Here is a 72,089-nt window from a genome sequence, read left to right as displayed (position 1 = left end):
CTCCTGCGCCCGCAGATCGTGACGTCAGTCGAGCGTGTAGGACTGGATATTCAGTCGTGCCCCCTGCCTTTCCGCCTGCCGCTAGCAACGACAGGTAGAGGGGAACGTTTTGCAGTCGGGAAGGGGCTGGGGGAGCGCTATTTAAAGACAGCCGCTTCCTGCCTTTTTTTGTCGGCAAAATTTTTGGTTTTGACGCTGTCCTAAGGAGTTTTGGCCTTCGGCACCACTTTTGAGGTTCTTAAGTGCCAAGCTCTTTCCCTGGGCCTATCCATTAGTGCTTCCAACACAATTGCTTTTGAGGTCTCCTCAGGCCGAGATTCAAGGCTGCAATGAGCAGGGTGGACGGCGCCAGTGTGCCTGTGTTCCATTGCTAACTGACATCACCTGAGCTTCGCCAGCGCTCTGAGGTAGCGCCTTGCTCCTCGACGTTAGCGCCTTAAGACAGTTGTGTAGCGCCTGATTTAACGTTCAAATCACCTCCAGGGGCGATAGAGGCCAAGTTTGCAGTTGGAGGCGATAATTAGCGCCAGGCGCTAAACTTTGCACCCGGCCGATAATAGCGCCCCAAATGGGGCGATACCGAATTTCTCCCCCAAAGTATTTGTTTAATGTCTCTGCCATTTCCTTATTGCTCATTATAATTTCGCCTGTCTCTACCTCTAATGGGCCCACGTTTACTTTCACTAATCTCTTTATTTACATACCTATAGAAATGTTTACAACCTGTTTTTATGTCTCTTGCTAATTTATTCTCATTCTTTATTCTCTTTCCTTATCAATTTTTTGGTCCTCCTTTGCTGAATTCTAAAATCCTCTCAATCCTCAGGCTTACTACTCTTTTTGGTAACATTATAAGCCTCTTCCTTTGATCTAATACTATCTTTAACTTCTCTTGTTAGCCACGGTTGGACCACTTTTCCTGTGGGGTTTTTGCACCTTAAAGGAATATATATTTGTTGTAAATGATGTATTAATTCTTTAAATGCTAGCCATTGCTTCTCTACCGTCATACCTTTTAATGTAGTTTCCCAATCTACCTTAGCCAACTCGTCCCTCATACCTACATAGTTTGCTTTGTTTAGATTTAAGATCCTAGTTTTGGATTTAACTAAATAACTTTCAAACGCAATATAAAATTCTATCATATTATGGTCACTCTTCCCTAAAGGCCCCTTTACTACAAGGCTATTAATTAACCCTTTCTTGTTGCACAATACTAGATCTAAAATAGCCTGTTCCCTAGTTGGTTCCTCAACATACTGATCTAGAAAACTATCTTGCATACATTCCATGAATTCGTCCTCCATACTGCAAATTTGGTTTGCCCAGTCTATATGTAAATTAAGTCCCCAAGATTACTGTTTTACCCTTGTTACATGTGCCTCTAATTTCCTGATTTATACTCTGCCCTACATTACAACTACTGTTTGGGGGCCTATAAACAAGTCCCGCCATGATCTCGCCGCTGATCCCGCTGCTCTCACGCTCTTTATAGCGCCGCTGATCCCATTCCTCTCGCTGCTCTCGCGCTCTTTATAGCGCCGCTAATCCCGCTCCTCTCATTGTTCCTCTCACCGCTGCTCTCACACTCTTTATAGCGCCGTTGATCCTGCTCCTCTTGCTGCTTAATTTTAATTAGTTAAAGTCTTTATTCAAAGACTATTTGTAGTTATATTAATTCGTTTAACTCGTTAAGTTACAAATTTAATAAAGTGCGTTATAGTTTCCGCTCCTAGTTTTAAACCACTGTCCTAGGTTTGAGAGAAAATACCTTAATACTCACCCACCAATCATCTACTCGCTGTCCTGTGATGTCGCTCCTTCGTTTTTGTTGTTGAAATCGCCAGAGCTTCAGATCTGCATTGGTCTCTGCCTCCCGCTCAGTTTAAGTGCTGCCGCCTCCTCCGGTGCTGCTGCGGGTTAGATACAGAGTAAAGCTCCCTCTACACTGTCCCCATCAAACACTCCCAGGGCAGGTACAGCACGGGTTAGATACAGAGTAAAGCTCCCTCTACACTGTCCCATCAAACCCTCCCAGGGCAGGTACAGCACAGGTTAGATAGAGAGTAAAGCTCTCTCTACACTGTCTCATCAAACACTCCCAGGGCAGGTACAGCACGGGGTTAGATACAGAGTAAAGTGTAGTGTATGTGCCTTTAAGAGCCCCATGTGTACTGTAATGCCGGTAATGGCCACTCGGGCTATATAAGCCTGTATATTGTGTTGTATCAGTTAGTTCCCCTCCAGACTTTGTTTAGTAAACACCTATGAAACCAACTCCTGTCTTCAGTGTCTCTATCAACACACAGACACAACAGTGGCGACGAATTGGAAACGGACTTACCCGTAATTCGGCAGCACCTCTGGCGTCCAAAGTTGAAGAAAAATCAAGAAAAAGAAAAAGCTGTGGTTTCACCAGCTAGCCAAGCTGGTGGCAGGTACTACAATAATCCTTCCTGGGCGTCGGGCTGGGGCTCCAGCGGCTGGCTCTACAGCTGGGCCAAGCAGCGAAAGCGGAGGCAAGCAGTAACAGACGGGGAGGGAGCACTCTGGAGATGGCCGGCGCTGCAAGCAGGTCGGCGTTCAGACCTAGCGAGAGAGTCCGGCGGGAACGAGTCTCCAACTGTAAATAAATAAATAAAAAGAACGGAAACCGCGGGAAACAGCGTTGTCATCGGCAGCAGCGGCGGGGAAGCGCGGGAAGCGCCATATCTTTTCTGCAGAAAAGAAAGAAAAGCACGGGAAGCGCCATTTTATTTCTAGGATGCCTAAGTCTGGCAATATTGATGCTTTTGATAACGAGATAGAAGATTGGACACATATGTGGAAAGAGTGGAGGTATATTGCACCGCAAATGGAATAGAAGATGAAAAAAAAACTTCAGTACTGCTAAATCTAATGGGCGCAAAGACATACGGGCTGTTACGAAATTTAATCACTCCAGCCAAACCAAAGGACAAGAATTTTAAAGAAATTGTTGATACCCTACAGGAGCACTTAAACCCAACACCGCTGCTGATAGCGGAACGATTCAAATTCTTCAAGAGAAATCAACACAAGAATGAAAGTAACGCTGATTACCTCACCGAATTAAGAAAGCTATCAAAACACTGCCAATTCGGGGCAGGACTAGCAGATTATCTTCGAGACAAATTCGTCTGCGGTCTCTTAAGTGAAGGAACACAGAAAAGGGTGCTTTCTGAAAAAGATTTAACACTGGACAAGGCTTTCAGTATGGCTGTATCATACGAAGCAGCCGCAAGAGGAGCTGCAGAGATACAACAAAAGACACAGGACTTCGGCACCCATGAAATGAGACACGGTTTCGAGAGATGTTATCGCTGCGGCAGATCCACCCATGACCAGAGGGACTGCTGGTTCAAGGACAAAGCATGCAGGCAATGCGGAAAGATTGGACACATTGCACGGGTATGCCGATCTGGACAAAAAAAATCCACAGACAGGAAAAAAAAAAATCAATAAAGAAAAGTACAGAAAGGTACAAATGATGACGGACAGTAGCTCCGAAGACCAGAAGAGCGATAACGACGCCGAAAACAAGAGACTAAGCTGTCTCAAATTACATAATGTAATTGCCAAAGATGATTACCAGACCATTTGGGTTACCCTCACGATAGCAGGATCCCCAGTTAAAATGGAGCTAGATACAGGATCAGCTCTGACCGTCATAAATCGACGGGATTACGAGCGGCTATTTCCGCATATACCTTTTAAAAGACACATCCATTATCTTGAAAACATATACGGGGCAGAAAGTATACCCCAAAGGAAAAATAAGGGTGCCTGTTGTATACAACGGCAAGGAAATACAAAAGTTGTATTTATACATTCTACAAGATTGTGGTCCACCGCTGTTGGGACGTGAATGGATCAGGAAAATACGTTTAGACTGGCACTCCATTCAGGCACTGACGGTGACCAGTAAGAAAAAAAACGATGATGACGTCATACCTGAACGATTAAAAGACATCTTGGCCAACGCCAAAGAAGTGTTTCAAGAGAAACTAGGAACCTTGAAAGGCATCACCGCCTCAATAATAAACGTGGAAGATGCAGCAATTCCCAAGTTTTTTAAGGCAAGACCGGTGCCATACGCAATTCGTCCAGCCAGTCGAGGCAGAGCTGGAGAATTTGGAAAAGGCAGGCGTATTATCCAAAATAGATTGGAGCGAGTGGGCAACACCCATCGTTCCAGTCATGAAGAAAGCATTGAATAATGATAAATCTGAAGAACAGAGAAAAATTCGCATCTGTGGAGACTTCAAGGTGACTGTAAACCCGGTCCTTCACACGGTACAGTATCCTCTTCCGAGGATAGAAGATATTTTCGCCTCACTATCCGGAGGGAAACGTTTCACCAAAATTGACTTGGCACAGGCACATCTACAGATGGAGGTTGAAGAGGCCTCTTAAAAAAAAAAAAAAAATATCTCACGATAAATACACACAAAGGTCTGTACCAGTACAATCGACTGGTTTTCGGAGTAGCATCCGCTCCAGCTATCTGGCAAAGAGCTATGGAGCAAGTCCTCCAAGGGATTCCGGGGACTCAATGCTACCTAGACGACATCCTTGTAACAGGAGAAAACGACAACGAGCACCTTGCAATTTGGAGCAGGTGCTCACTAGGCTGAGAGAACGGGGCCTACGAGCAAATCGCCCCAAGTGTGAATTTTTCCAAAATCAAATATCATATTGTGGCCACATAATTAATAAGGAAGGGTTGCATAAGTCACCTGGAAAAAATTGAAGCGGTCATAAAAGCCCCACCACCTGAAAATGTTTCACAATTAAGGTCGTTCCTGGGATTAATAAATTACTATCATAAATTTTTACCGAACTTATCAACTCTTCTACACCCTCTTAATGAACTGCTACAAACAGGAGTAATTTGGAAATGGAGCTAAGACTATAAACGTGCCTTCCATAAATGCAAAGACTTAATCACGTCCAAAGAAGTTTTGGCTCATTACAACCCATCACTGCCAATCAGACTGGCGTGCGATGCATCCCCTTACGGCGTAGGAGCAGTATTATCACAAATTCCCTGATGGCTCAGAACGGCCGATAGCTTTTGCGTCACGCTCATTGAACTCAGCTGAGCGTAACTATGCCCAAATCGACAGGGAAGCACTCAGCCTGGTATGGGGAGTGAAGAAATTCAACCATTACCTACACGGACAAAAATTTACCTTGTTGACTGACCATCAACCCCTCATCTCCATATTCAACCCTAAAAAGGGTGTTCCCATTATGACAGCGCAAAGGCTACAGAGGTGGTCCCTTTTTCTAGGGGCACACCAATACAACATAGAATACAAAGGATCAAAACAGCATGGGAATGCTGATGGGTTATCCCGCCTACCGTTGCCAACGGTAGAAGAAGCACCTACCGTAGACCCAGTGGAGATTTTCCACTCTACCATAGTCGAATGTCTACCAGTAACAAATTCTGCCATTGAAAGGGAAACTAGAAATGACCCGACTCTCTCACGAGTCTACGATTTAACAGTGAAGGGATGGCCAGCACATGGCGAACCACTGTTGCCAGCATTCTCGCAAAGAAGAGAACAGCTGTCAGTGTGCCGAGGAACCTTGATGTGTGGATCCAGAGTGGTGATTCCACCCAAACTCCAGGATAAAGTTCTAAAGGAGCTTCACGAGGGGCATCTGGGTGGAGTGAAAATGAAGAACCTAGCCAGGGCGTTTGTATGGTGGCCAGGTATCGATGGAGACATCGAAGAAATGACCAAGAGCTGCCTAGGATGCCAGAAGGTCCAAAACGCTCCACCCCAAGCCCCTCTACATCCATGGGAGTGGCCCTCATCTCCCTGGCAAAGGGTACACATCGACTTTGCTGGTCCATTTATGGACTCAATGTTCTTAATCGCGGTTGATGCACACTCCAAGTGGCCGGAGGTAATAAAGATGTCCTCCACCACCACGGAAAAAACCATCACAGTATTAAGGACCATATTTGCCAGGAATGGGCTGCCGGAACAGATCTGTTCTGATAATGGACCGCAATTTGTGTCCGAAGAATTCAGGAAGTTCTTAAAAAACAATGGGGTTAAGCACTACACATCCGCCCCATACCATCCCGCCACCAATGGATTGGCTGAAAGGTTTGTCCAGACCTTCAAGAAGGCCATAAAGGCCATGGGTAATGAAGACATAAAACTTCAGCACAAGGTGGATAACTTCTTGTTCGCATACAGGAATGCAACACATATGGTTACAAACCAAACTCCCGCCATGATGTTCTTCAATAGAAGCCTAAGATGCCAGCTGGATTTGATCAAGCCCAACATCAGAAGGGACGTGGAGAACCGGCAATTTCAAGGCATGAATGAAAGGCCAACTAGAACCTTCCAGATAGGTCAACAAGTTTTGGCCCGGGACTACCGTACCGAGAAATGGCAGCCTGGAACTATCTGCACACGACTAGGACCGCTGATGTATACCGTGGACATCGGAGAAAGCATAATAAGGCGCCATGCTGACCAAATCATAGAGTCATCCGAAAAGGGACAACCTACACCACAACTCTATACGCCTAACGATGAAGTAGAGATACCCATATCTACCTCCGATCCGGTGATACTGGAACCCGATGAACCCGACACTGGCATTCAAGCTGAATCAGCCTTGCCAAAAGAACCTACTACACCACCAGAAACTACTACACCACCGAGGCGTTATCCGGACCGAGTCAGGAAGCCTCCAGAGAGACTGACTTATAATTAATTAGCTGCAGCAATGTGTAGATTATTTTTCTTGTAACATGTAATTAATAATTACTTAAAATATTATGTACTGGTTGGCTAAAAGGGGAGGAATTGTAGTGTATGTGCCTTTAAGAGCCCCATGTGTACTGTAATGCCGGTAATGGCCACTCGGGCTATATAAGCCTGTATATTGTGTTGTATCAGTTAGTTCCCCTCCAGACTTTGTTAGTAAACACCTATGAAACCAACTCCTGTCTTCAGTGTCTCTATCAACACACAGACACAACATAAAGCTCCCTCTACACTGTCCCATCAAACACTCCCAGGGCAGGTACAGCACGGGGTTAGATACAGAGTAAAGCTCCCTCTACACCGTCCCATCAAACACTCCCAGGGCAGGTACAGCACGGGTTAGATACAGAGTAAAGCTCCCTCTACACTGTCCCCATCAAACACTCCCAGGGCAGGTACAGGGGGTTAGATACAGAGTAAAGCTCTCTCTACACTGTCCCAGGTCAGGTCCAAAGATTTTTCAAAGGTTCTTTGGCAAAGGCTTCCTGCCCTCTTGACATTGGGAATGATGGCAAAGTAGAGTGTCGGAATAAAATGGGAGCAATGGCACGAAAATAGGTGGAAGCAAGCTGTGCTTGTGGTGATACATTTTAAAAATCAAGTACTTTTATTGTATCAATTGATGCACTACTGCAAATTCTCCCTTTCAGCTGAAATTTGTATGTGCAAATGACTTGATATAAAAGTGTGCTTTACACGTAAACTGGCTTCTCTTAGGGGCTTGCAGTGTTTCACTGTTACCACACTGAAAGGATCATGACAAGCAAAATACACAGCCTCCACATCTCTACCTGGGGTTAAAGGTCAGGCACATTGCAGACAGCTGTCTTGGATCTGACATTTAATGGTTGTTGGTCTCTCTATCCCCTGTGACAGCAGTGCTGATGTCTGCAGCCTGTGACTCATCTCTGAAATGTGAGTCATAGCTTGGCGTATTAAAAGCTGATTTGAAGTGAGAACTTCTCTTTCCAACAGCTGCAACGGACTCTGTTTTCATCCATATCACATTATGTATGGTTTCAAATCCCTTTTCTCGTCTTTTATTTTTTTCCTGCCCTTTACAGGTGTTTCCAAGCTGCCTGTCTCCCACTGACTGCTGCCCCCCCTCTGTTGTTGCTCTGGAGCTGCGTGCAACAGTGAGCCTGCAATGGCTGCCCCTTTCAATCCTGCCAAGTGGGGAGTGTGATGAAATATTCCATTCATCACTGCCTGTGACTGTGGTTGGTTTCAGGTTTCCCCTCACCATTGTATTGTATATTGGAATGTATGGAATGTGTTGTGTGTAGGGCTCCGCCCATACCTGGCCTCTATGTAAGCCAGCTCAGTCTGGCCTCATATCCAGTACTGCAGAGCTCCAGATGGAAGATACCTCTCTCCACTGCATGTTATCTTCTAAGTTAATAAAAGCCTTGTTTTGTTCCGCTAACATCGAGTCTCGGGATTATTGAGGCACATCAATTTTATTAACTTATTTTTCAACACAATGGATCAACTCCTGAAACCCGAACGTTTGGATTTGGATCAGCATGCCCCGGACGCATCAGCACGCTTCGGACACTGGTTTATGTGTATGGAATTCTTCCTGGACAATTCCGCAGCCGTCAAAGACGCTACGGATGCTGCGAGTATGAAACTCGGAATTCTGCGGAGTTGGGTAAGCCACCGGGTTTACCCCCTCATCCAAGACGCCGACACGTACCTGGCCGCCTGCGACATCTTAAAGGCGCATTACCAGCAGCCTACGAATGAGGTGTATGCTAGGCATCTGCTCGCCACTCGCGCACAGCGACCTGGGGAATCGGTGGAGGAGTTCCTAGGCACCCTGAAAATGCTTGGCAAAGACTGCAAGTGCCGAGATGTAAAAGCCGCAGTGTACACCGACGAGCTTGTTCGCGATGCCTTTATCACAGGCCTCAGCTCCACTTACATCCGGCAAAGACTGCTGGAAAAAACGGGATTGGACCTGAAACAGGCTGCGGACACCGCGCGATCCCTGGATGTGGCCCAGAGGAACTCGGACGCCTACTCTTCAGTCCACGCCGCCACGTGTGCACCAAGGGCGCCGCCATCTTGGAAGGCATCTTCCCCGCCCGGCAGCCCGACACCGTCGGGGCCCCGCTCTCCCCCCAGAAGCCCTACGACAGCCGCGACGCATCGGGGACCCAACTGCTACTTCTGCGGGCAGCCAAAGCACACCAGAAACCTGTGCCCGGCGAAAGGCACCACCTGCTTTAAGTGCGGTAAGAAGGGGCACTTCGGGAAGGTGTGCAGAGGGAACCCCGCCGGAAAACCAAAACCTGCCACCGCCGCGTGTGCGCCGTGGGAGCGGCCATCTTGGACGCCATCTTGCCCGACCTCGTGGGGTCCGCCATCTTGTGAGCAGACAGCGTGGACGCCATCTTGTCTCGATCAGGGCCCTACAGTGGCATCGGTCACAGTGGACCAGACCAGGCCCCACCCGCTATCCAAATCAATGGTGGACATCGAGGTAAACGGGTGCCGGGTTAAATGTTTCATTGACAGCGGAAGCACGGAGAGTTTTATCCACCCTGAACTGGCACAACAACTCTCCCTAAAGGTGGTCCCTACTCGGGGTACCATCTCTATGGCTGATAAAACCCAGACATCGACCATTCTGGGTTACTGCACGGTACAATTGTCCGTTAACGGGACTGTATACGATAATTTTAAAGTATTAATCATGAAGAATCTATGCGCGAGCGTGATCTTGGGCCTGGATTTCCAGTGCAACCACCAAAGCATCACGCTCAAGTATGGTGGGTCCCAGCTGCCCCTCACAGTGTGCGGCCTGGCTACCCTGAAGGTAAAGCCGCCTTCGCTATTCGCGAACCTTACCCCTAACTGCCGGCCAATAGCGACCAAAAGCAGGAGGTACAGCTGGGAGGACAGGCGGTTTATCGCGACCGAGGTAGACAGGCTCCTGAAAGAGCGCATTATTGAATGCAGCAATAGCCCGTGGCGTGCCCAAGTGATGGTGGTAAGGGGTAGCGAAGAAACGGATGGTGATCGACTATAGCCAAACGATCAACAGGTACACCCAACTAGATGCCTACCCGCTACCCCGCATATCAGAAATGGTGAACCAAATCGCCCAATACCGGGTGTTCTCCACCATCGACCTCAAGTCAGCGTACCACCAGCTCCCTATCAGACCAGAGGACCGCCCGTACACTGCCTTCGAGGCGAACGGACGCCTCTACCAATTCCTCAGAGTCCCCTTTGGGGTGACGAATGGGGTCTCGGTCTTCCAGAGGGAGATGGATCGCATGGTCGATGACCACCACTTGCAGGCAACCTTCCCCTACCTCGACAACGTCACCATCTGCGGTCACAACCAGCAGGATCACGACTCGAACCTCGAGAGGTTCCTGAAAACCGCACAAAAACTCAACCTCGCCTACAACGAGGACAAGTGCGTTTTCAACACCACGCGCCTCTGCATACTAGGCAGCGTGGTGGAGAATGGGGAAATCGGACCAGACCCCGACCGATTGCGCCCCCTACGGGAGCTGCCCCTGCCCAACACTCCCAAAGCCCTGAAAAGGTGCCTGGGGTTATTTTCTTATTATTCCCAATGGGTCCCCAACTACTCCGACAAAGCCCGCCCCCGCTTGAAAGCATCCTCTTTTCCGCTCTCTGCTGAGGCCCACGCCGCCTTCAAAAGCATTAAGCAGGATATTGAGCGGGCCACGCTACAGGCAGTGGACGAGAACACTCCATTTCAAGTGGAAAGTGATGCGTCTGACTTTGCCTTGGCGGCCACCCTCAACCAGGCGGGGCGGCCCGTAGCTTTCTTCTCGAGGACCCTCCAAGGGCCCGAGATCAGACACTCCTCCGTGGAAAAGGAGGCCCAAGCCATCGTGGAGGCAGTGCGCCACTGGCGCCACTACCTAGCCGGCAAACGCTTCACCTTACTTACCGACCAGCGGTCGGTAGCGTTTATGTTCAATAATAAACAGAGGGGGAAGATCAAAAATGATAAGATTCTTAGGTGGCGGATCGAGCTCTCCACCTTCGAGTATGACATCATTTACCGGCCAGGGGCCCTTAACGAATCCCCAGATGCCCCCTCACGAGGGATGTGTGCCAGCGCCACCGGGGATCGGCTACAGACCCTCCACAACGACCTCTGCCACCCAGGGGTCACGCGGCTGTTCTACTTCATAAAGTCCCGCAACTTACCCTACTCGATTGAGGAAGTTCGGTCTCTGACCAGGAACTGCCGCACTTGCGCTGAGTGCAAGCCTCGGTTCTACCACCCTGATAGAGCCCACTTAATCAAAGCCACACGGCCCTTTGAGCGGCTCAGCTTAGATTTCAAGGGCCCCCTCCCGTCCGTCGACCGCAATGTTTACTTCCTGAACATTGTGGACGAATACTCCCTGATGTAAGAAAAAGGAGACTTACCATCAAGTAACTTTAAAGTAAGCTTTAAGTAACTTATAAACACACTATATACACAAGAGAGGTCTTTACCATGCCTCTGGTAGAAGCCTCTTACAATACTGAACAGACCAGTATTTATACCAGTCCAACAGGAAGTGACATTTACAGGAAGTGAGGTATGTACACAGTTCATAGTTCACAGGAAGTGATGACATAACTTCCCGGAAGTTAGCATTTTTATCACATTCTTCCCTCCTGCAGGATTAGGAGGCTGTGGTCTACCTTTTGGTCCGTAGCCGCCGAACAAGGAAGAGTCGCACCCGTTTGGATTCCCGTCGTAGAGGGTCGCTGGTCCGCTTACATGCGGTTGGCCATTGGTCAGAGTCTGTGTGGCCTGGATTGCCCTGTGAAGGGTCGGGGAGATCATGGCTTCGAGTACGAGCCCCAATAGGTTCAAAGTCGGACTGCCTCTGTTCAGAGGGAGGTGCAGAGCTGGTCTGTGGCGGATCAGTACTTTCATGCGCGGTACTGGGAGGGTCGTAACCTTGAGCACGGGGTTCTACCGGCACCAAGCTAGTTGGTGTCCGATCAGGATCCTGGAGAGGGGTAGCCGATAGGTCCCAAGAGTTTCCTGGTGAAATGCCATCACCCGATGTCCCACTAGGTCCTGGTGGGCAGGGAGCCAGATCCCGTAATGATACGGTAGATTCTCGGCCGTCGGAATATCGTATGTTTGCATAGGTGGGGTTGGCATCGGTTAGTTCGACCTCGTCTACAAGAGGGTCATTTTTAGACGTCCGAACGTATCTTCGGAGTAATACAGGTCCAGGAGTAGTTAGCCATGACGGGAGTGATGTTCCATGAGATGAGCGACGCTGGAATCCAAAGAACCGCTCATGAGGTGTAGTATTTGTGGCTGTAGAAAGCAGGGACCGTATAGAGTGCAATGCATCCGGAAGCACTGTTTCCCATTGCTGGTCTGGTAGGCCCCGAGATCTTAAAGCGAGACGTACGGAATTCCAGATGATACCGTTATACCTCTCTACCTGCCCATTTCCGATGGGATGGTATGGTGTTGTTTTGCTTGTAGCAATTCCCCGTTCTGAGAGGTAGTCCTTGAGTTCCCTTGACATAAAGGATGGACCCCGATCTGAGTGAATATAAGCCGGCATGCCACAGAGAGAAAATACCTGCTCAAGGCAGCAGATTACTGTGGACGCCAGCATATTGGAGCAGGGGAAGGCAAACGGAAAACGTGAATATTCGTCGATCATGGTGAGCAAATATGTGTTCCGAGTTGAAGAGGGCACTGGGCCCTTAAAATCGATGCTAAGTCGTTGCATCGGTTGGGTTGCATGTATGAGTATACCATCTGAGGGGCGGAAGAACTGAGGTTTTAATTCCGCACAAAGCCGGCATTCTGAGCATATTTTTTTTACATCTCCAGTGGAAAAAGGGAGATTCCGTGATCGTACGAAATGTAGCATGCGCGTAACGCCAGGATGACACAAACCATTGTGGACATCCATGAGAGTGGAGGATGACATAGTGGAGCAGAATGCCCGTGTGAGGGTGTCCGGGGCCACATTCTCCTTGCCAGGCCGATAGAGAATGGTATAACCAAAAGAGGCCAGTTCCATCCTCCAAAGTTGTATTTTATTATTCTTAATTTTGGTTCGTTTTCGATTATCGAGCATGAAGGCGACTGATCGTTGGTCCGTGATCAATGTAAAGTGCTGGCGAGCTAGAAAATGGTTCCACTTCCGTACTGCCTCTATGATGGCTGTGGCTTCTTTCTCAACCGGAGGATAATGTAGCTCGGCACCTTGTAAGGTCCTGGACATAAATGCTACAGGACGACCTTCCTGATTCAGAGTAGCCGAGATCGCCACCTCCGAGGCATCACATTCAACCACGAAAGGGAGATTCTCATCGATGGAGTGAAGAGCCGCTTTCTCCAACTGTTTTTTGAGAAGGTTAAAGGCTGCAACAGCCGCTGTTCCCAGTGGAAATGATCTAGCATGCAGCAAGGGTTGGATTTTGTCTGAAAAATGAGGAATCCATTTAGCATAGTATGCAAACAGACCGAGAGCCCGACGTAAAGAAGCCGGATTCTTAGGTGACGGGAGCTCTTGGAGCGGGCGAAGTCTTTCTGGGTCTGGCTTAATGATACCATTGCCTACGCAGTAGCCAAGGATGTTGATGGTCGGTTGCGACTCAACAGATTTGGATTCATTCAGGGTCAAATTACGGCGATGGAGGGCATCCCGAAATTTTTGGAGGTTGGAGTCGTGTTCCTGTTGATCGTGACCTGCAATGGTAATGTTATCAAGATAGGGAAAAGTGTCCCTTAGGTTTTCCTGCTTAACCAGGCCATCCATTGCCCGTTGAAAGACAGCCACTCCATTAGTAACCCCGAATGGGAGGCGACGAAATTGGTACAGCCGTCCATTAGCCTCAAAGGCTGTGTACTGCTTATCTGAGACCTTCAAGGGTAACTGATGATAGGCACTTTTTAAATCGTAAGTTGAGAACACTTTGTATTCGGCCAGTTTATTAACCATATCATCAATGCGTGGCAATGGGTAGGCGTCCAAGTCGGTATATTGATTGATGGTTTGCGAATAATCGATGCATAGTCGCTGTTTGTGAGGTTTTAGAGGGTTCTTGACAATGACGACTTGAGCCCGCCAGGGCGACGAACATGGTTCAATGATATCCTCTGCTAGAAGTCGAGAGATTTCAGCCGCAATAAAAGATTGGTCTCCCTGATTAAAGCGCCGCGATTTCGTTATTATCGGTTGGCATTGAGGCGGAATACTGGCAAATAATGAGGGTTCATCAAGTGAAGCTGCTGATAATGCACAAAATGGTAATTTAGATGGTATATTAGAAATAGTAAGTCCGGGTTTGGATCCACCAAACTCAATGGTGAGTTTCTTATGCTGTTTTTGGAAGTCCAGCCCTAAGAGGAGATCACTACATAAGTCTTTGAGCACTGAAAGTCGGGTGGAGGGATACATACGACCATGAAGTGTCATATCAACAACACAAAAGCCGGAGATTCTGGTATTAAGTGATGACTGGGCCATCGCAATTGCCTGGTCCGATGGGAAGACATGTAGTTTCAATTTCGCAACAATCTGTTCCTTAATGAAACTATCAGTACTTCCTGAGTCAATTAAGGCATCCAAGGTATGCCCTTTAATTGAAATTTTTGTGGCTGCCTGAGACAGGTTCTGTGGGCAAGCAGCTGTAATTGGTGTCGTTGCACAGAGAGTGGCTAAAACTCTCGGTGTGCTTCTTCGGGAGAGAGCTCGAGAGGAAGCTTGATAGGTCCTAGCTGGAGCATCTTGATAGGCCCTAATTGGGGCAGTTCGGTAGGCCTTAGCTGGATTGGCCCTCGTAGAGGCCCTTGATAGGCAAACTTTAGCAAAGTGTCCTTTTTTCCCGCAATAACTGCAGATTGCATTGCGAGCAGGGCAGGTTTTCCTAGGGTGAAAAGCATCTCCACAAAAGAAGCATTCCTTCCTAGATTGCCAAGAGGCTGCTAAAGTGGGGTCGTCCTCCTCTTCTTCATCAGAATTATCAGAATTAGATTCCCCCATGATAGGGTTCACCTGAGACCGCTTGAATTGTCTGGTTGCAGCTACAGCAGCAGATCGAGATCTGGGCAGCTGATAGAGGTCTGCATTTCTCTTTGCCAAATCCAGTGAACAAGCTAGGTCAAAAGCTTTTTGTAGCTCAAGTGTTTTACTTTCTAGTAGACGCTGGCGTATAAATGGAGAGGCAATCCCGCAGATGAAAGCATCACGAATCATTTCTTGGCGGTACAGCTCAGCTGAGGCTGCCTGAAAGTTACAATCTACGCTGAGCCTGCGAAGTTCTTGCAGGAATTCGTCAATTGATTCCCCTGGCCCTTGTCGGGCTGTGGCCAGTAGATGTCTAGCATAGACCTCATTTGGGGTCTTCGCATACAGTTTCTTAAGTGCCCGAATCACCTCTTCGTAATTATCCCAGTCATCAACATATTCGAACACTTTTGGGGTCACATAATTGACAAGTATCTTCAATTTAGCAGGAGCATCCACTTTACATTCATCCAGAAAATTCTCAAAAGTACGATACCAATGCTTCCATACCCTGCCAGCTGCTGGTGTATTCGGGTCCAAGTCCAGACGAATAGGTCTAAGGATTTTCTCCATGATGGGTGGTTCCCTGGATCCTTAACTTCCGAGTTTGTCTGAAGGTCGAGTATTTGTCAGTGTAAATACTAAGTTACTTAAATTGATGTAAGAAAAAGGAGACTTACCATCAAGTAACTTTAAAGTAAGCTTTAAGTAACTTATAAACACACTATATACACAAGAGAGGTCTTTACCATGCCTCTGGTAGAAGCCTCTTACAATACTGAACAGACCAGTATTTATACCAGTCCAACAGGAAGTGACATTTACAGGAAGTGAGGTATGTACACAGTTCATAGTTCATAGTTCATAGTTCACAGGAAGTGATGACATAACTTCCTGGAAGTTAGCATTTTTATCACACTCCCGGTTCCCATTCGCCTTCCCCTGCCCAGACATGACCAGCGCCACGGTCATTAAATGCCTCAACAGCCTGTTCGGTATGCCGAGCTACATCCACACGGATAGGGGGGCGTCCTTCATGAGTGAAGAGCTACGCCAGTACATGCTGTCCAGGGGTATCGCCACGAGCCGTACCACCAGCTACAACCCCCGGGGTAACGGTCAAGTGGAGCGAGAGAACGGGACAGCATGGAAAGCAGTCACTCTAGCTCTAAGGACCAAGGGCCTCCCTATCTCCCGCTGGCAGGAAGTCCTCTCAGATGTGCTCCATTCGATACGGTCGCTATTGTGTACTGCCACTAATGCCACGCCTCATGAACGAATGTTTAGCTTTCCCCGGAAATCCACCTCAGGCGTATCCATGCCGTCATGGCTCTCCACCCCAGGTCCGGTATTCGTGCGAAGGCATGTGAGGGGCCATAAGACGGACCCTCTCGTGGAGCCAGTGCACCTACTCCACGCCAACCCCCAATACGCGTATGTCCGGCACGCCGACGGAAGGGAGGACACCGTGTTAATAAAAGACGTCGCCCCAGCCGGTAACGACAACAACCACGGCAATAGCAGCAACAACGACCACAGCAACTCTTACCCACCCACTACTCTTTCATCACCCCCGGAAGAACATCGACCAACGGCACCCCCACCAACTACCCCTTCAACAACCCTGGCGGCACCCCCGGCAGAGACCCAGGAGGCCACCGGGGACACCCAGCCGACACCCGCGACACCACAACAGCCACGTCGGTCGCAGAGGACTACCAAACCCCCGAACAGACTAAATCTATAGAAGGGGTGAATGTGATGAAATATTCCATTCATCACTGCCTGTGACTGTGGTTGGTTTCAGGTTTCCCCTCACCATTGTATTGTATATTGGAATGTATGGAATGTGTTGTGTGTAGGGCTCCGCCCATACCTGGCCTCTATGTAAGCCAGCTCAGTCTGGCCTCATATCCAGTACTGCAGAGCTCCAGATGGAAGATACCTCTCTCCACTGCATGTTATCTTCTAAGTTAATAAAAGCCTTGTTTTGTTCCGCTAACATCGAGTCTCGGGATTATTGAGGCACATCAGGGAGGGAGGCAGCCTGGCTATGACCCCTGTCCAGTGGCCAAGATCATGATTACTGTAGAGCAACGATCAAACCCTGTGTCCCACCTCAAATAAATCACGTTGATTCAATTTACCAGTACACACAAAATCTGACCAGATGTTGTTCATGGTCAGTGAATGGAAAAACCCAAATCGTGTTTTAGTCATTAGTATTCACTGAAGCATTTTACCCATAAATACATAGGCCTTGTTGGTGCAGCGCCCTTATTACAGGTGTAAAACAGGCGCCAAGCGTCTAATATGGCAGGCAGCACACTCACGCCGTGCCTTGTTTGCTAAAAGTATTTTACTCTCTAGTTCCCACCCCACTCCAATTTTTCTCCCCTCCAGTCTCCCTTGGTCATAGCTTCTCCTGAGATGGAGGATAGAGGAGCTGCTCTAAGACTTCTCCTTGGAACTCTCTCCTTCCCGTGGAAAGGGGCCTTGTGTTTCTCTCTGCTTTGGTTCCTGTGCATTTGAAGGCAGCACGAGTGCTAATTATTTTGTCGGTGTGTGGGAGGTTTGGACTGTCTGCTTTAAATTGACCCTTATGCCCTCTTTACATTATTGTGCTACTGCCAATGGGGCAGATTTCCCAGCACAGATCAGCATTCCTTCGAATAGAAGCATTTCTGTAATATAAAGGGCCATTAGTCTTAATAAATTGACAGCACCAGGTGCAATCGTGACAGCAGGCCCTTCTCTGTGTTAATGCAGATCAAGTGCCCTGTTACCATGACAACAGCGCTCCATTAACAGTGACTTGGGACTGATTGGGAGGAGCAAGATTTGGTTTTAGATTATTAACATGGCGGAGGTTGGCTGGAGTGTATCACGACATCCCAACAAAGGAAATGTTATATTTCAGTGCCCGCACTGGGACCTTGTACATGGGATATCTCAGAGTGTGTTACAAGATGACAGGAGAGCCACGCTCAAAGGGTTTATCAACGTCAACTGAGCTGAGTTACTGCCTGGAAACACCTACACACGCGTGTGTGTCTGTATAATGTACAGACCCTCCTCCACCCTGTTCACCATTTTCTCTCATATGTTAACAGTGGTCAAGCCACTGCTTCATCCGTCACCTGATGATTGGATCAATGAAGCTCACGCCAGCCACCGAAGTATGCTGTACTTCAGTCCTGCTCCCCCAGTAGTTCAGAGACGTTGGGCAACAAGAGGGCAAGCCATATTAGATTTAGTAATGAGTAATGAGCCAGATTTAGTTAACAGCCTAACTGTGCGTGAACATTTATCCAATAGCGATCATAACATGATTGAGTTCAAAGTAGCGTTTGAAACGCAAAACAGCGACTAAGATTCTAGATTTAGGTAAGGCCAACTTCAACGGGATGAGGCAGAGACTGTCCACAGTAAATTGGGCAAATCTGTTAATGGGTAAAACAACAGAAGATCAGTGGGAGATGTTTAAAAAAGAATTTACTCTGATACAGAACCAGTTTATACCCCTGAGGGGCAAGAGTTCTACTTGCCCAAAAAAACCCAGCCATGGACAACTATAGAGGTGAGGGACAGCATCAAACTAAAAGAAAAAGCATACAAAAACGCAAAAAATAGCACAGATCCTGGCGAATGAGAAAGATACAAACAACAGCAAAGGGTCACAAAACAGATAGTAAGAGCTACAAAAAGGGAATTTGAAAAGAAACTTGCAAGGGATATCAAATCAATATGAAGAATTTTTACAGTTACATTAGGAAAAAGAGGGTAGTCAGGAGCAATGTTGGCCCCTTAAAAACTGAAGGCGGTGATATTGTCAATGATAATGGGGAAATGGCGGACATGTTGAATAATTACTTTGCGTCAGTATTTACAGTAGAGGAAGAGGATAACATGCCAGAAATCCCAAAGAAACTAATATTGAATCGGGGACAGGGACTCAATAAAATTAGTGTAAGTAAATTAACAGTAATAAAGAAAATAATGGCACTAAAGAGTGACAAATCCCCAGGGCCAGATGGTTAAAGGAAGTAGGTGAGCACATTGCCGATGCCCAAACTATACTCTTCCAAATTTCTCGAGTCAGGAACCGTCCCTTTAGATTGGAAAATTGCGCATGTCACTCCACTTTTTAAGAATGGCGAGAGGAAAGCCAGGAAATTGTAGGCCTAGCATCTGTTGTCGGGAAATTGCTGGAGTCTATAATTAAGGATAGGGTGACTGAACACCTCAAACATTTTCAGTTGATCAGAGAGAGCCAGCATAGATTTGTGAAAGGTAGGTCATGCCTGACAAACCTGATTGAATTATTTGGAGAGGTGACTAAAGTAGTGGACAGGGGAATGTCCATGGATGTTATTTATATGGTCTTCCAGAAGACATTTGATAAAGTCCCACATAAGAGACTGTTATCTAAGGTAGAAGCCCATGGAATTGAGGGCAAATTATTGACCTGGTTAGGAAATTGGCTGAGCGGCAGGAGACGGGCAGTAGGGATAATGGGTAGGTACTCAAATTGGCAGGAGGTGACTAGTGGTGTCCCGCAGGGATCTGTGTTGGGGCCTCAACTATTCACTATTTATTAATGACTTGAATGATGGCATAGAAAGTCATATATCCAAATTTGCCAGTGACAGAAAGATAGGCGGCAGTGTAGATGAAAACATAAAATTACAAGGGGATATTGATAGATTAAGTGAATGGGCAAAACTGTGGCAAATGGATTTCAATGTAAGCAAATGTGAGGTCATCCACTTTGGACCTAAAAAGGATCGAACGGGGGACTTTCTAAATGGTGAAAAGCTAAAAACAGTGGAGGTCCAAAGAGACTTGGGGGGTCCAGGTATATAGATCATTAAAATGTCATGTACAGGTACAGAAAATAATCAAAAAGGCTAATGGAATGTTGGCCTTTATATGTAGAGGACTAGAGTGCAAGGGGGCAGAAGTTATGCTGCAGCTACATAAAACCCTGGTCAGACCACACCTGGAGCACTGTGAGCAGTTCTGGGCACCACACCTTAGGAAGGAGGCGGTGGCGTAGTGATTATGTCACTAGACTAGTAAGCCAGAAGCTCAGTCAAATGCTCTGAGGATATGGGCTCAAATCCCACCACGGCAGCTGGAATTAAATGTTAGTCTTAGTAATGGCAACCATGATACCATTGTCGATTGTTGCAAAAACCCATCTGGTTCACTAATGTCCTTTAAGGAAGGAAATCTGCCGTCCTTACCTGGTCTGGCCTACATGTGACTCCAGACCCACAGCAATGTGGTTGACTCTTAATGCCCTCTGAAATGGCCTAGCAAGCCACTCAGTTGTAAACAACCGCTACAAAAAACAAGAAGAATAAAACCGGACGGACCACCCGGCATCGACCTCGGCACCGGAAATGACAACGACAACGGCAAACCCAGCCCTGTCGACCCTGCAAAGTCCTCCTTACCAACATCTGGGGGCTTGTGACAAAAGTGGGAGAGCTGTCCCACAGACTAGTCAAGCAACAGCCTGACATAGTCATAATTACCGAATCATACCTTACAACCAATGTCCCAGACACCACCATCACCATCCCTGGGTATGTCCTGTCCCACGGGCAGGACAGACCCACCAGAGGTGGTGGCACCGTGGTATACAGTCGGGAGGGAGTAGCCCTGGGAGTCCTCGACATTGACTTAGGACCCCATGAGGTCTCATGGCATCAAGTCAAACATGGGCAAGGAAACCTCCTGCTAATTACCACCTACCGCCCTCCCTCAGCTGATGAATCAGTACTCCTTCATGTTGAACACCAATTGGAAGAAGCACTGAGAGTAGCAAGGACACAAAATGTCCTCTGGGTGGGGGACTTCAATGTCCATCACCAAGAGTGGCTCGGTAGCACCACAACTGACCGAGCTGGCCGAGTCCTAAAGGACATAGCTGCCAGTCTGGGTCTGCGACAGGTGGCGAGGGAACCAACAAGAGGGAAAAACCTACTTGATCTCATCCTCACCAATCTACCTGTTGCAGATGCATCTGTCCATGACAACATTGGTGGAAGTGACCACCGCACAGTCCTTGTGGAGACGAAGTCCCGTCTTCATGTTGAGGATACCCTCCACCGTGCTAAATGGGACAGATTTCGAACAGATCTGGCAACTCAAAACTGGGCATCCATGAGGCGCTGTGGGCCATCAGCAGCAGCAGAATTGTATTCAACCACAATCTGTAACCTCATGGCCTGGCATATCCCTCACTCTACCATTACCATCAAGCCGGGAGATCAACCCTGGTTTAACGAAGAGCGCAGGAGAGCATGCCGGGAACAGCACCAGGCATACCGAAAAATGAGGTGTCAACCTGGTGAGGCTACAGCACAGGACTACTTGCATGCCAAACAACGGAAGCAACATGCGATAGACAGAGCTAAGCGATCTCACAACCATCGGATCAAATCAAAGCTCTGCAGTCCTGCCACATCCAGTCGTGAGTGGTGGTGGACAATTAAACAGTTAACAGGAGGAGGAGGCTCCAAAAATATCCCCATCCTCAATGATGGTGGAGCCCAGCACGTGAGTGCAAAAGACAAGGCTGAAGCATTTGCAACTATCTTCAGCCAGAAGTGCCGAGTGGGTGATCCATCTCGGCCTCCTCCTGAGGTCCCCAGCATCACAGATGCCAGTCTTCAGCCCATTCAATTCACTCCACGTGATGTCAAGAAACGGCTGAAAACACTGGATACTGCAAAGGCTATGGGCCCTGACAACATTCCGGCAATAGTACTGAAGACTTGTGCTCCAGAACTAGCTGCGCCCCTAGCCAAGCTGTTCCAGTACAGCTATAACACTGGCATCTACCCGGCAATGTGGAAAATTACCCAAGTATGTCCTGTCCACAAAAAGCAGGACAAATCCGACTCGGCCAATTACCGTCCCATCAGTCTACTCTCAATCACCAGCAAAGTGATGGAAGGTGTCGTCGACAGTGCTATCAAGCGGCACTTACTCAGCAATAACCTGCTAACTGACGCCCAGTTTGGGTTCCGCCAGGGCCACTCAGCTCCTGACCTCATTACAGCCTTGGTCCAAACATGGACAAAAGAGCTGAACTCAAGAGGTGAGGTGAGAGTGACTGCCCTTGACATCAAGGCAGCATTTGATCGAGTGTGGCATCAAGGAGCCCTAGCAAAACTGAAGTCAATGGGAATCAAGGGGAAAACTCCATTGGTTGGAATCATACCTAGCACAAAGGAAGTTGGCTGTGGTTGTTGGAGGTCATTCATCTCAATCACATGACATCACTGCAGGAGTTCCTCAGGGCAGTGTCCTAGGCCCAACCATCTTCAGCTGTTCCATCAATGACCTTCCCTCCATCATAAGGTCAGAAGTGGGGATGTTCGCTGATGATTGCACACTGTTCAGCACCATTCGAGACTCGTCAGATACTGACGCAGTCCGTGTCCATATGCAGCAAGACCTGGACAACATTCAGACTTGGGCTGACAAGTGGCAAGTAACATTCGCACCACACAAGTGCCAGGCAATGACCATCTCCAACAAGCGAGACTCTAACCATCTCCCCTTGACATTCAATGGCATTACCATCGCTGAATCCCCCACTATCAACATCCTGGGGGTTACCATTGATCAGAAACTGAACTGGACCAGCCATATAAATACTGTGGCTACAAGAGCAGGCCAGAGGCTGGGAATTCTGCGGCGAGTGTCTCACCTCCTGACTTCCCAAAGCCTTTCCACCATCTACAAGGCACAAGTCAGGAGTGTGATGGAATACTCTCCACTTGCCTGGATGAGTGCAGCTCCAACAACACTCAAGAAGCTCGACACCATTCAGGATAAAGCAGCCCGCTTGATTGGCACTCCATCCACCACCTTCAACATTCACTCCCTCCACCACCGGCGCACTGTGGCTGCAGTGTGTACCATCTACAAGATGCACTGCAGCAACTCGCCAAAGCTCCTTCCAAACCCGCGACCTCTACCACTTAGAAGGACAAGGGCAGCAGACGCATGGGAACATCACCACCTACAAGTTCCCCTCCAAGCCACACACCATCCTGACTTGGAACTGTATCGCCGTTCCTTCACTGTCGCTGGGCCAAAATCCTGGAACTCCCTTCCTAACAGCATTGTGGGTATACCTACACCATATGGACTGCAGCGGTTCAAGAAGGCGGCTCACCACCATCTTCTCAAGGGCAATTAGGGATGGGCACTAAATGCAGGCCTAGCCAGCGACGCCCACATCCCATCAATGAATAAATTTTTTTTTTAAATATTGGCCTTGGAGGGAGTGCAGCCTAGGTTTACTAGAATGATACCCGGACTCCAGGGGTTAAGTTACGCGAAGAGATTACACAAACTAGGGTTGTATTCCCTGGAATTTAGAAGGTTAAGGGGTGATCTGATCGAAGTTTTCAGGATATTAAGGGGAACCGATAGGGTAGAGAGAAACAATTTCCGCTGGTTGGGGAGTCTAGGACTAGGGGACACAGTCTAAAAATTAGAGCCACAAAGGATGGTAGAAGTTTGGAACTCTCTTCCGTAAACGGCAATTGATGCTGGGTCAATTGTTAATTTTAAATCAGAGACTGATAGCTTTTTCTTAACTAAAGGTATTAAGGGATATGGGACAAAGGCGGGTATATGGAGTTAGGTCACAGATTAGCCACGATCTCATTGAATGGCGGAACAGGCTCGAGGGGTGTAAGACATTTAAATTCACCCGGTCCTTTAACCCGTCCAACAGTTTCCAAAGTTCAGACCCGTGGAACAGACAACATAAAACACAAGGATTTGGGAATAACTTTCTTTTACTTAAAAATCAACAAGAGGTTACAAGCAATTTTGTTCATTCGCCTATTACAGGTAAGCATGCATGATTCTTATTTACTTGAAGCTCAAGTGATTATAAGTAAAACACATATGTACTAACACCCACGAGTGGTTGGTTCAGTGGTGACTAGTACCTTTGTAACTGGCAACTGACCACACTGTGTGAATAATGGTCAGCAGCTGTTTTTTTCTCCTCCTCTTATCAACTAGTCAGTTAGTCAGTGGGCCTCAAGACCGGTTACACTATTTGTCTGAAGATGTTCCTGTTTTCTTTGCAATAGCTCAGTAGTTTAATAGTTTGTTCTCACAGAACTGTCAAGGTCTGTTTTCCTTATCTGTGATTAACAGCTTGCAGCCTTCACAGTCGCAGCAGCTTATTTTACATTTGTTTAGCTGAAAGTCTCTTGGCCTCTCGAGGAATGCTGGTACATTAAATTTAGTCAACTTTTAAGTTTGGTCAAGTTACAGCAAATGACGTATTCTTACAGGGGCTGAATGGCCTCCTCCTGTTCCTATGTTGGCACCCAGGGCTGTGATATAGAGGTGGTGGCAGTCCTCCAGTACCTCAACCACATAGTCATTTTTAGCATGTGAGTGAGTGACGTCAAGCTATCCGTCTGCGGTGACAACTGAAGCTGATCATATCTTCAACCAACTCACTCACTCACCTTTCCAGCAGGGGTTCCTGACTAGCAGTTAGGAGCAGTGCTAGACTCCCAGTGCTGTCTAATCTGCCCCATCGGTGGCAGCATAGTAATTGTTTCCCCCTTCCCAGCCTAAACATGCAGAGGAGAATTGGAACACCCCAAATGCCACGCTGCCTGAGTTCAGCTAACCTGGACCTGGGAGCTTCCTGCTGTGTGTGGCTTAGTACCACACATGGGGGTACATTTACCCACTGAGCCTTCAGGGGAGCTCTAGTCTCTGTATGTTTTTATATTTTATATTTGAAAATGAATTGATTCAAACTTGTGACCTCAGATAATGAGAATTTTTTTTTAATGGAATTGTCTTTGGATACCACCAGGAGACCACCAGAAATAAATTCTAAAATATACTTTATTTGCACATAACAAAATAAATACTATACATTAGTGTGCACACTATAAAAACAGAACGGTCCCTAATCTTCAAGAAACATACCAAGACGATGACCTCACACAGCCTAAGACACAGAGAAAAGAGATCTTTTAGTGCATGAGTTGCAGGTGTGACAGTCCAGGTTATAAGGTCATTGCTTATTACCCTTTATATCCCAAAACCAATTCTACATTTAGACATTAAGCTCAATTCTATCAAATACATCGTCTTTTTCTTTAGCTACAGCTATATCCGTGACTCGGGCTAATGCTCCTTTGAATAATTCTTGATGTCTAGTTTGCTCGGATGCCCTTTTAATCTAGGCTGACACTTCCACTGCAGTACTGAGGGAGCGCCGCACTGTCGGAGGGGCAGTACTGAGGGAGCGCCGCACTGTCGGAGGGGCAGTACTGAGGGAGCGCCGCACTGTCGGAGGGGCAGTACTGAGGGAGCGCCGCACTATCGGAGGGGCAGTACTGAGGGAGCGCCGCACTGTCGGAGGGGCAGTACTGAGGGAGCGCCGCACTGTCGGAGGGGCAGTACTGAGGGAGCGCCGCACTGTCGGAGGGGCAGTACTGAGGGAGTGCCGCACTGTCGGAGGGGCAGTACTGAGGGAGCGCCGCACTGTCGGAGGGGCAGTACTGTGGTGCCGTCTTTCGGATGAGACATTAAACCAAGGCCCCGTCTGCTCTCAGGTGGACGTAAAAGATCCCACAGCACTATTTCGAAGAAGAGTAGGAAAGTTGTCCCCGGTGTCCTGGGGCCAATATTTATCCCTCAACCAACGTCACTAAAACAGATTATCTGGTCATTATCTCATTGCTGTTTGTGGGAGCTTGCTGTGCGCAAATTGGCTACCACATTTCCTACATTACAACAGTGACTACACTTCAAAAAGTACTTCATTGGCAGTGGTCACAGTCTTATGATAAGGGGTAAGCCATTTAGGACAGAGATGAGGAATTTCTTCACCCAGAGAGTGGTGAACCTGTGGAATTCTCTACCACAGAGGGCGGTGGAGGCCAGTTCATTAAATATATTCAAGAAAGAGTTGGATATATTTCTTAAGGCTAAAGGGATCAAGGGATATGGGGAGAAAGCAGGGACCGGGTACTGAATTTGGATGATCAGCCATGATCTCATTGAATGGCGGAGCAGGCTCGAGGGGCCGAATGGCCTACTCCTGCTCCTATCTTCTATGTTTCTATGGGACATCCGGAGGTTCTGAAAGGTGCTGTAGAAATGCAAGTCTTTTTCTTTTCTTTTTCAATGCTGCAGTGCTGATATTGAATGAGAGGGGTGATTAGCTCATCTTTTATTCCTCGTTATAATGCCCCGCTTTTTGAGTTTACCCCATCCATCGCTCTACTCTCCAGTCAGGAGGGTCGACTACCTGCTGTTGGGTCTGCCACACTTGAGTGCTCCCTGCTGACGCACTCTCCAGCCCAGCCTCGATGGAAATCTTACTGAGTAGGGAATGGCAAGCGTGAATCTTCATCTTTCCCCCACTCTACTGTTCAACACGACGGTGCGAATACAAGCTGTGCTACTAAGGGCAAACGTCTTTAGTTGTCTCCATGATTTTCATGCCTGCTTTGGCGACACCCGGCTGATCTGTGCTGGCCAGCCTTAGTCACAACTCACTATCACCTAAACCTTTAACTACAAGCACAGTAAGCAAATTACATTGAGAAGGAAAATGAGACGAGATTTTGAACAAATCACTCATGGAAAGTTGTTGATGCCACTGAAATAACCCTTCTCTTTTCCGGGGGACTTTGGTGCAGCTGCAATCCACTTTTGGAGCTTAAAATGAATGTTTACCCGTTAAAAACAAGTTAACTTTAGCATTGTGTTACAAAAAAATCAATGAAGATCTACAACGATACAATGCTTTTTAAGAGGCAATAAGGAGGTACGTAATTAACCACGGCTTAAACCAGCACTGCAGACTGCAGTAGATCTTTCTCTGTATCTGGCCAGTCCTCTCTTCCCCCTCCTACCATACGTGACTGCAGCAGTGACTCAGTGTGAGGGGGATGCAGAGTTTCACTCCACCCTGGAGTTTTCTGTGCTCAGTGTTGTTAGTTGCAGTCATCAACTGGTGATTACAGTTTGTTTTTATATTGTGGCCCACAATCTGCCAACAGGAAGGAGATGGGATTTCAGTCGCCTCCATTTTGCCCATGTGAAACCAGACACTGAATTAAATCCAACGATTCCTGTGCAGACTCCTTTACTTGTTCCAAACCAGAAGCAATAATAATTTTTTTTTAAACTGCAGTAGCTCAGTGTAAAATCTGGCTTGGATCTTTGCAGGTGAGGATTAGGATTTCACCGGATGTGGGCGTGGCTGGCATTTATTGCCCATCCCTAACTGCCCTCGAGAAGGTGGTGGTGGGCCGCCGCCTTGAACCGCTGCCGTCCGTGTGGTCTCTCAGATTGTCTCTCACTTTAAAGGTGCATGGTCTTCCTGAAAATACCTTTACAAAAATCCCACCTGTTGACATAAATCATGTGCTGGATGCCCTGTGCCTCTTCATACAAGAAAAGTACTTTTGCAAAACACTTTTTCATCAAGACAGCTTAAGATATAACTGGTAGAGGGGGTTGAACTGTGGGAGCTTGGAGGGTGGGACCAACATCACATTTATATTACAAGTTGCCTCTGGAGGTAGCACTACACTGGTGATCCCAGTGCTGGCAGCATAGACCCCCCTCCCCCCACCTCAAGAGATGGTGTAATCCTGTGGTAGAAAACATACACCACCTGCCACCATCTTGGCCTGGATGTGGACAAGCTGATCTCTCAACTCACCCATACATTGGGTACAGACCAAGCCCTGAGCCCATCCGATATAGGCCGACTCCTCAGCTGATCCTGCACAATCCAGCAATGCAGTTTTCATTCTGCTGGTCTATTCAGACCTCTCTCCCCCCGCTAACATTAGGGAAGGTCTGCAGCCAGGAATAGAAAGTTGCAACTTCCGAATAATTGCGCATGCTCAGTTATATCTCAGTTGTCACTGGCACTCGGAATCCATCCTGCAGTGGAAACACATTAACACACTAAGGAATCACTTCCAGTGAAATATAAGTATGACGCCGATCTCTCAGTGAACATGTGGTTGCAGGTTTTAAAAAAATACAGCTTCCCCCACAACAATTTAAAAAAAAATAGAAACACAAGCATCCAAACTCCTGTACTAAGATAAAGCAGAGGCTGAAACTGAATGAAACAGATGGTGAAATTGACAGCATTTGTTTCTTTGGTTTAATACTCATTGAGTCACAGACCTTTCCTTTCACAGTGCCTCCACTGTTAGCTTGGCATCATATCAGTAAACAAAAAAATCTCAATTTGTTTCCTTAAATAAATTAATGAATTGAAATGGGATCTGGAATACTTGCATATGTAAATTAAACTGAAATAGATGTTCAAGAGGCATTGAATATTCGCATTGAAGTAAACAAGAGACTCAAGATAAATAGACGATTATTATTTTCTTTCACTTCATCGTCTGGTCCAACTCCCACCTTAAGAGTTGTCTTTGCACAACTCAATGCACCAGTATATCATCATACTCCACTGTATGCCAAAGCTCTGCATCACTAACCCTGCTCTCTAAAATATTAGTTAATGTTTCTGCAACAAATGGGTTTAAAGCCCCCTCTGGCTCAATCAGTAAGCACACTGCCAAGTGTGAACTGAACCATACAGACCAGGAGGCTCTGAGTATCCACTCCCAGGCCAGAGGTCTCGCTGGAAAGGTGCAGGTGCGGGAAGTGAGGACAGGATCGGAATTGGCTCCAGTACCTACTGACACACCTTGTCCAGGCTCGCACATAAAGATTGGGTCACTCAGGTAACGTACTGGAGGTTGGAGAGCACCTGGGCAAAATCATCAGGAGAAGGGGGAAAGAATTGCATGGAGGGGGGAAGGAGGTAGGTCTGCACGTTATACAGACACACTTGTGTGTGTTTCCAGGCAGTAACTCATCTCAATTGATGTTGATAAACCCTTCGAGCGTGGGTCTCCTGTCTAAAAGGTAACATCTTGTAACACACTGCAGCGCCTTGGGACGTTTTACTACGTTAAAGACGCTATATAAATACAAGTTGATGTTGTTGTTGAGATATCCCAGGTGCAAGGTCCCAGTGCAGGCGCTGCAATATAACACTGTCTCTGTTCGGATGTTACAACACCCTACAGCCAACCTCTGCATTTTATAATCTAAAACCAACTCTCCTTCCTTCCAATCACTTCCAGCTCACTGTTAATGGAGGGAAACTTTGCACAGGTCAACAACGTGAAGACCTGGCCTGCCTCCTGGCCGGCACTGCTTCAATGTGGAATGTGCAGTTACATCTCAAACCTGTCTACACTGGTGATCTGTAGTGCAGATGGAATCCGAGTCTATACCCTCTTTGAATTAAAGAGCAGCAGTGGATAAATCTGAATTCTGAATGGAGCAGGATTCTCGTGGATTCAGATCTCGTTTGTGTAAGTGTCTGATCTGAATTATCTCCAGGATGACCATCCCACAGTGCAGTGCCAACACAGGCCCCTCAAAAATTATTTTCTGAGATTATAATTAGACAAATCACTGCCTAATCTAAGTGGGGGTGGGGAGTGGGGTTAACTTCAAACTTGGCAGTGTAGATCCCACGCATCCCCTGAGAGAATTAAGAAAATGGTCAGCATTAAATCCTGATATCATCATATGCAGTCCCATTAGTTTCAGCCTCTGGTTTTTTTTGGTTTCATTGCGTCCTTTGGTTTAATTATTTCACCCATCGTCCTCCTGCTCCCTTTTCACTGCTTTCAGTCCGTTCTCGATGTTGTTGGAGGCTGATTGACAGCTGCCTTTCAGACACTCCCAGCTTTCTGCTTTTCAAACAAAAAGGGAAGCAAGACGATTAGGATAAAAACATTAGGAACAAGTTAACCCTTTATTACTAATAGTGCTCTCCATACGATAGGTTAGGAAGGAGTCATAGCATCATACAGCACAGAAGGAGGCCATTCGGCCCATCGTGCTTGTGCCGGCTCTTTGGTAGAGCTGTCCAATTAATCCCACTCCTGCCTGCTCTTTCCCCACAGCCCTGCGAATTTTTATGCCACCTGCATCGCTGAGTGGCTCCATTTATGTTGCCGAGACCTGATGCGAAGCCATCTCATCCTGGCAAAGCACGCTCTGGACTGGGTACTGTGGCATACTGTGCCAGTAATGCGTTTCCCTAGGTTTGGGCTGCTCTGGACTGGTGAAAAGACTGGTTTCATTCCGTTACTCCTATTCAGATGAATGGAGCTGCACCGCGACACAGGCAGCACCTCTCTGTCAGTGACCAGAAGAGCAACCAACATCACTAAAACAGATTATCCGGTCATAATCACATTGCTGTTTGTGGGAGCTTGCTGTGCGCAAATTTGTAATGTCGGAAACGCAGCAGCCACAGTGACTACACTGCAAAAAAAAGTACTTCTTTGGCTGTAAAGCGCTTTGGGACGTCCTGAGAGCATGAAAGGCGCTGTAGAAATGCAAGTCTTTATTTTATTTGCCAGTCAAAGTAACATCAGTTTTGTAAGTCTGAGATTTTTATAAAAGTGGTTGAAGAGCAGAGCTGGTGAGGGGGGCTTCTTACTTAAACCACTCTGGGGATTCCCTTTAGGTTTTTATTTGGCCAGTTCAAGTGACACGTTCAGACAAAAGGTCAGCCCCGCCCCCTGCCGCCTACTCCTGTTTTTGGAATGATTTGGAGGGCGTTTGGTTTGAGGTCTGATCTCACCCCCGCAGCCCTCCCACACAAAACCCCGTTCAGTTCTCAGTTTATTGTCGACTAGCATCTCACCTCCGCTCTGGGGAGTCCCCTGCTTGCGGGGGCGCCGGCTACCTCGCCGGTCATGTGATACCAGCTTAGCCAATCGAAGCCCCTCGTCCAGCAGCGCGTGCTGCAGGAGGCGCCGGTTCCAGGCGGCCCGGGCGCTGGTGACCTTCGCCATGTCTGTCGAGGTGCACGGTGACGAGCTGAGCCTCCAATGACATTCTGGACATGAAGAGGAGAAAAAGCAAACACAAATCATTCATTGAGGAATGCGGTTCACACATAATAAACTGCAGCTTAAAGAAGAAACGACACGTCAAATGGAGTGAATCCGGGCCTTGCCTTTGTGTTTCGGAACATAGAGACAGGAAGAGGCCATTCAGCCCCTTGAGCCTATTCCACCATTCAATGAGATTATGGCTGACCTGTATCGTGACTCCATCCACCCACCTTGGCTCCATGGCCTAGAAATGGGGCGCCAGTCTCGACAGGGCGCCGGAAGTACCGCCCCGGAAGGAGTCGCGGCCGCCCGCCGCAAATTCAGTTTCAGCGCCCCAGACGGAAGCGTGGCGCTACTCGAGGCGCCCCGCATCCCTCTTGCGGCGCTGCAACTGAAAATCGCAGTGCAACGTGCCGCATCGCCACACGCTGCGGCACGGCGCGCTGCGGTACTGCAGGCCTCCCTCCCCTTCTTAAAAGGGAGGGGCCTGTTGCAGCGCGATCAACGATCGCGAGTGCCGGCAAAAGAGCCCGGCACCGAGGAGAAGTGCCGGGCTCTTGGGACACAGCCGGCACAACGCGGGGGGGGGGGGGGGGGTAGGCCCCCCTGAACCGGTCGCAAATTGTGACCGACGTTAAAGCAGGGGGTGCTACCAAATTTCGCGATCGGGGCGGTAGTGGGGCGCTGCGCACACCGATGACGTCATCAGTAGCGGCGCAGCGCTAATGGCTAGCGCCACCATTAGCGTCCCACTAAATTTAGCGGGAGGCGTGGCCAGTGGCGTAAAACCCACTAAGTGCCCTCTTTGGGCGCTAACGGGTGGCACAGCCCACTGAATTTCTAGGCCCATATCCCTTAATACTCTTGGCTAGCAAAAGTCTTATCAATCTCCGATTTAAAATGATTAATTGAGCTAGCATTTATTGCTTTTTGTGGGTTCAAGCCCCACTCCAGAGACTTGAGCAAATACGCTAAGCTGACACTCCCAGTGCAGGACTGAGGGAGTGCTGCACTGTCGGGGGTACTGTAAACTGTGTACACAGGTGGATATTAGATCCCCTGGCTGTATTTGAAGAAGAGCAGAGAGTTATCCCAGTGTCCTGGCCAATATTTATCCCTCAAACCAACACCGCCAAAAACTGGTCATTCGTCACATTGCTGTTTGTGGGATCTTGCTGTGTGCAAAATGTTTGCCTGCATAACAACAGTTGCTGCATTTCAAAGCAATGAATGCCAAGTACATCTGGAACTAGAGGGGTGGGCGAGGCCAGGAAACAGGACCCATTTAGGATATCTAGGAGCTGTAACGGTTGGTGTTCTCCACGAGGATCAAATGAGCTGAAGGGCCTTCTTCATCAGAACTGACTTGGTGGCAGGAGGGACCAGTCAATCAAATCAGTGAGCAAATTTCATTTATTATCCTGACTGGTGAATACTGCTCCTGTAAACTTTAAAATAAAACTGTGGATAAGTAATTCTTTGTCACCACAACTTCACCCCACGCCCCCCACCGCCAAAAAAAAGGAGTGAAAATGTAAAGTGGTGGGAGTGCTGTACATACCCTGCAGGTGTCCAGAGAGGATATCGCTGCCGTTATCCTCCTCTGTGTTGTATTTGGATCCTGCTGAATCTATGCCCTGGTATTCGATGAATTCTGTCTGACTCGGCACCACCAGTGTGTGCTCGGAGCCTGCTTCTAAGTGGTTCTTATTGGAAAAAAAGAAACGACTGAATAAACAAACGTGTGACTGACACTGTACCACCCCAGCCCCGACACTGTACCACCCCAGCCCCGACACTGTACCACCCCAGCCCCGACACTGTACCACCCCAGCCCCGACACTGTACCACCCCAGCCCCGACACTGTACCACCCCAAACCCCGACACTGTACCACCCCAACCCCGACACTGTACCACCCCAGCCCTGACACTGTACCACCCCAAACCCCGACACTGTACCACCCCAAACCCTGACACTGTACCACCCCAAATCCCGACACTGTACCACCCCAAACCCCGACACTGTACCACCCCAAACCCCGACACTGTACCACCCCAAACCCTGACACTGTACCACCCCAAACCCCGACACTGTACCACCCCAAACCCCGACACCGTACCACCCCAAACCCCGACACCGTACCACCCCAAACCCCGACACCGTACCACCCCAAACCCCGACACCGTACCACCCCGACACCATACCACCCCAAACCCCGACACCGTACCACCCCAAACCCCGACACCGTACCACCCCAAACCCCGACACTGTACCACCCCAAACCCTGACACTGTACCACCCCAGCCCTGACAGTGTACCACCCCAAACCCCGACACTGTACCACCCCAAACCCCGACACTGTACCACCCCAGCCCTGACACTGTACCACCCCAAACCCCGACACTGTACCACCCCAAACCCCGACACTGTACCACCCCAAACCCCGACACTGTACCACCCCAAACCCCGACACTGTACCACCCCAGCCCTGACAGTGTACCACCCCAAACCCCGACACTGTACCACCCCAAACCCCGACACTGTACCACCCCAAACCCCGACACTGTACCACCCCAAACCCCGACACTGTACCACCCCAAACCCCGACACTGTACCACCCCAAACCCCGACACTGTACCACCCCAAACCCCGACACTGTACCACCCCAGCCCTGACAGTGTACCACCCCAAACCCCGACACTGTACCACCCCAAACCCCGACACTGTACCACCCCAAACCCCGACACTGTACCACCCCAAACCCCGACACTGTACCACCCCAAACCCCGACACTGTACCACCCCAAACCCCGACACTGTACCACCCCAAACCCCGACACTGTACCACCCCAAACCCCGACACTGTACCACCCCAAACCCCGACACTGTACCACCCCAAACCCCGACACTGTACCACCCCAAACCCCGACACTGTACCACCCCAAACCCCGACACTGTACCACCCCAAACCCCGACACTGTACCACCCCAAACCCCGACACTGTACCACTCCAAACCCCGACACTGTACCACCCCAGCCCTGACAGTGTACCACCCCAAACCCCGACACTGTACCACCCCAAACCCCGACACTGTACCACCCCAAACCCCGACACTGTACCACCCCAAACCCCGACACTGTACCACCCCAAACCCCGACACTGTACCACCCCAAACCCCGACACTGTACCACCCCAAACCCCGACACTGTACCACCCCAAACCCCGACACTGTACCACCCCAAACCCCGACACTGTACCACCCCAAACCCCGACACTGTACCACCCCAAACCCCGACACTGTACCACCCCAAACCCCGACACTGTACCACCCCAAACCCCGACACTGTACCACCCCAGCCCCGACACTGTACCACCCCAAACCCCGACACTGTACCACCCCAAACCCCGACACTGTACCACTCCAAACCCCGACACTGTACCACCCCAGCCCTGACAGTGTACCACCCCAAACCCCGACACTGTACCACCCCAAACCCCGACACTGTACCACCCCAAACCCCGACACTGTACCACCCCAAACCCCGACACTGTACCACCCCAAACCCTGACACTGTACCACCCCAGCCCTGACACTGTACCACCCCAAACCCTGACACTGTACCACCCCAGCCCTGACACTGTACCACCCCAAACCCTGATACTGTACCACCCCAGCCCTGACACTGTACCACCCCAAACCCTGACACTGTACCACCCCAAACCCTGACACTGTACCACCCCAAACCCCGACACTGTACCACCCCAAACCCTGACACTGTACCACCCCAAACCCCGACACTGTACCACCCCAAACCCCGACACTGTACCACCCCAGCCCTGACACTGTACCACCCCAGCCCTGACACTGTACCACCCCAGCCCTGACACTGTACCACCCCAAACCCCGACACTGTACCACCCCAAACCCCGACACTGTACCACCCCAAACCCCGACACTGTACCACCCCAAACCCCGACACTGTACCACCCCAAACCCCGACACTGTACCACCCCAAACCCTGACACTGTACCACCCCAAACCCCGACACTGTACCACCCCAAACCCCGACACTGTACCACCCCAAACCCCGACACTGTACCACCCCAAACCCCGACACTGTACCACCCCAAACCCCGACACTGTACCACCCCAGCCCTGACAGTGTACCACCCCAAACCCCGACACTGTACCACCCCAAACCCCGACACTGTACCACCCCAGCCCTGACAGTGTACCACCCCAAACCCCGACACTGTACCACCCCAAACCCCGACACTGTACCACCCCAGCCCTGACACTGTACCACCCCAAACCCCGACACTGTACCACCCCAAACCCCGACACTGTCCCACCCCAGCCCCGACACTGTACCACCCCAGCCCTGACACTGTACCACCCCAAACCCCGACATTGTACCACCCCAAACCCCGACACTGTACCACCCCAGCCCTGACACTGTACCACCCCAAACCCCGACACTGTACCACCCCAAACCCCGACACTGTACCACCCCAAACCCCGACACTGTACCACCCCAAACCCCGACACTGTACCACCCCAAACCCCGACACTGTACCACCCCAAACCCCGACACTGTACCACCCCAAACCCCGACACTGTACCACCCCAGCCCTGACACTGTACCACCCCAAACCCCGACACTGTACCACCCCAAACCCCGACACTGTACCACCCCAAACCCCCGACACTGTACCACCCCAAACCCCGACACTGTACCACCCCAAACCCCGACACTGTACCACCCCAAACCCCGACACTGTACCACCCCAAACCCCGACACTGTACCACCCCAAACCCCGACACTGTACCACCCCAAACCCCGACACTGTACCACCCCAAACCCCGACACTGTACCACCCCAAACCCCGACACTGTACCACTCCAAACCCCGACACTGTACCACCCCAGCCCTGACAGTGTACCACCCCAAACCCCGACACTGTACCACCCCAAACCCCGACACTGTACCACCCCAAACCCCGACACTGTACCACCCCAAACCCCGACACTGTACCACCCCAAACCCCGACACTGTACCACCCCAAACCCCGACACTGTACCACCCCAAACCCCGACACTGTACCACCCCAAACCCCGACACTGTACCACCCCAAACCCCGACACTGTACCACCCCAAACCCCGACACTGTACCACCCCAAACCCCGACACTGTACCACCCCAGCCCCGACACTGTACCACCCCAAACCCCGACACTGTACCACCCCAAACCCCGACACTGTACCACTCCAAACCCCGACACTGTACCACCCCAGCCCTGACAGTGTACCACCCCAAACCCCGACACTGTACCACCCCAAACCCCGACACTGTACCACCCCAAACCCCGACACTGTACCACCCCAAACCCTGACACTGTACCACCCCAGCCCTGACACTGTACCACCCCAAACCCTGACACTGTACCACCCCAGCCCTGACACTGTACCACCCCAAACCCTGATACTGTACCACCCCAAACCCCGACACTGTACCACCCCAAACCCCGACACTGTACCACCCCAAACCCTGACACTGTACCACCCCAAACCCTGACACTGTACCACCCCAAACCCCGACACTGTACCACCCCAAACCCCGACACTGTACCACCCCAGCCCTGACACTGTACCACCCCAGCCCTGACACTGTACCACCCCAGCCCTGACACTGTACCACCCCAAACCCCGACACTGTACCACCCCAAACCCCGACACTGTACCACCCCAAACCCCGACACTGTACCACCCCAAACCCCGACACTGTACCACCCCAAACCCCGACACTGTACCACCCCAAACCCTGACACTGTACCACCCCAAACCCCGACACTGTACCACCCCAAACCCCGACACTGTACCACCCCAAACCCCGACACTGTACCACCCCAAACCCCGACACTGTACCACCCCAAACCCCGACACTGTACCACCCCAGCCCTGACAGTGTACCACCCCAAACCCCGACACTGTACCACCCCAAACCCCGACACTGTACCACCCCAGCCCTGACACTGTACCACCCCAAACCCCGACACTGTACCACCCCAAACCCCGACACTGTACCACCCCAGCCCCGACACTGTACCACCCCAGCCCCGACACTGTACCACCCCAGCCCTGACACTGTACCACCCCAAACCCCGACACTGTACCACCCCAAACCCCGACACTGTACCACCCCAGCCCTGACACTGTACCACCCCAAACCCCGACACTGTACCACCCCAAACCCCGACACTGTACCACCCCAAACCCCGACACTGTACCACCCCAAACCCCGACACTGTACCACCCCAAACCCCGACACTGTACCACCCCAAACCCCGACACTGTACCACCCCAAACCCCGACACTGTACCACCCCAGCCCTGACACTGTACCACCCCAAACCCCGACACTGTACCACCCCAAACCCCGACACTGTACCACCCCAAACCCCCGACACTGTACCACCCCAAACCCCGACACTGTACCACCCCAAACCCCGACACTGTACCACCCCAAACCCCGACACTGTACCACCCCAAACCCCGACACTGTACCACCCCAAACCCCGACACTGTACCACCCCAAACCCTGACACTGTACCACCCCAAACCCCGACACTGTACCACCCCAAACCCCGACACTGTACCACCCCAAACCCCCGACACTGTACCACCCCAAACCCCGACACTGTACCACCCCAAACCCCGACACTGTACCACCCCAGCCCTGACAGTGTACCACAATACAGGGGCATTAAACCTGGAGACTGGACTTACCTCGAGTTTGATATTCTTCACAGCGGGACCATTGACTTCATCAGAATTTAATCTGAAGGTAGAATATGGATGAAAGACAGCTTTAGGATATAGCAAAACAAATGTAGGCTCGAATAAAATGTGCTATTTTCTATTTCCCTCCCCTCCAGTTCTTTCCCCTCCTCCTGAAGGCGCTGAGTCATGTTGGGGTACATCTTCGACAGACATCGGCTGTGCCCGAGTGTCGGCAGGGTATGTGACTGTGTGGGCCAGGACTGATGATAGAATTATTCAGTCATGGGAGCTAAATTCGGTTGATTTGCGCCTCCCGTTAGCACCCTAAGAGGGGGGCAAATCATCTAGCACCTGGGCGCGGCACCGCTAACGCCTGCCGCGAAATTCAGCGGGAGGTTAGCGGCGGCGCTAATGTCATCGCCGTGCGCAGCGCCCCGCTCGTGTCCCGGCTGTAATATTGGGTGGCGGTCCCCGACTTACTGCCGGACGCTATGTCCGCCAGGGTCAGGGGGGCCTACCTGCGGCCGGGGCGGTGCAAGTTAAAGGGGAGGTGGCGGCGGCCATTTTTGTTGCTGGCCGCCTGCCAGCACCTGCCCCCGATGCGCCCCCGCCCCCCCCCGCGGGGTGCCAGCTGCTCTCTGTGAGCCCGGCACTCCTCTTGAGGGCCGAGCTCGTTTGCCGGCACTCCTGATCCCTGGTGGCCTAGCTGGGTGCCGGGATGCGCTGCGCCAGGCCCCTCTCCTTTAATAAGGCACTACCTGGGAAAATCGGCCGCGGGGGTGCTAACATTTTCGGGGCGCTAAAATTAGCTACCCAATTTTTACCCCATAGAATTTTACAGTACAGAAGGAGGCCATTCGGCCCATTGTACCTGTGCCGGCTTTCTGACAGAGCTCTCCCCTTACTCCCTTTCCCTGTACTCTATTTGTTTTTTTAATTATCCACATCCCTTTTAAAAGTTATTGTAGATTTTGCTGTTTCTGAGGTGCCACGTCTAAACAACTTTCTGTGTAAAGGTTTGTCTCCGAACCTTTCCCATCATTCTTTTGATGATCTTAAAATTATGCTCTCTCGTTACAGACTCATTAACCAGTGGAAATAGTTTTCCCTACTTATCTTATCAAAACCACTTATAATCCTCCTCCAGCACTACAACCAACCATATTATAAAAAGGATATAGGGGCACTGGAGAGGGTGGAGAGAAGATTACAAGGATGATACCAGAAATGTGAGGTTATACCCATCAGGAAAGGATGAACAGGCTGGGTCTCTTTTCTCTTGAAAAAGGAAGGCTGAGGGGTGACCTAATAGAGGTCTTTAAAATTATGAAAGGTTTTGATAGAGTGGATAGAGAGAGAATGTTTCCACTTGTGGGGAGGAGCATAACTAGAGGCCATCAATATAAGATAGTCACCAAGAAATCCAATAGGGAATTCAGAAGAAACTTCTTTACCCAGAGAGTGGTGAGAATGTGGAACTCGCTACCACAGGGAGTGGTTGAAGCAAATAGTATCGATGTATTTAAGGGGAGGCTAGACAAGCATATGAGGGAGAAGGGACTAGAGGGTTACGCTGATAGATTTAGATGAGGAAAGACGGGAGGAGGCTCGAGTGGAGCATAAACGCCGGCATGGACTGGCTGGGCCGAATGGCCTGTTTCTGTGTCTGTAATCCTACGTAATCCTATGTAAATTTTGAACAGCTCCATCAGATCTCCTCTGATCCTAGCCACATACGCATGCTTTCCAGCAGGGGTCACCGCGTAGCGATCAGGCGCTGGAACTCTTGATTCCCTCTCCCTCGCCCAGGGGCACTGAGGCGAACTGTAGTGTCCGAACCCCCACCAGAGCTGAGTTCAACTAAATCGGCCTGGGATCTATTGGACAAGAGGCAAGAGACCAAGTCCACCACAGTGCACACCATAATAACCCTCAGACTGTCACAGAAAAACTAGATATTTAAATAAATCACAGCATTTAGAATTGAAAAAACCCAGCTGGACTGCACACAAGAGTACAACAGGGTACCTGATATGTCTTACCGTGTTTTCCTGTAAGTACAAGTGTAAGCACACTCTCGAGCCACCTGTCGAGCCAGTGAAAAGAGATCGACTCTCCGCATCAGCAGGGTGTTATCTTCCATGCAAAACTGAGCGGCCGCCTCATTGATAGTCAGCTGAAACAGGATTAGAAACAGAGTGTGCTTCAGAGTCCAGCCCATACAGGAGGCAACACGAGCAGCGAATTGTACTTTTAGAAACTGGCACCAAGTCCGAGCTGATCGAGAGCGCTGTTCCCGTGAGAGAGGAGGCCTTTTAAAATGTGCGGATACTTGCTGATATCCTGCACCCTTAAGCAGCCATTTGTTCTGCATTCCTTTTTAAAAAAAATCGAATTCCCCCACCCTGATCGTGCGACTCTTGCTGGGGTACAGTTCCACGGTGCCCTTTCCTTCTCCGCATGTCCAGTGTTCGTGTTTGAGTCCAGATCGTGAGCATTGGCTGGCTATTTGACTGTATGTGGCATCGCAGCTGAGCCAATCATGTCTGCCTGACGTCCAAATGTCTCCAACAGGAGTCACTGGACAGTGATCAGAAGCAGGGCCCCTGGCCAGTTTCTCCTCACTAGCCCATAAATACAGAGGCCTGTAACTGAGGCTGGAGCTGGACAATCTAGATGCAAGGGCTCTGTTTTAGCACTGGGACAAATTGAACACCTTAAATATTCACTCCCTCCACCACCGGCGCACCGTGGCTGCAGTGTGTACCATCTACAAGATGCACTGCAGCAACTCGCCAAGGCTTCTTCGGCAGCACCTCCCAAACCCGCGACCTAGAAGGACAAGGGCAGCAGGCACATGGAAACACCGCCACCTCCAAGTCACACACCATCCTGACTTGGAAATATATCGCTGATCCTTCATCGCCACTGGGTCAAAATCCTGGAACTCCCTCCCTAACAGCACTGTGGGAGCACCTTCACCACACGGACTGCAGCGGGTCAAGCAGGCGACTCACCACCACCTTGTCGAGGGCAACTAGGGATGGGCAATAAATGCTGGCCTTGCCAGCGACGCCCACATCCCGTGAACGAATATTTTTTAAATCCCCATTTTGTTCGGGGTCGCCGGCTTGCGAGCACTGTGGAGTGTTAAAATTGGCAGCTAATTGAGTGGGTGGAGTTTTAAACCAGTCCTCCTATTCACAGCCATTCCAAGAGATCACAGGCTAGAAATGACTGTGGGTTGTACGAATGTTGGATGTGCTCATATCAAAGTCCTCTCCATGGTATTTTAGCCACTTTAACGTTCATGGCTCCATAAAAAGAGCAGAGAGGAATTTTGTACAAGTGTTATGCAATCAAACTTTCCAAACAATAATTTCCAGGCTCCTGTGTTTAAGGTATCAGAACAGAAAATTCATGTTGATATTTTTCTGGGGGAAAGTGGGTGGGAAGTCTAGGTAATTGGTTTGCTACATTTGTTCAGGCAAACTGAGGCATTTTCCAATGTCTCTGGTTTAAATGGGCAAATCTCCCAAATATCTGTCCCACTGGATTTTAAAGCATGCTACTGCAGGTCTGGTCCTGCATCAATTAGACACAACAGCTCTCGGAGGCACCTTGTAGATGCAGCCTGTGGTAAATTGGTGGGTGTGTGGAGTTACCACGTGTTACCGCGTCTGAAAGGAGTGGTTCGCGGCTAAGGTTCTGATACTTGTTTCGCTGATGATGAAAATCTGTTGTGATCATTAAAGGAAGTGGGGATAAAATAGCCTTCTGTTTAAAAAAAAAGCAGACTCTGTTTCCAGTTGGCATTTTCAAAATTTCCAAGACAACTCACTCAAAAACTGGGTTGTCGGTTCAAACACCAGACAGAGTCGCTCTGCAAAAAAAGAGTCTGTTTTGATAATAAAGCAGCCTGTCTGGTATCTCAGGTGGCATACAGTACTGATATCACCAGTACAAAGAACATAAATCTCCTACACACATGCACCTGATGTGTGTACAAATGATGCCTTGTTTAATGTGCTGTAGGTTTGAAGAATCTAGTTGAACCCACATTACAAGATTCAAACAGCTACAAATACATCAGCAATCACCATCTGTAAGAAGTATGCACACTCGCAAACAGGATGGCAAATCCTATTATATGGGACCTGGGGAACTCTTAAAGCTGCGACGTCCTATATTTGTCTTATCTACAGCACTAAGGAAACACAATGCATTTATTCTTAGAAATGTGCATTTTAATACTGAGGGATGAGGAGCAGAGGTGGCTGGTTTTACTGCCATGCACTTTAGGGGAGAAATTGGTCTGGGGCACTAGCGAATCAGCAGCCCATTTATACTCTACTCAATTTTCTTTTCTATTGGCAGAGTATAGAACGGGCTGGCGATTCGCTAGCGCACGTTTTGCATTCTCGCCCAAGACAACTTTCTCTTCTCCCCCATTACTCATAAAAGATTCAGGTATTTGGGGGAATGGGGGTTCACAGAATGACATAAAACCCCGATTTCCAATTCTCATTCTGCCTTATCAAAACTCAAATGACTTCCAAATGAATCTGGTTAGAGCTGCTCCTTGTCGTAAATGGCAGGTTTTGCATCTCTTCCTCCTCTCTGAATCCTCACCATTGAAATCAAGACCCATCACACTCTAACTCATTCTTTCCCAGGACCTCAATACTATGGAACTCCTCGCCTCCCTTAGTCTCCCCTTCCTCCCACAATCTACAGTCTTTAAAAACCCTAGCCTGGCATCACCTAACCATTACTCCTGATTTATCTCATCTTCTTCCTTACTCTATTCAACGTGGTGGGGCCCAGATCTTGGCCATGGCTCTTCCCCTTGATTTCTCAATAACAACGCAAACTGCTTAAACTCTGCTCTAAAGGCAGAAAGCATTTTAATGGTGGGGCAGTGCAGCTTTCAGATCTGGAGATCCATTGTTCTTCTGCTCTGCCCTATCTGCTTGTGCCCTCCTACACTCTGCACGCTTGGGAGTTCTGTGAAACAAATTACTTCTCGATCCTCTCTTTGAACAAGAAGTTCGATTACTACTTGCAATAGACATCAGTGAAAAGGATACATGGGCAATGAGAAAGCGTGCTGTTGCTGTGGGATTTGGCATCCCAGTAACCATCCATGACATAAGGTAAAGCCAAGCATTAAGACAAACCATCAAGTACGAGAACCGAAAGATGCCTATTTAAGTTCATTGTTAACATTAAGATGATGGATCAGGTAGAGTGTTTTAAAACTAAAATGATATAAATATATTTCTCTTTATTTCACAGTAGCAGCCCTGATACACAATGATACAAGGTTCGAGGGGATTGGGTATTTACAAATGATTTGTCAACAATCAGAGCGCTCCTTTAATCCCCTACTTGTAATTGTATATTTATTAAACTGCCTGACGTAAGAAAACTACTAGGCACTTGGTCTAAGCGTTAAACAAAGCTTTAATCAACTGTTTTACAACATGGAGGTCTAGTTGTGTCCTTCACTAGTTCCAGTTAAGAATGTCCTGCGCAAGCTGGGCCCGTGCCCGAGTATTTATACTCTCCCTGGACAGCGCCACCCGTAGGCCACTCAGTATTATTTCATAAGTCTTTCTTTCATGAATGACTGATTCATGTCACTGCCTCCACCCTCCATCCCCCACATTTTGTCAGAGCTGCCTCTATTTACATTACAAGGATTATACAATCAGTTCCCAACCTCGTGCTGTGTCAGCTGTTTGCTGTCCCTGCGCTTGGAGTCAAATCGCCCATAGATTGCACTGTACTTCCGGATCTCCTCCTCCTTTACGGGATTATTGTTCTCCATATCGAAGATGTGACCTATGGATTTTGCCAGCTTCTTGTTCAGTCTCAAAAGTTCCTTGGTTTCCATGGGATCGCTTTTGGGGAAGGTGTTCATCATGTGCCTGACGCGCTCTGCGATTGTGCGGACCGTGTCGAAGTCCAGTTTACATGTGTTCTCTTGGGGAGACACTTGGTCCTCCTCTATGAGGCTGCTGTCGGCCTCTGGCGTGTGCCACCCTTGCCAAACCCGGACATCGCTGGAAATCTGCACTGGGGAATTCTTCTCCCCGCCATCGGATGAGGAGTGAGGGCTGACGCTCCTTGCCGATGCAGTGCCAAAACTCTGCAGATGTTTGACTTGCATTTCAGGAGAAGTGCCTCTGCCATTACTGACTGACTTCCTCTTTGGCTCCTGTGAAGATGCCCCTGACAGTTTAAATAGGGGGATGCTACTGACTGGAACGGAAGCCAGAGGCTGGCTGAAAATGGCTGGGTTGGCCATCCAGTCCTGTAAGGCCTTTTGTAGCCTTCGGACATGGAGAGGCTTGGTTGCCATGCCAACCAAGGCCATGATTTCCAAGAACTCCTCCTCTCCGGCCTCACAGAGCTGCTGCACATCATCCCCTCCCTGCTGAATGAACGTATCGTAATATGCCAGGAGATTGGCCCTCTGGAGGAGACGGTATAGCTGAAGTTCACCAAGGGTTCGTGGCAAAGACATTGTCGGTGAGTCGGCGCTGAACCTGTGAGTAAACAACACAACATTTAGTCTCATGATTCAGACCGAAACTGGGGAATGTTTTCTCACACATTCTATCACTGGTAGAATGTTTTGCTATCTAAATAAAGATCAGTCAAGATTCTGATAAATGTCACCATTTTACAAGCCCTGTAGTGTCCAACTGCGCTCAAGGCTCTTGTCGCTGGACAGGAAGTAAGGCTTAAAGAAATGATCCAACCCACACAGCAGTTATTTAAGGGCTTTGTTTCATTTCTGTTGGTACTGGGGATATTCAAAAATGACTCGTTCTTGGGGGTTTATATAGTGCTGGTGGAAGCAATGAATTGTATTACAGCCCTGTAAGTCATTGTATCATCCTGCACAGACCCTGTGTGGTAGTCGGGACATTACAAACTCAAAGTCTGCAGTGTTTTGTGTATGTGTGCATGTGTGTGTGGTTGGGGGGGGGGGGGGGGGGGGGACATTACAAACTCAAAGTCTGCAGTGTTTTGTGTATGTGTGCATGTGTGTGTGGTGGGGGGTGGGGGGAGGTAGATGGGGTACAGACCTTTATACTATCTATAGAATTATTTTCTCAGTGATATTTTTAAGACACGGGGTGGATTTACTCCCGGAGTGGATTGCACTGGCTGGTTCCTTGTAGTCCTGCCGGGAGGCCTGGTCCATTTTGAAGGCCAAGCCTCATTTGCATGGAGCTGGCAGGCTGTGGCCAGAAACACGAGAGCCTCGGGGCAGCCCACCAACTATGCAACATCAGGTGGCCTGTCCGTGGGGGTGGCTCCGACCTGCTGGGGCAAAGGGGATGGGGGAAGTGGCAGAGGCCCAGGCTGGGGTTGTAAGGCCAGAAAGACCACTCCTGCTCCTCCTCCCAGCCCCACAAATATGACAAGTAACTCACCTTACGAGTCCTCTTCAGCCGGGCCGCTAGCTGATACTGCCCGGAGCTGGCACAGCACAGGCTCAGTCCAAAAATGGCAATCGGGGTCCTACTGACATCATAGGAGCCCGATTTACATTTGAAATAGTCCTAATGACTGACTCCGGGGGCTACTCCGGCTGCCCAGCAATAGGCCCCAGTGAACATTGCTGCGGCCATGGTGAAGGAGGCAACGGTGGCAGCAGGTCATTGCCGACCATTTGCGGGCACTGCCATGCCACCCCCTTTCCACTGAGCGGCAGGGCTGGAAATTCAGTCCACTCAGCATTGCATTAAAAAGTGAAACTTTACACCAGAGAGGGTTTATTTAAAAACGTTCTTTTAAATAAAAAGCTTTAACGGTAGACAGGCAGCAGGAGGTCATGGGAAGAAGCAACAGCTGGATCCCTGAACCATCCATTAACAACAGCTGGATCCCTGAACCACAGGAGTTGGCAATTCTTGTGATTGGAGACAATGAGGTTGCACCATTAATTAACTCAAATTTCTCTCCACGGATGTTGCCTGACTTGCTGAGTTTTTCCAGCATTTTCTGTTGTTATTGCACCATTAATTAGATAGGGTGAGCATTGATGGACCTGATTCTCCTATTGTGTCTTTGTACGGTTGGCAAGTATAAAAGAGAAGAGATAAATTAAGTAGAAGTGACTAGGTGACATCAAGGCTGGAGTTTAAAAGTTTGTAGAATATAGAAGGAAAGACTGAGGAATTCCAGTTTTAACGTCCTGGGAAAGGATAAGTAGAAGATGGTGCGGAGTCTTTCTATCAACATGGCGAGAAGGTAGTGAGCAGGAAGAGTGTGTAGGATGGTGTATTTGGAACTTAGAAGGAACATGACGGTGAAGTTCAGAGGAGCACTGTCCAGAGTATTGATAAAATAGGGAAAGGTTACAATGGGAGGAGGAGGTTGGAAGGCACAAATGGGAGAGGGGTCACCAATCAAATGACCAGCATCCTGCCCAGGACCTCCCCAGATATGGGAGCAGCGTCAAATCTTGGACGGAGTTGGGCTGTACAGAGAGGAAATAGTAATGATTACAGAGCAAACAGGAAATCTAAAACTTGTATTTTATAATTCATACCAAATAGTTTATCCTGTACTAATCCCCTGTTGAAGCATAAACTCGTATTACTATAAGATCTGCCACGTGATAATGCCATATAAAAAGTCACCACCAACTTACACCACCATCAATATGTGAAATACAATCATTGTATTTTATACAATCTATATTACACACAGTCCATATCATATACTGTGTACATTATACACAGTCCTATATATTACATGCAATTGGTATATATTCATTACAATTGGTATATATTCATTACAATCAGTGTATGTTATACTCTGTCAGTATATATTACAGTGTATATTTTACTAGATGGTCCAACATGGTCTTTTCTGGTTCTGTAAGTTCTTATCCTGTGCACAATCAACACACAGTCTCCTTGTCTTAATTCAAAGTTGCTTAATTCAATTTTCCAATAATGAATTTTCTTTAGCTCTAAGCGCCCACTTTCCTATGTTATTTACATTGCATAATTCATGTGATTGGATATTCCAACTTTTTAGTGCAAAGACAATTTTGAGTTATCAGAACATACATAAAATAGAAAATACCATGCAGTGGTTTACAGGCTATAATTTAATCTCAGTTGATTCTGTGGAGTCTTAAAAAAAACATTCAAGCTTTTGCCACAGTTTACAGTCTCAGTGGATCTACTAGATATAGATTACAGCCTTACAACTCACAGTTAACCATCTATTACCTTGCCCAGACTCTGGGTGACAGAACAGTCGAATCCTCAGTCTGGAGTACTTTAGGATAAAGCAGCAGTTGGTAAATAGAGGGGAGATTCCCTCTGGACCTGGCTAACCCCATGAGTTAGCTCAGTGTGGGCTATCCCCCAGTCTCTTTCTCCTTTACCTTTGTATTTGTCAGAGCTAATTGGCTGAAGTTGCCCTGCAGACTCTGGCGATCAGACGGCTGTGGGGTTGCTGTGCTGTTGGACACTTTCTGTGGGATCCCAGTCGCCAAGGAGCACCCTATGGGTGAGCCCCGATCTTCTATCGTGCCGCTTCTTCGTCGCTGCTACTTTTCGCTCTGCTGTTAAAGTGTTGAATTTTTTTTTTGGTTTGTGTCGAAGTCTGGTTGGAGAGGGCTCTGGATATTCCCGGCTCGGTTCACGCCTCCCACACGGGGGGAGAAGATTGCTGAATGACGCGTGTCCGTCCGTGGGAGGAGACGGGGGCGGCGAGGAACCCAGATCTGACCGAATAACAACCTCCATCGCCCGGGGAGATGCTGGATCAGAGGGCGGCAGGAGGCAGCAGACACAAGGCACAATGGAGGGCTTTTATTGAACAGAGAAGACAGTAACCGCACACTGCCGACTGAAAGAGTAGAAAGCCTCAACTCCTCCTCATCTCAGCTTTTGTTCATCTTTTTGTTCTTTTTCTTGCTTCATTCACTTTTTATTAAAATCATCTGCATTTTTAAAAACAAAATTTTATATCAAAAGAAGCAGCCTTGGGTTTTAGATATAAAGCCTCTTACATTGTCTTATATATATCCGTGGCTCAGTGGGTAGCGCTCAGAAGATTGTGGGTTCAAGTCCCACTCCAGAGACTTGAGCACAAAAATCTAGGCTGACAGTACTGAGGGAGTGCGGCACTGTCGGAGGGGCAGTACTGAGGGAGTGCTGCACTGTCGGAGGGTCAGTACTGAGGGAGTGTCGGAGGGGCGGTACTGAGGGAGTGCGGCACTGTCGGAGGGGCAGTACTGAGGGAGTGCTGCACTGTCGGAGGGGCGGTACTGAGGGAGCGCCGCACTGTCGGAGGGGCGGTACTGAGGGAGCGCCGCACTGTCGTAGGGTCAGTACTGAGGGAGCGCCGCACTGTCGGAGGGTCAGTACTGAGGGAGCGCCGCACTGTCGGAGGGGCAGTACTGAGGGAGCGCCGCACTGTCGGAGGGTCAGTACTGAGGGAGTGCGGCACTGTCGGAGGGTCAGTACTGAGGGAGCGCCGCACTGTCGGAGGGTCAGTACTGAGGGAGTGCGGCACTGTCGGAGGGGCAGTACTGAGGGAGTGCCGCACTGTCGGAGGGTCAGTACTGAGGGAGTGCGGCACTGTCGGAGGGTCAGTACTGAGAGAGTGCTGCACTGTCGGATGAGACGTTAAACCAAGGCCCTGTCTGCCTTCTCAGATGGATGTAAAAGATCCCATGGCACTATTGCAGCTGGTGGCCTGGCCAATATTTATACCTCATCAACATCACTAAAACAGATTATCTGGTCATTATCACATTGCTGTTTCTGGGAGCTTGCTGTGCGCAAAAGCCATTCGGTTCCTCAATACCGCTCCTCCCACAGCCCGTGTACACTCTCCCCTATCATGGACTCTACCCACCCATTCAAACTCCTCTCACAGCCCGTGTACACTCTCCCCTATCATGGACTCTACCCACCCATTTAATCTCCTCCCACAGCCCGTGTACACTCTCCCCTATCACGGACTCTACCCACCCATTTAATCTCCTCCCACAGCCCATGTACACTCTCCCCTATCATGGACTCTACCCACCCATTTAATCTCCTCCCACAGCCCATGTACACTCTCCCCTATCACGGACTCTACCCACCCATTTAATCTCCTCCCACAGCCCATGTACACTCTCCCCTATCACGGACTCTACCCACCCATTTAATCTCCTCCCACAGCCCATGTACACTCTCCCCTATCACGGACTCTACCCACCCATTTAATCTCCTCCCACAGCCCATGTACATTCTCCCCTATCATGGACTCTACCCACCCATTTAATCTCCTCCCACAGCCCGTGTACACTCTCCCCTATCACTGACTCTACCCACCCATTTAATCTCCTCCCACAGCCCGTGTACACTCTCCCCTATCATGGACTCTACCCACCCATTTAATCCCCTCCCACAGCCCATGTACACTCTCCCCTCTCACTGACTCTACCCACCCATTTAATCTCCTCCCACAGCCCGTGTACACTCTCCCCTCTCACTGACTCTACCCACCCATTTAATCTCCTCCCACAGCCCATGTACACTCTCCCCTATCACAGACTCTACCCACCCATTTAATCTCCTCCCACAGCCTGTGTACACTCGCCCCTATCACGGACTCTACCCACCCATTTAATCTCCTCCCACAGCCCATGTACACTCTCCCCTCTCACTGACTCTACCCACCCATTTAATCTCCTCCCACAGCCTGTGTACACTCTCCCATTAACATCACTTTGTGCACATCCTGGCTGTCTAACAAAGAACACATTTGTTTACCTGGGAACATCCTACGATCCATTGTCTCAGCCACAGGAGGGACATACAGAGGTAATCTAGGCTGCGGAAACTTTGCCTCAAAACAAGGTCGTACACTCAGGCAGAAAAATTTAAAACTGGATCATTTATCACAGAGAGAAAGAGACGACAACAAACAATTATATTCATTTCAGTCCTGTGTTTAATTTGTGTACTGGATGCTGTTAGTAGCCTTTGAGGACGAGTGATTTAATTGGGACCATTAAGGTGTCAAAAACCTGATTAAACAGATGCCTGTGGGGACCATGCGCACTCTGATGAAATCATTCAGAATTCAGATTCCCTTCAGTGAACTGCCAACCATCTGTAAAAAAGAAGGGGGTGGATAATTCAGAAATATCTCAGTGATTAGTTTGAAATAGAATTGTTGCGCAGTAAGAAAATTCTCACGGAATAAAAATGTGAGGGAGAAAGAGTATCATTTTAATAACTTTACACAAAGCATGTATAATTGTAGGTTTGATATCTTGGCACCTATGAAATGGTCTGGGCATGTTCATAGAAATCATCGGCACAGAAGGAGGCCACTCGGCCCATCGTGTCCGTGCCGACCGATAAAGATCTATCCAGCCTAACCCCACTTTCCAGCTCTTGGTCCGTGGCCTTGTAGGTTACGGCACTTCAAGTGCATATCCAAGTACTTTGAGAGTGAAGTTCAAGCAGTTTGTCAGTTGAACCCTGAGACGCTCCTCCACAGTCACAATAACCTGGAAAATGAGCCCATAATCTGAATCTCTCAATATTAGTGATTGTAATCCACTTGCAGCCATCCATTGTACTGTGGATAAAGCATGCATATGGGCCTTTGAGTCTTGAGTTGCTGTTCGATGACCTAATTCTACATGGCTTGTTCGTGGTTAGCCTCCAACGAGGCCTTACTGAGCTAAAAAGCGTGTCTTTTTGCTTTTGCAAATTTTTCTGAAGCCATTCTTTGGGTGGGGACAATTCTCTGTGCCACCGAACACAGTCTGACTGTTGGTAAGTATTTCTTTCTGTATTGCACCATCGTTTATGCCTTTCTAATGTTTTGCTAACATTAGCAAATTAAGGGGGTGAATTTCCACAGGGAGTTCTCCTGATCGTCCGCTGCCTGACATTTCCACATGTTTCTGGTCACAACACAACACCACCAGCTAATGATTATGTTTTCATTTGAAAAGTGAGGGATGTCTGTAGCTGAGAGTGCAATGAGACTTCTTAGAGCAAATTAGTAACATCAGCACTTGTCAGGTTGTGGAAAATATCCCATTTTCATCAATAATAGTCATTAAGTAAGATAATATAATGTGGAGACTGTAATGGGTTCCTGTTGTCTTCATAATAGGATTGTACAATGTATAAGTGGGACGACATCATCAGAATGAAGAAAGTAAAGTACTTGATACTTTTCCTTTTATTCATGGGATGGTGATCAGAAGTTTTTTTGCCCTCCCTATCTCGTGGGCGCTGAGACCAACTGTAGCACTCCTTAGCTCCGTGCTGTCTGAGATCAGTTAACACAGCACAGCCCAGAGATCAAAACTAGGGTCCCCCTGGTCTGCAAGGCTTGGCTATACACTGGGAGGGGAGGCGAGGGGGAATTTCATCCTATTTGAGCCTGTGCTGGTGACGGAGATCGTGGGGATTTCTGCTCAGCAACAACAAATTAAGTGACAGCACAAACATGGCAGTGAGTAAACAGTGAATTGTGTAGAGAACCAGAATAAGTTTGCAGAAATAAAGAGCAAAAACAAAGTTAATTAGCATACAGAGTGCTTATGTTGCGGGGGGGGGAGGGGGGGTAGGTGGTTTTTCTAACTTGAGTATGTTGACAGGGCCCTGGCTATTTATTTTTCTAATATATTCACTGGTGGGCTAGTCCTGGACGGCCACAATCAATCCCTGGCTTCATGTGCATCCCTCCTCCTCTCTGACGCAAATCTTTCCACCCACAGACTCCAGGCTACTCATTTGTGGATGCTGAGCTTTCTTCAGCCGCCCACTCAATTCTTATTTCAAGGGATTTTACCAAGGCCCAAAGAGAAAGGAATCTCACTCGACCCCCCTCTTAGCGGGTGTGTAAAGCAGCACATTTCAAAAGAGTACACCTGTAAACGAAGCGTTGTTGAGTAAGTATCTTAACCCATTCACTGTGCCCTGCTCTTGTAAGGTCAATTGTCGCAGCCTGGTCCCTTTCTGCACAGTTGTATTGGTGTTTTATTGAGGTGGAAACAAAGGCAAGGGAATCTTTAGTGGTGGGTGAATTAGGGACTGGGTGGTACAGTCTGATAGATCATTGCCCTTTCATTTCTAAAACCTGATTTGATATACAGCCCAAACTGATTAACATTCTGCCAGCTGTATGAGCCTAAAGTGAAATGAGTTTGCTAAGTCTCAAGCCACCTCGTGGGTGTGAATCGACAGAGTAAAAATGGCTGTAATTTACTACAAATTGGCACCCACAGCCTCACTCAAAAAGGCTTTAAGGATGGCTGGTGTGGGAACTGGAAATTTGATACTGATGCAGGAGGCGGTGCTCTATTGAGTTAGATTGTTGGGTCAGAGCAAAGGGAACTTTGGAACACAAAGGGGTGGTTAGATCCCATTTAGAGTAACTGTGTTCAGTTCTGGGCCCCGCCCCTCAGGAAGGATACATTGGCCTTGAAGGGGGAGCAGCGCAGATTCACCAGAATAATACTGGGGGCTAAAAGGGTTAAATTATGAAGACAGGTTGCACAGACTGGGCTTGTGTTCCCTCGAGTATAGAAGATTAAGAGGTGATCTAATCGAGGTGTTTAAGATGATTAAAGGAGTTGATCGGGTGGAGAGAGAGAAACTATTTCCTCTGGTGGGGGTTAGTCCAGAACAAGGGGGCATAGCCTTAAAATTAGAGCCAGGCCGTTCCGGGGTGATGTCAGGAAGCACTTCTTCACACGAAGGGGAGTGGAAATCTGGAACTCTCCCCCCAAAAAAACTATTGAGGCTGGAGGTCAATTGGAGCTTTCAAAACTGAGATTGAGAGATTTTTGCTAGGCAAGGGTATTAAAGGTTACAGAACCAAGGCGGGTAATTGGCATTAAGATAAAGATCAGCCATTAATGGTGGAACAGGCTCGAGGGGCTGAATGGCCTCCTCCTGTTCCTATGTTCCTAATTTTATCCTGCATCATAAACAGAGACCGTTGGAACCACTCAGCGGGTCAGGCAGCATCTGTGGACAGAGCAGATAAGTTAACAGTTTTAACGATGGACCCAGAGCTGAAACATAAACTCCTCTGTCCCCTCCACAGATGCTGCCTGACCCGCTGAGTGTTCCCAGCATTTTCTGTTTTGTTTCAGATTTCCAGCACCCGCAGCTCTTTTGTCTTCTGGTTATCCTGCGTCAAACTGTTTGGCCCAGAGGATACATTTTCTTGATGATATCACATTAAGAACATAAGAACTTGTAGGAACAGAAAAAGCCCATTAGGCCTAACAAGACTGTCCCTTTCGGGGAGTCAGGCTGAAGCGCCTCCGCACAGCACCAACTCATCGAGGGAGCTTGAGATGACGCTATGAATTACACACAGAATAACACGTAGGCTGTAGTTTGTTACGAATCTGTAACACATTGAAGGATTGAGGTGACATCATGAACCATAAGAGTAAAGTCTGAATGTCATAGCGTCATCTCAAACTCCCTCATTTGCTTATGCTGTGGGAGATGCTTAAGCCTACGTGTTATCCTTTGATGATATTCTGTGCGTTATGGGGAATATAGCACCCTGTATATGTCACATAGAGTGTATGTTATAAGATGGCACTCCATTCAAAAGGTTCAGACGATGTCCTATGCGTCTACTCTTCTAATTGGACCAATCAGGATGACACCAATCAGGACGACACTGGGTTGCCCCAGTGTCATCAATCCAATTAAAAAATAATCTAACAAAAGTGCCCTCTTTTAAAGGGGCACAACTAATAGGAAACTGAATCATAAAGATAAAAGGAAACATGTGAAAATTAAATGAAAATGTTTCCACCCGTGTCGACAATACACTCATATAGAATCATAGAAAGTTACAGCACGGAAGGAGGCCATTCGGCCCATCGTGTCCGCGCCGGCCAACAAAGAGCGATCCCAGCCTAATCCCACTTCCCAGCTCTTGGTCCGTAGCCCTGCAGGTTACAGCATCCCAAGTGCACATCCAAGCCTCTCATAATTTTATACACCTCAATAAGGTCTCCCCTCAGCCTCCTCTGTTCCAAGGAAAACAGACCCAGCCTATCCAGCCTTTCCTCATAGCTAAGATTCTCTACTCCCGGCAACATCCTTGTAAATCTCCTCTGTACCCTCTCTAGTGCAATCACATCTTTCCTGTAATGTGGTGACCAGAACTGCACGCAGTACTCTAGCTGAGGCCTAACTAGTGTTTTATACAGTTGAAGCATAACCCCCCTGCTCTTGTATTCTATGCCTCGGCTAATAAAGGCAAGCATTCCATATGCCTTCTTAACCACCTTATCTACCTGGCCTGCTACCTTCAGGGATCTGTGGACATGCACTCCAAGGTCCCTTTGTTCCTCTATGCTACTCAGTGTCCTACCATTTAATGTGTATTCCCTTTCCTTGTTAGCCCTCCCCAAATGCATTACCTCGCCCTTCTCTGGATTGAATTCCATTTGCCACTGTTCTGCCCACCTGACCAATTTATTGATATCTTCCTGCAGTCTACAGCTTCCTTCTTCAGTATCAACCACACAGCCGATTTTAGTATCATCTGCAAACTTCTTAATCATACCCGCTATATTCAAGTCTAGATCATTGATATATACCACAAAAAGCCAGGGACCCAGTACTGAGCCCTGCGGAACCCCACTGGAAACAGCCTTCCAGTCACAAAAACACCCATCAACCATTACCCTCTGCTTCCTGCCTCCGAGCCAGTTTTGAATCCAACTTGACACTTTGCCCTGGATCCCATGGGCTTTTAACTTCATGACCAGTCTGCCATGTGGAACCCTATCAAAAGCCTTGCTAAAGTCCATATATACTACATCAAACACATCTACCCTCCTTGTTACCTCCTCAAAAAATTCAATCAAGTTTGTCAGACACGACCTTCCCTTAACAAATCCGTGCTGACTATCCTTGATTAATCTGTGTCTTTCTAAATGAAGATTTATCCTGTCCTTCAGAATTCTTTCCAATAATTTTCCCACCACCGAGGTTAGGCTGACTGGCCTGTAATTACTCGGTCTATCCTTTTCTCCCTTTTTAAACAAGGGTACCACATTAGCAGTCCTTCAGTCCTCCGGCACCACACCTGAAGCCAGAGAGGATTGGAAAATGATGGTCAGGGCCTCTGCTATTTCCTGTTTTGCTTCGCTCAACAGCCTGGGATACATTTCATCTGGGCCTGGGGATTTATCCACTTTTAAAGCTGCTAAACCCCTTAATACTTCCTCTCTCACTATGTTTATTTCATCTAATATTTCACACTCCTCGCCCCTGATAGCAATGTCTGCTTCGCCCCTCTCTTTTGTGAAAACAGACGCAAAGTGTTCATTAAGAACCCTACCAACGTCTCCCGCCTCCACACACAGATTACCCTCATGATCTCTAATAGGCCCTACCCTTTCTTTAGTTATCCTCTTACTCTTAATATATTTATAAAACATCTTTGGGTGTTCCTTGATTTTACTTGCCAAGAATTTTTCATGCTCTCTCTTTGCTTTCCTAATATCCTGTTTAATTGCACCCCTGCACTTTCTGTACTCCTCTAAAGATTCTGCAGTATTTAGCCCTCGGTATCTGTCATACGCCTCCCTTTTTTTCTTTATCCTACCCTGTATGCCCCTAGACATCCGGGGGGCTCTAGATTTGTTAGTCTCACCTTTTTTCTTTAAGGGCACATATTTGATCTGAACCCTCCGGATCTCCTCCTTGAATGCCTCCCACTGCTCTGACACTGATTTACCTTCAACTAGCTGTTTCCAGTCCACTATGGCTAAATCCCCTCTGAGCTTAGCAAAATTTGCTTTTCCCCAATTTAGAATTTTTATTCCTGGTCTATCCTTGTCCTTTTCCATAACTACCTTAAATCTAACTGAATTATGCTCCCCCACTGATACCCTTTCCACGTGCCCAGCTTCATTCCCTAAAACTAAGTCCAGAATCGCCCCCTCCCTAAAACTAAGTCCAGAATCGCCCCCTCCCTAAAACTAAGTCCAGAATCGCCCCCTCCCTTGTTGGGCTTGCTACATACTGGCTAAAAAAGTTCTCCTGGATGTATTTTAGGAATTCCGCACCCTCTATACCCTTCATACTAATTTTATCCCAGTTAACTCCAGTCCCTGCGGTGCCCACCAGTCGCAGAAGGCCTCAAGCGTACCGCGGGCACTGTGTGGTCCCTCCCCAGGGCCACCCGGGCGAGGACAAGGCCTCAAGCGTACCGCGGGCACTGCGTGGTCCCTCCCCAGGGCCACCCGGGCGAGGACAAGGCCTCAAGCGTACCGCGGGCACTGTGTGGTCCCTCCCCAGGGCCACCCGGGCGAGGACAAGGCCTCAAGCGTACCGCGGGCACTGTGGTCCCTCCCCAGGGCTACCCGGGCGTGGAGAAGGCCTCAAGCGTACCGCGGGCACTGCGTCGTACCTCCCCAGGGCCACCCGGGCGTGGAGAAGGCCTCAAGCGTACCGCGGGCACTGCGTCGTACCTCCCCAGGGCCACCCGGGCGAGGACAAGGCCTCAAGCGTACCGCGGGCACTGTGGTCCCTCCCCAGGGCCACCCGGGCGAGGACAAGGCCTCAAGCGTACCGCGGGCACTGCGTGGTCCCTCCCCAGGGCCACCCGGGCGAGGACAAGGCCTCAAGCGTACCGCGGGCACTGCGTGGTCCCTCCCCAGGGCCACCCGGGCGAGGACAAGGCCTCAAGCGTACCGCGGGCACTGCGTGGTCCCTCCCCAGGGCCACCCGGGCGAGGACAAGGCCTCAAGCGTACCGCGGGCACTGCGTGGTCCCTCCCCAGGGCCACCCGGGCGAGGACAAGGCCTCAAGCGTACCGCGGGCACTGCGTGGTCCCTCCCCAGGGCCACCCGGGCGAGGACAAGGCCTCAAGCGTACCGCGGGCACTGCGTGGTCCCTCCCCAGGGCCACCCGGGCGAGGACAAGGCCTCAAGCGTACCGCGGGCACTGTGTGGTCCCTCCCCAGGGCCACCCGGGCGAGGACAAGGCCTCAAGCGTACCGCGGGAACTGTGGTCCCTCCCCAGGGCCACCCGGGCGAGGACAAGGCCTCAAGCGTACCGCGGGCACTGCGTCGTACCTCCCCAGGGCCACCCGGGCGAGGACAAGGCCTCAAGCGTACCGCGGGCACTGTGGTCCCTCCCCAGGGCCACCCGGGCGAGGACAAGGCCTCAAGCGTACCGCGGGCACTGTGTGGTCCCTCCCCAGGGCCACCCGGGCGAGGACAAGGCCTCAAGCGTACCGTGGGCACTGTGTGGTCCCTCCCCAGGGCCACCCGGGCGTGGACAAGTCCTCAAGCGTACCGCGGGCACTGTGTGGTCCCTCCCCAGGGCCACCCGGGCGAGGACAAGGCCTCAAGCGTACCGCGGGCGCTGCGTCGTACCTCCCCAGGGCCACCCGGGCGAGGACAAGGCCTCAAGCGTACCGCGGGCACTGCGTCGTACCTCCCGGGCGAGGACAAGGCCTCAACCGTACCGCGGGCGCTGCGTCGTACCTCCCCAGGGCCACCCGGGCGAGGACAAGGCCTCAAGCGTACCGCGGGCGCTGCGTCGTACCTCCCCAGGGCCACCCGGGCGAGGACAAGGCCTCAAGCGTACCGCGGGCACTGCGTCGTACCTCCCGGGCGAGGACAAGGCCTCAAGCGTACCGCGGGCGCTGCGTCGTACCTCCCCAGGGCCACCCGGGCGAGGACAAGGCCTCAAGCGTACCGCGGGCACTGCGTGGTCCCTCCCCAGGGCCACCCTGGCGAGGACAAGGCCTCAAGCGTACCGCGGGCACTGCGTGGGCCCTCCCCAGGGCCACCCGGGCGAGGACAAGGCCTCAAGCGTATCGCGAGCACTGCGTGGTCCCTCCCCAGGGCCACCCGGGCGAGGACAAGGCCTCAAGCGTACCGCGAGCACTGCGTCGTACCTCCCCAGGGCCACCCGGGCGAGGACAAGGCCTCAAGCGTACCGCGGGCACTGCGTGGTCCCTCCCCAGGGCCACCCGGGCGAGGAAAAGGCCTCAAGCGTACCGCGGGCACTGCGTGGTCCCTCCCCAGGGCCACCCGGGCAAGGAAAAGGCCTCAAGTGTACCGCGAGCACTGCGTGGTCCCTCCCCAGGGCCACCCGGGCGAGGACAAGGCCGTGGATGTCATGTGCTTCTGTTTCTCAGTTGAACCCTGAAGTTGAACTTGTCTCTTAAATTAGCTGAGAGATATTTGGTGTTCTTTATAATCCCTCTGGCAGATGGGCTGTGGAAGGCTAGGGACAGAGGAGGTGGGTTATGTGAATGGGGAGCAAAAACAGAAAACACTGGAAATGCACAGCAAGTCAGTCAGCAGCCGGAAAGAGAAAAGGCAGGTGATGACATTTTGGGTATGTCCCCTTCTTCGGACTGAAGGCTGAGTGATAAACAAACTATCTATTGCAAATAGTTAGAACTCTGACGAAGGGTTTCGACCCGAAACGTTGACTCTGTTTCTCTCTCCACGGATGTTGCCTGGCCTGCTGAGTTTTTCCAGCGTCCTCTGTTGTTATTTCGCTCTGATTTTACTCTCTTTCCCCTGTTGAAGTGCTGGTTTTCACTCAGTGACTCCACCCATTCACGGATAAGCTCACGGGTAGATTTTGACTTTGTGCGATGGCGTAAAACAGGTGATAGCGAATCGGCAGCTCGTTTTATATCTCTCCCAATTATTATTTCTATTGACTTCAGAGGGAGAGTTGTACAACAGGCTGCCGATTTGCTATCACCCGTTTTACACTATCACATAAAGTCCAGATCTACCCCACAGAGTTGCGCTGTGGATGGAAACCCACTTTGGCATTGTGAAGGGGATTGTGGGGAGACACTGTGTGTGTATTAGGCCATGTCCTATCAATTTATGGCACAGCACACTACTGCATGCCTGAGCTGTGCCCACTTCACCACTGTCTTTGTAAATAGCTGCATTAACTACACACTGAGCTTTGAAAAAGTTAAGTTCAAAAAGCTAAGAAAATGGTAGAAAGGCACAATTGACATCATAAATGAAATATTTCAGTGAACAGTTCATTAAAGACATGATAAATGAACAGGGGCGTTGGAACTGGGGGAAGTGTGGGTGGAGGCTGCGGGGGAGGGGGCTTTATTATGTTGTAAATACAGAAAATAACAGGGTTTCTGATTTGGTTCCATTAAGTGGAAAAAAAGATGCAAGTAATAAAAATCCCCCAGCACAGAACGAGACAGAAGGAAGGAGCTGTGAGCATGACAGGGCCGAATCTGGCAGCTGTGACTTTCGGTTTCCCAGCCAGACCCCAAATATGGTGACAAGAAACAGGAAGTAACAGGGAAGAAGGGTGTTTTAGACAGGGTACGAATACTACTGTGTAACATGCAGCGCACTGTCGAGCCCAGACAGTTCAAATCACAAGGTTTAAAGAGGCATTAGTACCAGTTTTGAGGGAGGGATAATAATGTTTGAAAAGCTGAGCACCGCTTTATGTTCATCTGTTTTGAGGAGTATCCCTTTTTTCATGTAATTTTTGTAACCTCTTTGACATGAATCAGTCATTCATGAAAGAAAGACTTATGAAATAATACTGAGTGGCCTGCGGGTGGCGCTGTCCAGGGAGAGTATAAATACTCGGGCACGGGCCCAGCTTGCGCAGGACATTCTTAACAGGAACTAGTGAAGAACACAACTAGACCTCCATGTTGTAAAACAGTTGATTAAAGCTTTGTTTAACGCTTAGACCAAGTGCCTAGTAGTTTTCTTACGTCACTCTTTCCTTGTTTGATGCCTCTAAGGGGGCAGATGCATGACCTGCTCTGAGGTCACTGCCAACGCCTCCTGTAGCTGGCCACCAGGAAATGCCAGGGAGCGCACAGGCACGGCACTCTTCAGATTCTTTGACCAAACTTGCTTCCATCCCCCAGTGCACGTCACTGGAGGTTAGTGTGTGTAATGCTGTGCGCCATTCTGCCGTTTATCACATGGAAACAACATGATGGCGTGCAATGACTTCGCACAATCATAGAATGCTACAGGCCATTCGGCCCGTCGGCTTTGCAGCAGTGTTCTTTCCCCATGACCCAGCCTAAGCCCACTCTCCTACTCACTCCCCATACTCTTTTTCAAGTAACTATCTAATTCCCTTTTAAAAGAATTCATAGACTCTGCTTCACCAATGGTTTGTAACAGAGAATGCCACAGTCCAACTACAACAACAACAACTTGTCTTTATACAGCGCCTTTAACGTAGTAAAACGTCCCAAGGCGCTGCACAGGAGTATTTTAAGACAAAAAATTTGACACCGAGCCACATAAGGATAAATTAGGTTAGGTGACCAAAAGCTTGGTCAAAGAGGTATGTTTTAAGGAGGGTAGTGAGTCCCAGACAGTGTGTATGGAGTGGGGTGGACAGAGTGAGTCCCGCACATCAAGGTTCCACTGCTCCTCTACTCTATTTAAAATCTTACAATTTTGCAGTTTTACACAATCTCCGTCATAATTTGCCATACCTGCAATTTGGTGTCATCAGCAAATTTTGATCTTGTCCCCGCAATTCCTAATGTAGGAAATGCGGCAGCCAATTTGTGCACAGCAAAGTCCCACAAACAGCAATGTGATAATTAGGTGTTGTTTGAGGGATAAATATTGGGCCCAGGACACCGGGGAGAACTCCCCCCAGCTCTTCTTCAAAATAGTGGCTGTGGGATCTTTTCCATCCACCTGAGAGAGCAGACGGGGCCTCGGTTTAACGTCTCATCTGAAGGACGGCACCTCTGGCAGTGCAGCACTCCCTCAGTACTGCACAGGAGTGTCAACCTAGATTTTTGTGCTCAAGTCCCTGGAGTGGGGCTTGAACCCACAGCCTTCTGATTCAGAGGCGATTATGCAGAATAACACAGGTAGGAGGAATATGTTTCAAAGAAATGACATCTCCGGGTTGAAATGGCATTGGTACAACTGCTTGAACTTGCATTTGTGGCTTGTGGTGTCATCAATACCCCTCAATGTGTTATAGCTTCTAACATACCCGCCTACATGCTACCTTATGCAACAGCATCAAACGTATTGTTATTTTCAACAGAGATGAAAAATTCTAAATCTTGGACCATTTTTGGCTCCCAGGGAATTGCGCACCTTGTAATGCTTCTTGAAAATCGACGACGGGATTACCAATCTGGAATGTTTCAGAGACGTTTCTTAGTTTACTTTGAAAACATGTTAAACGCTTTTGATATTTCTAATAAGTACTGACCTATTTTCTGTAATCACTTGCTGAACTTGCAAAGACTGTGTCACGGTAGTTAGTCCTGAAGTTTGCATGTTGTCATCACATATCAACGTAATGCAGTGTCAAGGCAGATGCAATTGGGGGAGTAAATTACCAAAACTGAATAAATGTCCTGCCTCACAGTATGAAAGCTGTTAAAATAAAGTGACTGCAGTCAGAGAAAATGTATGCGTTCATTGTTTGATGCATTGCCTGGTGTATCACTGAGCTATACAGAGCAGAGAGGCCCCAGGTTTGCAGTGTGTTAATTGACCTCAGCTCGGCTGGCAGTGGGGATGCCAACATTGGCCTCAGAGCCCCTGGGCTAGGGCGGGAGTAGGGTTGCCAACCCGTCAGGATTGTCCTGGAGTCTCCAGGAATTAATCTCCCGAACACTGCTGAGAGCAACTCCAGGGAAAAGAAATCATAGGGTCATTAAAAAGGATTGCGTGGTTTTTACCATTTTCTTTTGTTTATTAGTTATGAGAAATATTGGAGATGGAGGAAAAGGCTGTTTGACTGACGGTCAAGAATCACCCAATCGGGTAAGGAAGAGTCTGTTTGCTTTCCAATGGGTGTGGGAAGGCGGGGCGCTGCAAGGATGGACGTATCGGGCGACCAATGGCGGGAGCGGGACATTTGAAGACATGAGGTCATGTGATGGAACCTCCAGGAATCTTGCCAACCAGAGTTGGTGGCAACAACAACTTGTATTTATATAGCGCCTTTAACGTAGTAAAACGTCCCAAGGCGCTGCACAGGAGTATTATAAAAACAAAATTTGACACCGAACCACATAAGGAAATATTAGGGCAGGTGACCAAAAGCTTGGTCAAAGAGGTAGGTTTTAAGGAGCATCTTAAAGGAGGAGAGAGAGGCAGAGAGGTTTAGGGAGGGAATTCCAGAGCTTAGGGCCCAGGCAGCTGAAGGCACAGCCGCCAATGGCGGAGCGATTAAAATCGGAGCTGCTCAAGAGGCCAGAATTAGAGGAGCTCAGATATCTCGGGGGGTTGTGGGGCTGAAGGAGATTACAGAGTTATGGAGGGGCGAGACCATGGAGGGATTTGAAAACAAGGATGAGAATTTTAAAATCAAGGCGTTGCTTAACCGGGAGCCAATGTAGGTCAACGAGCACAGGGGTGATGGGTGAAACGGACTTGGTGCAAGTTAGGACACGGGCAGCCGAGTTTTGGATGACCTCAAGTTTACGGAAGGTAGAACTTGGGAGGCCAGCCAGGAGTGTGTTGGAATAGTCAAGTCTAGAGGTGATAAAGGCATGGATGAGGGTTTCAGCAGCGGATGGGCTGAGGCAGGGGCAGAGTTGAGCGATGTTCTGGAGATGAAAATAGGCGGTTGGCGCGGATATGTGGTCGGAAGCTCATCTTGGGGTCAAATTATGACACCAAGGTTGGGAACAATCTGGTTCAGCCTCAGACAGTTAGCAGGGAGAGGCAACCCTAGGGGAGGCAGAAAAGAGAGTCGAAGTTGCTGCTTATCATTATCCACTGACTAGTAAGGAAGGTGCATGTGTCAATGATAGAACTGGACTTTTGCTGTGCTGCTCCTGTATTCGGTATTTGCTGACACTGTCTAGGCTCGCATATTAAAAATGGCCAGTTGGGAGAGATCCCATTGGGCAACTGCTGCCTGTAGACAAACCCCATCAAAGAGTTAGTGTCTTTGGAAGAGAAATGAGAAACAAAATAAAATTGATACTTTTCTTCTTTACACCTTTAAAACTTTTAAAACCTTTAAAGCCTTGCCACCCCCGGAAGACCAGGTGCTCACTCTGTCGACCTCCGACGTAAGGGGTGTTCTACGTGGAGTGAACACACGTAAGGCTGCTGGACCTGATAGCATCCCTGGACGGGTACTCAAGGAATGTGCTGATCAGCTGGCTGATGTCTTCACCGCCATCTTCAATCTGTCATTGGCCCAGGCAGTAGTCCCTACATGCTTCAAGACCGCTACCATTATTCCTGTGCCAAAGCAAACGGCTGTGACGTGTCTGAATGACTATCGACCTGTTGCACTCTCACCCATCATAATGAAGTGTTTCGAGAGACTGGTCCTGGCTCACATCAAAGCCAGTGTTCCTGCCTCTCTTGACCAACACCAGTTTGCCTACCGTGCAAACAGATCAACGGAGGATGCAATCACAACTGCTCTACACTCTGCACTGAATCACTTAGATGGTAAGGAGACCTACATCAGAATGCTGTTTATAGACTACAGCTCAGCATTCAACACTATCGTCCCCAACAAGCTGGCCACCAAACTCCACACTCTTGGCCTGAACACTTCCCTCTGCAACTGGACCCTGGACTTCCTAACAAACAGACCCCAGTCTGTCAAATTAGGTAACCACACCTCCCTCCCCCCCCCTGACCCTGAACACGGGGGCCCCACAAGGATGTGTGCTGAGCCCCCTCCTCTACTCCCTCTTCACCCACGACTGTGTGGCTGTTCATGGTTCCAACACCATCATCAAGTTTGCGGATGATACCACGGTGGTAGGCCAGATCACCAACAACGATGAGTCAGCCTACAGGGAGGAGGTCCAGCATCTCGTGAAGTGGTGCACTGATAACAACCTGGCCCTTAACATCAAGAAAACCAAAGAAATCATTGTGGACTTCAGGAAGTCCAAAGGCGGAAGTCACACCCCCATCCACATCCATGGGGCTGTGGTGGAAAGGGTGGACAGCTTTAAGTTCCTCGGAGTCCACATCACGGAAGACCTCTCCTGGTCACTCAATACCTCCTCTCTGGTGAAGAAGGCCCAGCAGCGCCTATATTTCCTAAGGAGGCTGAAGGGATGTAACCTGTCACCCCTGATCCTCTCTAACTTTTACCGCTGCACAATAGAGAGCATCCTGACGAACTGTATCACAGTATGGTATGGCAGCTGTAGCTACTATGACCGGAAAGCCCTGCAGCGGGTAATCAAAACTGCCCAACGCATTACCGGCACCCGGCTACCGACCATAGAGCACATCTACCAGAAACGCTGTTTACGGAGGTCACGGTCCATCATCAAAGACCCTACCCACCCCAGCCACAGTCTGTTCGCCCTCCTGCCATCTGGGAGACGCTACAGATGCATTCGCACCGGTACGACCAGATTTAGGAACAGCTTCTTTCCCAGGGCTGTCATCCTACTGAACTCCACAAATAAACTCTAAAGCCTGCACATCTGCCAATGCACTTTATTATGGTTATGTTTATGTATTACAAGCCAAATGAATGTTGTATGTTTAAATGTCTCCAAATGTACACTCTCGGGAGCCGCAAGCCTACGTTTCGTTGTACTGCACTTGTGCACTAACAATGACAATAAAAGTTGATTATTATTATTATAACTTCTCGCAGTTGTTGGTGTCACTCACTCCTCTGTTCCCGCCCACCAGGACAGGCTGATTCAAACTTCGTTGAAAACAGGAAGTCCCGCCTCCTCCTCGCGCCTATTGGCTAATACGACATTGGTCTGTCAGCCTGTGAAGGGGCGGGAGTTGGTGATTGGCGGTCGAGCCTGTCAATCAGCCGCGGGAGTTGGTGATTGGCGGGCAGCCTGTCAATCATCCGCCGGACCCGTTGCCGGGGGTGAAGTTGGGCTGCCGCCTCACGCTTGTTAGGCCTGGGTTGCTGATGGCGGGAGGGATGAATTGCCGCGGAGTTTTGCGGCTGAAAGACTGGCGCGTGTGGCTCGTTTCGGCGGCTTGTTTGTTGTTAGGCCGGCGGGTTTGTGCGGCGGCCCCAGGTACGGAAAGGGGAGCTTCTGGAGTGGCGGGGAACGTTTGATTTTTTTGGAGGCGAGGCGAGGCCGGCGGCTGCTCGTTCCACTCACGGTGCATAGCCGCTGTGCTCGGGCCTTGACTTAGCCCTTTCCTCAGCTGCTGTCTCTGGCTGCTATCCATGGGTGTTGGCCACTCTCTGGTATCTTGGCCACAGTGACCATTCTGCTGCTGGCAGAGAGGCTGTTGGCAAGTTCTTTGGCCATTTTAGGGGGTATCCTGGCACCTTGTACCCACCCCCACACACAATTCACAATTCACAATTCAAATCGCTTTATTGGCATGATAAGTTACATCTTATGTTGCCAAAGCATCAAAATACATTTATGGTTTACCACATAAACGCAGTTCTATTCATACAGTGTATAAACAGGTATATCCCTGAGTGTATAAATATACATTCGCATTGTTTATATATATTCTTTTCTTAGTTTACTGGTTGTCCCTCTGTTCATGGCAAGCTGTAACATAGTGTGCCGCCAGTGTTATACAGCTTCTCTCCTCTCCCAGTAGGAATGGGAGTTTTTGGTTGTCATTCAGATTTCTGAAATCAAGGCATATTTGTGAGAATTTTTGGTAGAAATTCTCCCTGATGCCCTGATATTTTCCACAAGCTGTGAGGAAGTGCATCTCTGTCTCCACCACTCCCTGACTGCAGTGCGAGCATATCCTGTCCTCTCTTGGCAGCCTGGTCTGCCTGTGTCTGCCTTTTTCGATCGCTAGGCTATGTTCGCTAAGTCTGTACCTTGTCAAGGTTCTTCTCAGTTTGTTATCCTTTACCATGGTCAGGTAATCAGCTATGTTGTATTGTCTGTTTAGGGCCAAGTAGCAATTGAGTTTGCTTTGGGTTTTTGTTGTTTCTGCCCAATATGTCAGATATTTTTCCTTTTGCTTAGCGACGATTGTGTTGGGTCGAATTCTTTGTGTTACCCTGTCACTGTCCTGGGGCTGGTTATTGTTAGTATTGTTAGTAGTTACTTCACTGAGTCCCAGGACTAGTTGACTGAGGGTATTCTTCTTTATGGTCAGCTCTTGGCATTTCAGGGCGTCGTAGTGATAGCATTGGGGATTGCTCATTTGTAGGTGATTCTAAAATTTGGTGGCTCTTTTTTGGATAGTGATTATTAATGGATATTGGCCTAGTTCCGCCCTGCATGCATTGTTTACTGTTTTCCTTTGAGTCCGGAGGATACTTTTACAGAATTCTGCATGTAGGATCTCAATTGGGTGTTTGTCCCATTTTGCAAATTCTTGTTGAGTTAGCGGTCCCCATACCTCACTGCCATAGAGTGCAATTGGTTCAATTACTGATTTGAAAATTTTGAGCCAAATGCTAATTGGGATTTCTATTTGGATTGATTTTTTGATGGCATAGAAAGCCCTTCTTGCTTTCTCTTTCAGTTCATTCACAGCCAGTTTGAAGTTTCCCGTAGAACTGATTTTTAAGCCCAAGTATGTGTAGTTAGTGGTTTGTTCAATTTTGGTTGTTCCTACTGTGAAATTTATTTTGGGTCCCTGATGTTTGGATCTTTGCTGGAACACAAGGACTTTGGTTTTTTGGGGATTTATTGTCAGGGCCCAAGTCTGGCAGTACGACTCCAGCAGGTCCAGGTTTTGCTGTAGCCCCTCTTTAGTAGGTGACAGCAGAACCAGGTCGTCTGCATAGAGGAGGAATTTAACCTTGGATTCATATAGGGTGAGGCCGGGTGCTGTAGATTGTTCAAGTAGTTTTGCCAATCCATTTATGTAAATATTAAAGAGTGTCGGTGAGATTGGCGAGCCCTGCGTCACCCCCCGCCCCTGTGGGAAGTATTTTGTTTGTTTGTCTCCAATTTTAACTGCACATTTGTTGTTTGTATACATTGATTTAATTACATCATATGTTTTCCCTCCTACCCCACTTTCGATAAGTTTCAGGAATAAACCGTCATGCCAGATGGAGTCGAAAGCCTTCTGGAAATCTACAAAGCATGCGTAGATTTTGCTTTTGTTATGGTGAACGTGTTTGTCAATTAGGGTCTGTAGGGTGAAGATATGATCGGATGTTCTATAGTTTGGCAGGAATCCAATTTGGCTTTTACTCAAGACATTGTGCTCCTCAAGGAAGTTTATAAGTCTTTTGTTTATGATGCTACAGAATACCTTCCCCAGGTTACTGTTTACACAGATGCCTCGATAGTTGTTTGGGTCGATTTTGTCCCCACTTTTGTATATGGGCGTTATGAGTCCTTTGTTCCAGATATCAGGGAAATAACCGACACTCAGAACCAAGTTGAAGAGTTTTAGGATAGCCAGTTTCATTTTGTCGTCTGTGTGTTTAATCATCTCGTTTAGTATGCCGTCTGTCCCGCAGGCTTTTCCTGGTCGCAGGTCCTTGAGTTTTTCAAGAAGTTCTTTTTCTGTTATTATGGCGTCCAGCGGGTTTTGGTTATCTTTTATGGCCATTTCTAGCTTTTCCAGTTTTTTGCATATTTGGTGTTGCTCTGGTCTTAGTGTGTTTTTCTGGTATAATTTTTCAAAGTGGTTTACCCATGTGTCCCCATTTTGAATGGCCAAATCGTCGTGTTGTTTTTTGTGTAGTGTTTTCAAGTTTTCCCAGAAACAATTGGAATCTATGGATTCCTCCATGGAGCTGAGTGTATTCTTAATATATTGCTCTTTTTTGGTTCTGAGTGTGTTTCTGTATTGTGTTAGTGTCTGACAATAAGTAAGGCGTAGTTCCTCGTTTTCTGGATGTCTGTGTTTTTGGTTTGATATTTTTCTAAGTTTTTTCCTCATGTTATGGCAATCTCGGTCAAACCATTTTTCATAGTTTTTTGTTTTGGGTTTGTTCTTGCGAGCTTTCAAGTTTGCATTTGTTGCCAAATTATCAAAAATATTGTTTAGTTTACTAACTGCCCGGTTTACGCCTTCTTTATTGTGAGTGTATATGTTATCCAGAAAGGTGTCTAAGAGAGCTTGAGTTGATGCATTGCTAATTGTTTTCTGGTATTTTTCCGTGTCGTTTTTGGCCCATCTGTACGATTTTTTGGTGTTGTACAGTTTACTGGGTTGTGTTTCTATGTTGTTTGTTTCTGTCTTTTTGAGGAACATAGTAATTTGACTGTGATCTGACAGTGTTGTTTGTGGTTTGACTGTGAATGCTCTGAAAGAGGATGGGTCTAAGTCTGTAATCATATACACACACACTTTCTAGCAAAGGGTCACTGCCTGCTGATCAGGAACTCTGCTGCCATCATGCATAAAGTGTGCCAGCTCAACACAGATCAGGGATCAAACCTGGAAACTTGGGTGTGGCTCAGGATATGTGGCACAATTGCCTACTGTGTCCTGGTCAATATTTATCCCTCAACCAACATCACTGAAACAGATGATCTCATTATCACGTTGCTGTTTGTGGGAGCTTGCTGTGCACAAAATGGTTGCTGTGTTTCCCACATTACAACAGTGACTACACTTCAAAAGTACTTCCTTGACTGTAAAGTGCTTTGGGACAGCCTGAGGTTGTGAAAGACGCTGTAGAAATGCAAGTCTTTTTACTGAGCCACAAGTTGTGGGTTCAAGTCCTACTCCTGGGTTTGAGGGCAATAATACAAGCTGGCACTCTGGTGTGGTGCGAGCTGATAGCTGCACTGTCAGAGGTGCTGTCCTTCTGATAAATTGAGGCCACATCTGCCTGCTCCCGTGGTTCAGGAAAAGCAGGGAATTCTCCCAGCGACCTGGTCAATATTCCTCCCTCAGCCACCAGAAGCAGATTAACTGGTCATTCATCTTGTTGCTGTTTGTGGGATATCGTTGTGGCAAAATGGCTGGCATATTTTCCTACATAAGTAACTCACTTGGATATAATTCATTTTGTGAAATGCTGAGACAGGATTTTGAGAGATATAGTAAGGTGCTGTAGATTGCAAGTCTTTATTCAAATCACCTTGGTAATTGACAATTCAGTTTGGGTAATTTAATCAGTTCAAAACTCCCTTTTTGTTTCGAGTCATAGATTTCAGTGACAATAATCTGAACTCTTTCTGTGTACCTTAAGACAGTAATTTTACCCCAACTCTCTCTTTAATGAGCTTCCAAACTGTTTTCTGCATCCTTGTCCAAGATTTAAGCTTTTTGTCATATTAAAGGCATAACTTTGAGAAAGGATGATTAGATCTGTGCGATTATACAAAGTGCTCAAGCTGATGGCATCATGGGGTAGTGCAACATTGATTTTTTGTCTCTGATATTCTGCAGGTTGGCCAACCCAGTCATGCTGCAGTGGGGAGGTGTAGAACAGAGCCCAGGTACTTCTCTATAGGGTGGGGAAATCACCCAGGTGGTTACACACACTAAACACCAGAGGTGGAAGTATGGGAGCAAGATGCTATCTTATTAGCAAGGAATGGCGCAGGTCATGAGCAACACCTGATCTAAGTTATCCATGTCCCATGTGACTGCAGTTATGGCTTGTTCATCCTTAACTTTTCTGCCACCTTTGACGTTATTGACTGCTCCATGGTCCTTCACGGCTCAGCTTTGTAGCATTACTCTTTCCTGGTTCCATTCCCATCTGTCCCAACAGAGCTGTTGCATATCCTTAAATGCTTCTTTCTGTGCCCGAATAGTCACTTGTGGCATGCCTCACGTCTCCAACCTCGGTCCTCTACTGCCTACAGGTTATTGCTCAGTGACATCATCCACAAGCGTAGAGTCTGCTGATGCTGCCCAACTCTGGGTTACTGCTCATTTTCCTCCCGCCGCGCCCCCCTCGCTCCCCCTGACCCTGGATTACTGATCGCTCCCCCTGACCCTGGATTACTGATCACCCCCCCTCGCTCCCCGTGACCCTGGATTACTGATCACCCCCTCCTCGCTCCCCCTGACCCTGGATTACTGATCACCCCCCCTCGCTCCCCGTGACCCTGGATTACTGATCACCCCCCCTCGCTCCCCGTGACCCTGGATTACTGATCACCCCCCCTCGCTCCCCGTGACCCTGGATTACTGATCACCCCCCCCCCTCGCTCCCCGTGACCCTGGATTACTGATCACCCCCCCTCGCTCCCCGTGACCCTGGATTACTGATCACCCCCCCCCCTCGCTCCCCGTGACCCTGGATTACTGATCGCCCCTCGCTCCCCCTGACCCTGGATTACTGATCACCCCCCCTCGCTCCCCCTGACCCTGGATTACTGATCACCCCCCCTCGCTCCCCCTGACCCTGGATTACTGATCACCCCCCCTCGCTCCCCCTGACCCTGGATTACTGATCATCCCCCCCCCCCCTCGCTCCCCCTGACCCTGGATTACTGATCACCCCCCCTCGCTCCCCCTGACCCTGGATTACTGATCACCCCCCCTCGCTCCCCCTGACCCTGGATTACTGATCACCCCCCCTCGCTCCCCGTGACCCTGGATTACTGATCACCCCCTCCCTCGCTCCCCGTGACCCTGGATTACTGATCACCCCCCTCCTCGCTCCCCTTGACCCTGGATTACTGATCACCCCCCCTCGCTCCCCCTGACCCTGGATTACTGATCACCCCCCCCCTCGCTCCCCCTGACCCTGGATTACTGATCACCCCCCCCCTCGCTCCCCCTGACCCTGGATTACTGATCACCCCCCCCCCTCGCTCCCCCTGACCCTGGATTACTGATCACCCCCCCTCGCTCCCCGTGACCCTGGATTACTGATCACCCCCCCTCGCTCCCCCTGACCCTGGATTACTGATCATCCCCCCCTCGCTCCCCCTGATCCTGGATTACTGATCACCCCCCCCCCTCGCTCCCCTTGACCCTGGATTACTGATCACCCCCCCCCCTCGCTCCCCTTGACCCTGGATTACTGATCACCCCCCCCCCCTCGCTCCCCGTGACCCTGGATTACTGATCACCCCCCCTCGCTCCCCTTGACCCTGGATTACTGATCACCCCCCCCCCTCGCTCCCCTTGACCCTGGATTACTGATCACCCCCCCCCTCGCTCCCCGTGACCCTGGATTACTGATCACCCCCCCCCTCGCTCCCCGTGACCCTGGATTACTGATCACCCCCCCCCCTCGCTCCCCGTGACCCTGGATTACTGATCACCCCCCCCCCTCGCTCCCCCTGACCCTGGATTACTGATCACCCCCCCTCGCTCCCCCTGACCCTGGATTACTGATCACCCCCCCCTCGCTCCCCGTGACCCTGGATTACTGATCACCCCCCCCTCGCTCCCCCTGACCCTGGATTACTGATCACCCCCCCCCTCGCTCCCCCTGACCCTGGATTACTGATCACCCCCCCCCCTCGCTCCCCGTGACCCTGGATTACTGATCGCCCCTCGCTCCCCCTGACCCTGGATTACTGATCACCCCCCCTCGCTCCCCCTGACCCTGGATTACTGATCACCCCCCCCTCGCTCCCCCTGACCCTGGATTACTGATCACCCCCCCTCGCTCCCCCTGACCCTGGATTACTGATCACCCCCCCTCGCTCCCCGTGACCCTGGATTACTGATCACCCCCCCTCGCTCCCCCTGACCCTGGATTACTGATCACCCCCCCCCTCGCTCCCCCTGACCCTGGATTACTGATCACCCCCCCCCCTCGCTCCCCTTGACCCTGGATTACTGATCACCCCCCCTCGCTCCCCCTGACCCTGGATTACTGATCACCCCCCCTCGCTCCCCTGACCCTGGATTACTGATCACCCCCTCCTCGCTCCCCCTGACCCTGGATTACTGATCACCCCCCCCTCGCTCCCCCTGACCCTGGATTACTGATCACCCCCCCCTCGCTCCCCCTGACCCTGGATTACTGATCACCCCCCCCCCTCGCTCCCCGTGACCCTGGATTACTGATCACCCCCCCTCGCTCCCCCTGACCCTGGATTACTGATCACCCCCCCTCGCTCCCCGTGACCCTGGATTACTGATCACCCCCCCCTCGCTCCCCGTGACCCTGGATTACTGATCACCCCCCCCCCTCGCTCCCCCTGACCCTGGATTACTGATCACCCCCCCTCGCTCCCCCTGACCCTGGATTACTGATCACCCCCCCTCGCTCCCCCTGACCCTGGATTACTGATCACCCCCCCCCTCGCTCCCCCTGACCCTGGATTACTGATCACCCCCCCTCGCTCCCCCTGACCCTGGATTACTGATCACCCCCCCCCCTCGCTCCCCGTGACCCTGGATTACTGATCACCCCCCCTCGCTCCCCTTGACCCTGGATTACTGATCACCCCCCCTCGCTCCCCCTGACCCTGGATTACTGATCACCCCCCCCTCGCTCCCCCTGACCCTGGATTACTGATCACCCCCCCCTCGCTCCCCCTGACCCTGGATTACTGATCACCCCCCCTCGCTCCCCCTGACCCTGGATTACTGATCACCCCCCCTCGCTCCCCGTGACC

General features: G+C 49.4%; 2 protein-coding genes across 2 annotated transcripts in view; one reads left to right on the top strand and one right to left on the bottom strand.

Moving 5' to 3' along the window:
- Positions 1-23,679: 23,679 nt before the first annotated feature.
- On the bottom strand, positions 23,680-47,132 carry nab2 (NGFI-A binding protein 2 (EGR1 binding protein 2)). Its single transcript, XM_085972984.1, has 7 exons — positions 47,044-47,132; positions 43,348-44,176; positions 39,665-39,798; positions 37,629-37,680; positions 32,402-32,546; positions 30,648-30,842; positions 23,680-29,682 (listed from the first exon to the last, which is right to left on the bottom strand). The coding sequence occupies exons 2-7, from the start codon at positions 44,152-44,154 to the stop codon at positions 29,585-29,587; spliced, it is 1,431 nt and encodes a 476-aa protein (XP_085829110.1). The 5' UTR covers positions 44,155-44,176; positions 47,044-47,132; the 3' UTR covers positions 23,680-29,584.
- Positions 47,133-64,503: 17,371 nt separating this feature from the next.
- nemp1 (nuclear envelope integral membrane protein 1) overlaps positions 64,504-72,089 on the top strand; it is a 50,456-nt gene continuing 42,870 nt past the window's right edge. The window contains exon 1 of the mRNA XM_085972963.1: positions 64,504-64,673. Within this exon, the coding sequence (XP_085829089.1) occupies positions 64,562-64,673 (112 nt within the window). The 5' untranslated portion in view covers positions 64,504-64,561. The remainder of the gene's footprint in view (positions 64,674-72,089) is intronic.

The sequence above is a fragment of the Somniosus microcephalus genome, chromosome 33 (assembly GCF_052327205.1).
Source record: "Somniosus microcephalus isolate GS21.2 chromosome 33, FLI_Smic_1.0, whole genome shotgun sequence".
NCBI classification, from domain to species: Eukaryota; Metazoa; Chordata; class Chondrichthyes; order Squaliformes; family Somniosidae; genus Somniosus; species Somniosus microcephalus.
This window is presented reverse-complemented; position numbering and strand designations above follow the sequence as displayed.

Excerpts from the sequence above, each read along its gene's own strand:
- nab2 (XM_085972984.1), bottom strand. The coding sequence starts at position 44,154 with ATGTCTTTGCCACGAACCCTTGGTGAACTTCAGCTATACCGTCTCCTC. Across the intron at positions 37,681-39,664 it reads TGTACTTACAGGAAAACACG|ATTAAATTCTGATGAAGTCA; the intron begins GTAAGACATATC and ends TTCTACCTTCAG. Across the intron at positions 29,683-30,647 it reads GGGGACTCCCCAGAGCGGAG|AAAGCTGGGAGTGTCTGAAA; the intron begins GTGAGATGCTAG and ends TTTGAAAAGCAG.